Raw genomic sequence first — 72089 nt, 5'->3', positions numbered from 1 at the left:
TTGCAAATGAAGCCCGGGATTTGAATTTCCCGGGCTTCATTTGCATTTTGCTGGGCGCCGCCATTTTTAAATGTCCACTAGTTCGGACTCCGTGCCAGCGGCTACACACGGCATGGACTAGGTAGTTCGGATTAGGCTTCCTGTTCCGAACTACCGTCACTCCTCGTGGGACGAGGTGTACCAGTAGTTCGGAATAGGAAGCCTAATCCGAACTACCTAGTCCGTGCCGTGTGTAGCCGTGGGCATGGAGTCCGAACTAGCGGACATTTAAAAATGGCGACGCCCGGCAAGATGCAAATGAAGCCCGGGAAATTCAAATCCCGGGCTTCATTTGCAACTTCGGTTGCCTACATTAACCACCCTAGTTCGAACTAGGGTGGTAGTGTAGACATACCCAAAATGCTTTTAATGGAAAACTTTTCCGTGAAAAGCATTTCCTGAAAATCATGCTAGTCTAGACGTAGCCATGATGAAAGGTCTAGAATAGTGATTCTTGGTAAGTAGCCCACCAGCCAGTGCTTAATTTGAAATGAAAGAGGTAATTGTAGGTCCATCAATGAGGGGCAGGGTAAAGCGGGAAATTGTCCTGAGATCTGATGATTCAAAGGGGTCTGGGGCTCCCAGCTTCATTGCTACTGGGGTAGAAGCAGTGGCCGGAACCCCGGGTCCTTTAAATCATTGCCAGAGTGCAGATGACTGTGAGGCCGGGGAGGAGGAGAAGACATGCTATGCTTGGGTGATGTGGTGGCTGGCTGATCCTGACCCCATTCCTTCCACTGAAGGCCCTGCTCCTTCCAGGAGTGCAGAGCCAAAACCTCCCTTCTCCACCCCTCCTGCCCCACACCTTTCCAAAGGGCTTGTAGAGACTGTCAGCTGCCCTGGGTGCTAGGACTAAGCCCCACACAAATTAGGCAAAATTAGGATGGCACTACCTAATACCATGCTACCCTTACTTCTGCACTGTTGCTGGCAGTGGCTGCAGTGCCTTCGAAGCTGAGCACCCAGCCAGCAGCTGGTGCCCTTTGGCAGTGCGCAACTTGTGTTTTCTTTTAATTCTTTGCCCATTCCATTCCAATTCACCCTTTCTGAGATTGTGCCTTAGATCAGTATCAGAGTCTAAAGTCTAAAGTTTCCCAATTCATCTTCTTCACTCTTTTGAAGTGTTGGAGTAATAGTAGATGTTTTCCAGTTCTCTTAAACTTTCCAATATTTATTTAAAATCACTATTCATGCTTCACAGAGCTCCTCAGCCAGTTTTTTAAAAATATTTGTGGGTGCAAGTTATGTGGTTGTGGGTTTTTTTTTAGAAAAATAATTACTTCTGTCTTTTCTACATCATAACTGAAAATACCATCCTTGTGTAACCCTTCTGCCGGGTAGGCCCGGCAGTAACCAGGGCTGGGTTCAACATCTTGGGGTCCATCTCTCACAGAACCGGCTTGAGCCCCCACCCAGTAATCTGGGAAATTCACACACCCCTGGGCGCCTCTGAGAGGCAAAGCTTCCCCACTCGCAAGCACTGAGTCTGAGTGTAGGAAAGAAACATTTAATGAAACAGAGAGAGAAGTCATAGGGCATTAACTTGGGGAAAACACCACAAACAGAGTTCATACTCCAAACATGAGCCAAGCCCCCCCCCCAGCCAAGAATCATCCGAAGTCCAAAGAGTCCAACACCCCAAAAGTCTCTGTCCCTGGTCCGTGCCACCCAGAGTCCCAAAGTTCACCCACAGGGTTTCACCTCTCAACCTGGGTGGAAATGGGGGTGGGGAGATAGATAGGGGCTACCTTATACGAAACTCCACCACGCTCCACCAGCTGTCTCGTCCCACGCCACTGCACGCTCTGTTGGGCACCTGCTGCCACTCCATGCCACGGGTGGCCGCTCCTCGCCTGCCGCCGCTCCACACCACGCCGCTGGTCGCCACCACTGGCTGCAATAGGTCTGGCTCTCAGCCAAACCAGTGATTTCAGCTCTCAGTGATTTCAACTCTTTAGCTACCAGCTGGACTAGCAAAAGAAAAGACTCCTCAGATAGTCTGCTTTAGGTCTGTCCTTAAAACAAAGGGCAAAAGGGGCAGTCTGGGCCAGTCTCACAGGTCATACCTGGCAGGTGTGAAGCAGGCTGACTCAAGCCCCTGCTCCCCCCCATCAGTTCACTCAACTCTGGAAGGGGGGAGGCTTGTTCTTCGGAGACCTCTTACCATGATGGTGGTGTCTCTCCTGCAAGCACTGGTGGCATGTTTTACAGTTCTCACATTTAGGGGTAGCATGATTAGTGACCCCCACAACAGTCCCAAATTATATACAATTCTCCACATTCCATTCCAACACTGACCCTCCATCAGCCCTGGCTGAATGGGATTTACATAACCACACCTCGGATTCTCTCCTGAGCTGTATTTACATATCAACAGTTAACAGTTAATTACCTTGCAGAGCTAAACAATTGTAGTGGGCACACCCACCCCTCCTTTTAGCTGGCTGATAGCCAGCAGCATTTCAGCCCTTGCTTACACTTGTATCATTTGGGACCTGTAACATTGTTAGGATTGTGTTTAATGTAATAATATTTAGAAGTATTCCTTTTTATTATCTTTCTCCAGACTAACCAGAGAGTTTTCACTGACAGTAAGCTTTCATATGGCATCATTGACTGCAGTGATCTGTTCTCTCTCATGATTCAGCTCTCTTCTTGGGTAACTTATAATCACCTGTTCCAAGGTAACAAAAATCCCATTTACAACTGCTTCAGTGTCCTGGTGTCAGCTCTTTAGCTCCAGACTCTGGCTCAATGATCCTTATACCTCTTGGCTGCATGTAGACTGGCAAGTTTTTCCACAAAAGCAGTCGCTTTTGCGGAAAAACTTGCCAGCTGTCTACACTGGCCGCTTGAATTTCCGCAAGAAAACTGATGATCTCTTGTAAGATTGTCAGTGTTCTTGCAGAAATATTATGCTGCTCCCGTTCAGGCAAAAGCCCTCTTGCACAAATGCTTTTGAGCAAGAGGGTCAGTGTAGACAACGCAGTATTGTTTTGCGCAAAAAAGCCCCGATTGCAAAAATGGCGATCGGAGCTTTCTTGCGCAAAACCGCGTCTAGATTGGCACGGACACTTTTCCGCAAAAAGTGTTTTTGCGGAAATGTGTCCGTGCCAATCTAGATGCTCTTTTCCACAAATGCTTTTAACAGAAAAACTTTTACGTTAAAAGCATTTGAGAAAAATCATGCCAGTCTAGACGTAGCCCTTGGGTATGTCTACACTACAAAGTTTTGTTGGGAAAATGGAGGTTATTCCGACAAAACTTGAGTTACATCCACACTGCAATCATGTTCTTTTGAAAATAAATTTAAAGAACAGAGGGGGCTTTCCCAACAGCGGTACTCCTCTTTCTATGAGGAAGAAGCCTTTTTCCAAAGGAGCTCTTTTGAAAAAAGGCGCGTGCGGACAGGAAGGAGGGTTTTCTTTTGAAAGAAGTGGCCTCCAGGAAATAACACAGGTGCCCTGGTGGACACTCCATCCATACTAAACACAGCTCTATAGTTCCTGTCTCCTCTTAAAGCTGCAGGCACCCTGGACAAGCCTTGTAGCAGGAAGCCAGCCTGAGAGCAGCACCCTGACCATGTGGCTCTCCCTGTCGCAGGCCTTGCCACCCATGGTGGAGCCATAAGCCCACCGCAACCCCCCTGGCCCTCACAGAGAGCAGCCCTAGGGCTCCCAGGACCCACCCAGGGGGACCAAGAGCTGGACACCCTCCTCATCTGAAGCAGAGATCCTGTCCCTCCTCGAGCTGTGGTTCGAGAAGGAGACATTGCAGGATCTCCACTCCAAGCACCACAACACTGAGATCTTTGAGCGCATGGCTGAATCCCTGGTGGGGCGCAGACACCCACCCTGGACCTTGAAACAGGCTGGAGTAAGGTGAAAGAGCTCCATCAGGGATATGTGAGGGCCAGAGAGCGCAGCTTGCGCTCAGAGGTAGGACCCAACACCTGCCCCTATTAACAAAAGCTACACCAACTCCTGGGGGGTGGGGAAACAATTTCCTCACTCTTCATCGTGGACTCTGGCCTCAAGACCCCCATCTTCACCCAGCCAGAGGTCATGGCAGAGAAGGAGGACCAGGGCCAGCAGCCAACCCCCCTTTCCCTAGGGACCCCCTTTTCCAGGACTCTCCCACTGCAAGGAGTGCAGCCTGAGAATGCCTTGCCTCCATGAGGAGGGCCCCGATTGTGGATTTCCCCATGACAAACTGGTTGCCTACTGACCATTAGCTGTCTGGGGTAGAGAGCTTCCAGATGACGATTGCGACGCGCTTCTCAATGGGGATAGCAGGCCACAGGTGGGTGTCACATCTCCAGAGCATGGGGATGACCCAGGCACATAGCTCCATAAGGTGGCCTTCCACATATGGAAGTTTTGGAGCCACTGCTGGTCATCCCACCGCTCCATGACCAGCCGGTTCCCCCAGTCTGATCTGGTGTCGAGCCTCCAGAATGCCTCTCCACTGTGGGGTGCAGTTGCCAGAGTGTAGCTCCCACACCCAGGGAGAGCATCCCAAGAATGAGCTCAGGGTCGAACTTGGTCAGGACCATGGAGGCAGCTGGCACAAAGTGCTGCAAAAACTGCAGCATGGCCATGTGGGGCCATTGCATGCCCAGGGGCAGCTCTGGCTGCATAGCACCAAGGGTGTATCTAGACTACAGGGTTTTGTCGACAAAAGTGGACTTTTTGAAAAAAGACTTTTGCCCGAATGGGAGCAGCACAGTATTTCCGCAAAAGCAGTGACAATCTTACATGAGATCATAAGTGCTTTTGCGGAAATTCAAGTGCCCAGTGTAGACAGCAGGCAAGTTTTTCTGGAAAAGCAGCTGATTTTCTGAAAAAACTGGCCAGTCTAGACACAGCCTCTTTGTCAACAGAAGCTTTGTCGACAGTATCTGTCAACAAAACTTCTGTCGACAAAAGCCTGTAGTCTACACGTACCCCAAGAGAAAAGCTGTGATGTCTAAAAAAGCAGGGCAACCACAGTAGGAAATGTGAGGAAACATCCAGGAATAGTCCAACCAAAACTGGCAGCCCTACTTTGTTTCAGGTCGTCATGACTTCTGTCTCTTCAGGCTCTACAACAGAGCCGGGGAACCTAAGGACCAGGGACCAGACTCAGTTCCTGTCATGCATGGATCCAGCCCTCAGAGTTCAGGGCTCTTCTCCCCCAGCATTGGGAAGCCCACACTGGCACTCCAGCCCACACTGCCCGTCAGCTGACTGATTTTTCTGTGGGTCAGCAGCCCTCGGCCCAAAAAAGGTTGCCCACCTTGGCCCTACAACCTCTCAAGTATCACCCTTAATTCAGGATAGGGAGTTGTAGGGCTCCCAAATGAATCCAAAATGAAAATATAATCTTCGACTTGCATCATCCCGAGAGTTGAACTTTTGTCTTTTCTAAGTTCCCTTGTGCTGCATTCTCAGTTGAATAATGACTTCTGACCCTCTGAGGCCCATCGCAGGAGTTAACCTCCCTCCCCTCATGAATTTTTCTACAAGATCTTGCCTACAACATCAAGCTCTTCTTTTCTGGGATCTTCCTCTTTCCAACTGAACTCTCACTTTGTGGGACGCCCTGACCCATTCCCAGCTGTGCAGAATAATTTCAGTTAAGCCAGGTGAAGCTGAGACTGACTCTCCTTTAAGGGCCAGCTAGATTGTAATTATCTCTCTCTCACTCTCTTTCAGGGATTGTGGGGGTTTATGAGAGTGAGATAGTGTTTATTATGTGCTGTGTGCAGTAGCTAGAGTTTTGTTAGTCTCAGTTTTGTTTTGTTACTTGCTGTTTCTTTGTTTTAGGGATGTTGTTGGCCTGTCCTTTTTCTTGGCAGATAGGGTAGAAGGCTTTCTCTATGGAGTCCATTTCAGATGGGTTTATTGATCTGACCCGCAAGCACAGGGTTTGATGTACTTGCTGTCTTGTGAACTGTGGAAAGAGTTGCTGAGTGTAGGTAAGGTTATTGGTTGTACTAACATAAAATCATCTCCTCAACTGAGTAACCTATAGTGATTTTCCTGGCCCAGGACTAGTTTGTGAACAATTTGGAAGGGAAGAGCAGGGGGTGGACTCTGGATCAAGCAGTCTTTTGTTCATGTTTTCCCTGTGTTTATTCCTGGTACTAATGTAGTTTTTTCCAGTGGCCCCCAGTCCTTACTTTCACAATAAGATGATAATGTCTGCTTTTTTTCTGTTATAAGAAGGTAGCTTCTACTATTAGGATGAGTCAATTAGACTTCAAAAAAACAAACAAAAAAACCCCCTACCACCACCACCACCAACAGAGGAGCGGTAGATTGTGTTATTCTGAGACTGATTTTATGGGGTTCTAAATAGCCCCACTCAGCCTTGTTTTAAAACACCAAGTAGATGAGGTAAAATATAGTGTTTGATACCTCTGGAAACATAAAATATTCCCTGGGTGGTGACCCTTGTCCTTTGCAGGGATCCTGCACAGGCACTCATGGCTTGGGGTTCCCTCATAAGTATATGGGACCCCAGAATAGTGGGGAAGAGATAGGACATTAGGGATACGTCTAGACTACATGCCTCTGGCAACAGAGGCATATAGATTAGGCTACCCAGCATAGGAAAATGAAGCAGTGATTTAAATAATCGCTGATTCATTTAAATGTAAATGGCTGCCACGCTGAGGCGATCCGCTGTTTGTCGGCTCAGCGTGGTAGTCTGAACGCTCCACAGTTGACATCAAAGGCATTTGTCGACCTCCCAGGTATGCTCCTGGGATGAGGTCTGTTTAAATCGATTGTTTAAATCGCCGCTTTATTTTCCTATTCTGGGTAGCCTAATCTACATGCCTCTGTCACCAGAGGCATGTAGTCTAGACGTACCCTAAGAGATCAGTAGAAAACGGAGACTCTGTTCCCTCCTCCACTGTATATGGTCTGTCCTTATCTTGGGAGCAGTCCCCTAGAGGAACCCTCTATTGTGGCCCCATCGCCTGTGTTTGGATAGAAGCAATTCCTGGAGATTGAGGATGACCTCCAAGCAGCAGAAGAAGACACAGATTCTAGGGATTGAAGGTAAAGAAGAGACTGATGAGAACGATTTATGTGGGACTGTTTGTAAAAGTGCTAAGACTTTATTGATCCCTCATTTGCCAGCAATGTTTCAGGATAAAGGATACCATTGCATTCATAGATTGCTGACTTCAAGGAGCATCATGGGACGGGGGGAAACTAGCAGGTACTCAGCACCTTCTGGCAGCCAAGATCCTCTCTTTGCCCCTCTTCCCTCAGTGCATCTCATTGATGAACTCTTGACCTCCCTCCCAGAGTTTCCCCCACTATGCAAACAGATGTTTTGTGGTATTCAGGAGACTCTGGGTTGTAGGGGCAGTAGTGGGAAGGGATGGAATAGGATAGGGCATGGGCAGGAAGAGATGAGACTTGGAAAAAATAGTGGAATGGAGTGGAGTGAGGCAGAGCAGGGGCAGGAAGATGTGGGACATGGGTTTGGGGGAAGGGGTAGAAGGTTAATCACCATCACCAGCTAGAGGAGAAGTCAGTGCCTATGGGTAGCAACCCCAAGCCTGGATATTCCAGTGAGGTACTATCCTCCCCTCATGTGGTGAGTCTGTAAGCCCTTGATCCTTCATGGTGTAGGGCTGCACTCACTCCCCATCCTGGGCAAATCAATATACCAGCTGTTATCTTCTTTGTAAGGGTTTGTCTACACTACCACCCTAGTTCGAACTAGGGTGGTTAATGTAGGCAACCGAAGTTGTAAATGAAGCCCGGGATTTAAATATCCCGGGTCTCATTTGCATCTTGCCGGGCACCGCCATTTTTAAAGCCCCTGTAGTTTGGACTCCGTGCCCATGGCTACACGCAGCACGGAGTAGGTAGTTCATATTAGGCTCTCTAATCTGAACTACTGGTACACCTCGTTCGAACTAGGGTGGTAGTGTAGACATACCCTAAGTGATGTGAATGTTACAGTGATAGTTCAATGTTCTTCTGAGCTGCCTCCTTGGTCCTGGGTGTGCCCGCCAGTCAGCTAGACAGCTAGATGGGAACAGTGGATGCAATGTGCAGGAGGCAAATTATCTTTTATATAAAACTAAAGAGAAATGAGGAATTGAGGTCTTTATAGAGCTCTGTTCACTCAACTGCCCATGTCTTGAGAAAAACCTTGGTTGAGTGTAGGAAACATTTCCATCTCTTAAACTTGTTAAGGAAGGTGAGGAATCACATGAGACTGCCCAAGATATACAGATCTCCCCATGGCTTGTTTTGTTCAAAGTACTTCCACTTTCCATTGTTTCTCAGCTGCTTTGCTCCTTCCTTCTGGTCTCTATGGCATTGCTTTTTTTGCCTCTCTAAATATTAATGGTTGCCAGGTTGGTCATAAAAGAGCACAATTTGAATGCTTTCAATTTCTTAGACAAAAATGGGCTGTTGTTGTCCTTGTGTAAGAAACACACTCAGCCCTTAGTAATCACAGGAACTGTTTGAAGGACAGGAAAGGGGAAATCTTTCTAGATCTACAGCTTTAACGTTCCTCCAAGTGGAGGCAATATTAGCACTATTGGTTTTAATCTTTTTTACTGTGCATGCTCTTATGTATGTGTATGCTCTTGTCTCTCTTCTGTAGGCACTGATACTAATATTGTCTTTGGGGGGGATTTCAATTGCACAGTAGATTTAATTAGTGTTGGTCCTGCTTTGGGCAGGGGCTGGACTCGATGACCTCCTGATGTCTCCTCTAGCCCTAGGAGTCTACGATTATATGCTTTAGGCAAGAAGAAGAGAAGCAGATAGTGGTGCCTTGTGAGGAAGTGGAGCAGCAAGGGGCAACTCCCCATTAATTTGCCACTGCTCTCACCTTATAGCTAAGCAGCACTCTTGACTGTAAGGTACTCTCAATCAGATCTCCAAGGCTAGTCTGGATCACTTTTATGCCATGAAGGCCAGTGTGAATATATTTGTTTAGCCTTCCATATCTTCTACTTACTTGATCATTATTATGTCTCTGTTAGTGTGTCTCTCCCTGTTCATGCTGGAGAATCTCCCTGGCACTTTAATAACAAATTATTACAGGACTTGAATTTCACTTAGATGTTTGCTGTGCCATTGGTGGCAGTCCAAGCCCCCATATGAATCCCTAAGACAATGGTGGGAGTTGGAACAGTGTATATCTCTTTTGCCAGCCATATGCCTTATGTGATCCTTGCATAAGGCCAAGATTTCCCTGGAACAACATGGCAACCCTGATGTGGAAAGCCAAGTGTAGATTCACCAACCCTAACTGAGATGTACTGGCTCCTGAGATGCTTGTGGGAAAAGAAGGTGCAAGGAGGCCTGGTTGAGGCCAATTTTACTCAGCCTTTTGAATTGACTATCCTATGAGGTGCCCTGGCAGGTTATAGAGAGAGAGTCTATTGGCCATTTGCAGAATTTTTGTCTATGGCTGCTGGATTGTCTGATGCCTGACTCTGCTGAGATCCACAAAGCAGCTGTTTCTTTTTACAGTATGCTGTACTCGCCCCAGGCCTGTAATGTGCTGACAAAGGAGGAACTGCACCTGGGGTTAGTGCATCTGACTAGTGAGAAACAGCAGTGCCTGGATGCCTCGCTGTCACTGCAGGAGCTCTCTGTTGCAGTCCAGCAGCTATGTACAGGCAAGGCCTCCGGTATTGATGAGCTGCCATCTGAATTTTAAAGGCATTACCGGTTCTGATTTTTTTCCAGAGGTGTGGGAATATATCCAGGAGAAGGAGCTGCCTCTTATTTGCTGCAGGCCTGGGGTCACCCTGCTGTGAATGTGTACACATGTGCACACACAAATGATTTGTGTGATACATGGAAGTAGAAACCTATTTCTCATCTCCGTTTTGATTTATACAATTTTTCTCCAGGTCCTTAGCTGAAGGGCAGTCTGAATTCTTTGACACACCTAGATCAAACACTGCTTTCTTAACCATGGTATTTTTTGATCGTTTGTTATAATTTTTTATGTTTTTACTATTAACAAACCTCACAGTCTGGATGTGAGGCTTGTGTTACTGGACCAGGAGAAGGCCTTTGATCAAATTAACCACGGCAATTTTTTTAGAAATATAGAAAGCATTTAGGATTGGGCCAGTGTTTGGTTAATATAACTTTATTGTATCATAATGGTTTTAGTGTCCTAAAGATGAAAAGGGGCCTGAACAACTGCTTTCCTGTTCAGGGGCATACATCGGGGGATGCCCTTTCTTTGGGATGCTATGGATTCTTAGTTTGAAGCCATTCCTACACATCCTCAGAGACCGTCTGCCTAGTCTTTATGTGCCCGGGCACCAGATGCTTTCCCAGTTCATCTGCCAACCTATACCGATGATATGGTTTTTATCATGTCTGACAGTTACGTGCAGGCACTTTGCGGCTATTTATAAGTGCATGAACAGGCACCTTGTGCTTGCATTGACTGGGCTAAGAACATAGAATAATACAATACTAGAACTGGAAGGGACCTTGAGAGATCATCAAGTCTACTCCCCTGCCCCAAGAGGCAAGACCAAACATTGTCTAGATAATACCTGATAGATGTCTATCCAACCTACTCTTAAATATCTCAAGTGATAGAGATTCCACAACCTCTCAAGGCAATTTATTGCAATATCACCTTGACAGTTAGGAAGTATTTCCTAATCCAACCTAAACCTCCCTTGCTGCAGTGTAAGCCCATTGCTTCTTGTCCTATCATCAGAGGCCAAGGAGAATAATTCCCCCCCTCCTCCCTGTGACACACTTTTAAATACCTGAAAACCACTATTATGTCCCCTCTAAGTCTTCTCTTTTCCAAACTAAACAAGCCCAGTTCATTCAGCCTTGCCTTATAGCTCATGTTCTCTAGACCTTTAATCATTTTTGTTGCTTTTCTCTGGACTGTCTCCAGTTTCTCCATCTCTTTCCTGAAATGTGATGCCCATAACTAGACACAATACTCCACAATACTGCCTAATCAGGGCCGAGGATCATAGAATCATAGAATCATAGAATAATAGGACTGGAAGGGACCTCGAGAGGTCATCGAGTGCAGCCCCCTGCCCTCAAGGCAGGACCAAGCTCTGTCTACACCATCCCTGACAGATGTCTATCTAGCCTGGCTTCATAGGTCATGTTCTCTAAACCTTTAATCATTCTTGTCGCTCTTCTCTGTACCCTTTCCAATTTCTCCAGCTGAGGCCTAACTAGTGCAGAGTAGAGCGGCAGAATGACTTCACGGGTTTTGCTTACAACACACCTGTTGATACAACCTAGAATCATATTTGCTTTTTTTGCAACAGCATCACACTGTTGACTCATGTTCAACTTGTGGACCACTATGACCCCTACATCCCTTTCCGCCATGCTCCTTCCTAGACAGTCGCTTCCCATCTTGTATGTATGGAACTGATTGTTCCTTCCTAAGTGGAGCACTTTGCATTTTTCTTTATTAAACCTCATCCTGTTTCCCTCTGACCATTTCTCTAACTTGCTAAGGTCATTTTGAATTATGTCCCTATCCTCCAAAGAAGTTGCAACCCCACCCAGTTTGGTATCATCTGCAAACTTAATAAGCGTACTCTCTATCCCAATATCTATATCATGGATGAAGATATTGAACAGTACGGGTCCCAAAACAGACCCTTGCGGAACTCCACTTGTTATCCCTTTCCAGCAGGATTTAGCACTGTTAACAACAACTCTCTGACTATGGTTATCCAGCCAATTATGCACCCACCTTATCGTGGCCCTATCTAAGTTATATTTGCCTAGTTTATCAATAAGAATATCATGCGAAACCGTATCAAATGCCTTACTAAAGTCTAGGTATATGATATCCACCGCTTCTCCCTTATCCACAAGGCTCATTATCCTATCAAAGCATTTTTGGAAAATCATGCCAGTGTAGACGTAGCCCTTGTGTCTTGCTCACAACATTCCTGTTAATGAATCCCAGAATCATGTTTGCAATACTGTCACACTGTTGACGCAATTTAGCTTGTTGTTAACTATGGCCCTGGATCCCTTTCTACAATACTCCTTCCAACAGAGTCACTTTGCATCCTGAATGTGTGAAATGGATTGTTCCTTCCTAAGTGGAGTATTTTGTATTTGTCCTTATTAAACTTTATCCTATTTACCTCCAGTTTTGTCCAATTCAATCTTACTGGATTCTTGGTAGCGTAGAGGTCTCCCTTTGTTGCCCCAACAATTGCAGTGGGGAACCTTCGGGATTAAGGTACTAGGGATCTAAGAAGCAGGGATGGGGCTAAAAAGAAAGTACAAGATCACCTGCAGGAATAGTTCTGGCTCCTTCCTGGACTTTCTTTTTGGGGATGGGTTTTCAGTGCCAACCATGGCTACGTCTAGACCTCAAGCTTCTTTCACACCCGTGTTCTTCCTGGAAGCCTCTTCTTTTGAAAGAACTTCCTCTTCTGTATCCAGACACACCTTTTTTTGGAAAAAGGCTTCTTCCTCATAGAATGAGGTTTACTGCCATCAAAAAAAAACCCTCCATTCTTTCGACTTTCTGTTGAAAGAACGCAATAGCAATGTGGACACAATGTGGTTACAAGTATTGTTTTTCTGGAAAAACACTGCAGTGTAAATGCCCTCCCTATTGCAGAACTGGCAAATGGATATGGGCTGCAATGTTGCAGCACTGTCAAGTGGATATGGACTTTTCCCCCAAGATTCAGAAGCATATTGTCTATTTCTAAAAATAGTTACTCATGGTCATGTGCTGGTTTGCTGTTCCTGATGTTAGATTGAAAGGGTCTAGGGCCTCATAGATTTAACCAGCAGGGTGGCAGAACCTTTCCTTTCCAGTCTGCTCAGTGATTTCTATACTTTGATTCCCTGCTGGCCTGGAAGTCCATTGCTTGTTCTCTCCTGTGCTGGGGAAGGGGCTTTGCCACTCACCTACTTTGGTTGACATGTTGTTGATTAAACAATCTAGTTTTACCTTCATTCTGTAGTGGACTTTTTAATGCCTGGTGATTTCTGTAAAGTGTGCAGCCAGACCAGGCAGTTGAAATCCTGAGACCTGCACAAATAGTGAGAGTTGGTGTAATATAACAGGGGGTCTGGGGTACCATTGAGGATCAAATCAGGGTGAATAGTTTAAAACCTGGGTTACTTACAGCCCAAGACTGGGGGTCTCCCTCTATAATGTATCAAACTAGTCACAAAGTACACTTCAGCTTCCAATCTGGCCAGGAAGAAGTTACAGAAAAAATCCCCTTAGACACTCCAGCTTTATCTGTGCAGCCAAACCAAGCAGCTAAAATCCCGAGACCTGCACAAATAGTGACAGTTGGCAATACTAGAAGACCAGAAATAACAAAGTGTGGTTCTGTTTGGAAAGGTGTGATGAGCTCAATATTTTGTGTTTGTGGTGAGGGGAAAAAAGGCATGGCAAATCCAAAACACAAATATTCAATAGAAGTAAAAAATCTGAGAAGCAGTAATGCTCGGAGAAAGACCTGGAGTTTGTATTTTGAACATTAATCATTTTGAATCTTCTCATATAGCACTAAGTTTGAGACTAAAATAGTTTAACTCAAGTCTATCTTAATAATTCACAAGCTCATGCAAAGATGAACCTGCTGCTGCTGGTACTGGATGGGAAGAAAGGCTATTGTTTGTGCTTACTGTTTGTTCCTGAATGATGAGATAAAAATAAAAGGCATGATTTGGAAGTATCAAAGACTAATTCTGAAGTCTGTGAACTCAGAATAAACAATTTACAGAAGCTGAAATGAAAAATAATACACTTGAAAATCTGTAATGCAGGTAGGTGTCCTGATCTGAGAACACCCATGGTTTGGAAAGGTCTCTGTGTGGTGTTGCTTCCCCTCCCCTCCAGTCTGGGGGAACAACAGCACAGTGAAGCACTGGCCTAGAAGCTTTTTGGCAGGGTTGTTATAGCCAGGAGCAGCAGAGGGCACAAAGCCAGCTGAGCCCCCTGAAGCAGGGCACCAAGTAAACACTCCATCCTCCTTACACCCAGATCCTACAACTTGATCCCACTCACACACTTTCTCTCCCTGCCATACCCTGCACCCCTATTCCCAGTGCCCTTCATTATGGTGAACACCCATGGTCCCAAAAATGCCATATTCTGGCATGGACTATTTAAAAAAATTGCTGGATTACAGATATTCATGTGAATAGCAGTGTCAAGAAAGGGGAGAGAGAAATTAAATAAAAGATTGAGGAATGGGTATATTATCTAAGCTTGAATGGGTGGCAAACACACAGTCTCTATTTAGTTATCTGGCTCAAAATTCTATGTTAAAACAACTTGTCTTTTTGTTTGGAATATGTCTATTCTTCTGGGAAAGGGCGTGCCAGCAGGATGTCTTTATCAGTGCATGACTAGGTAGTGAATCTGAATTGTTAAACAAGAATTGTATTGATTTACCTAATCAATTTTCTCTACTAATTGATAACATTGTTAGGTAGATTAAAGATTTGGTGGAAGATTCTCTTCTGATAAAGGCATTAACATTGGCTTGTCCTCACACCCTTTCACTGCTTATCCTGCAGTATTAGAATATGAAGGCCATTGTTTCATTTACATAACTTAAAATAAAAGAAGCACAAACTTTCCTCAAAGGGACAATCCTGAAAGTCTTTCGCAATAGCAGTTCCCACTCTGGATATGTCTACACTACAGAGTTTTGTCGCAAAAATGGCCATTTTTTCCGACAAAACTTCAGGAATGTCCACACTGCAATTGTGTTCTTCCACAAGAAAATTGAAAGAACGAAGGGGTTTTTCCAGCATTGGTAATCCTCATTCTTCAAGGAAGAAGCCTTTTTGTGAAAGAGCTCTTTTGCAAAAAGGTGTGTGTGGGCGGGGAAGAGGGAGTTCTTTTGGAAGAAGAGGAAAGAGGAAAAAGCACAGGTGCCCCAGTAGCCATTCCATCCACAGAAATCACAGCTTACATGTGAGAGAGTGTCCAGTCGGTCTGGATGCTCTCTTTTGAAAAAACAGATTGCATTTTTGATGCACTTTTGCAGTGTGGATGCTCTCTTTTGGAAGAAGTTTTTTCGGAAGATCTCTTCTGAAAAAAGCTTCTTCTGAAAGAAGCCTGTAGTCTAGACATAGCTTCTCATAAGTGATCCTATTCTTATAGTAATAACACCACCAAACTTTGATCCATACATCTCAAAGTTCTTTACAAAGGAGATAAATATTCATGTTTTAGAGCTGGGAAAGCTAAGACACAAAATGGTTGCAGAATCAAGACAACACAAGATAGGAAAAGGGGATGTTACATTCAATGCTCTATTGCTGCTATCTCTCCCACCAAGCCCTTTTATTTTTCATTCGAGGATAAGCCCACAGTTTATGGACAGTAGGGGTATGTCTAGATTACAGGGTTTTGTCAACAAAAGTGGGCTTTTGTTGACAAAACTATACCTGCGTCTACACTGCCACCGAGTTCTGTCGACATAACGTCGACAGATCGCGGCAGTTTTGTCGATGGCGGTAAACCTCATTCTACGAGGAATAATGTCTTTGTTGACAGAGTTCTGTCAACAGAAGTTAACTGTGGATGCAGGGAAGATTTTATGTCGACAGTAAAGGCCTCCAGGAAGAAGCCCTGGTGGATACTCCTGCCACTGCTTTCAACTCTATTGTTCCTGCCTGTAGGCATCTTTAAAAGGCACAAGCACCCAGGATCAGCATTCTGGAAGCAAGCCAGCTCCAGACAAAACCCTGACTGCGCAGCTTTGTTTTTGGTCAGCCAAGTTGGAGCCATGTCCCAGGGACAAGCTCCCCCCCCCCCCCCAAATCCCTCTGGCCCTTCCAGGGACACATCCCCTCAGGAAGCCAGGGGCACAAAACACCGGGCACCCTCCTGGTCAGGGCCCAAGATCAAAACCCTCCTGGAGCTGTGGGCTGAGAAGGAGGCTCTTCAGCTACCACAGTCAGGCACAGGAACGCAGACATATATGCCAGAATGGCTGATGGCCTGACCAGGAAAGGCCCCCAACCTCGCACGGCACCGCAGGTGAGAACCAAGGTCAAGGAGCTGAGTCAGGGGTATGTCAGGGCCCATGAGCGCAGCTCCCACTGTGAGAAGCTGGGCTGGATCTTGGGGGCAGGGGACCCCTGCCTCCTTAGTGGCTTGTGGAGTCTGGGCTGGAGACCCCTGGTCAGCAGTGGCCACAACACCAACCAGACAACCAGGAGCTCCAAGAGGAGGAAGAGGAGGAGGAAGACAGCACTCGGAGCACCCAGGAGCCAGGTGCCTATGCTCAGGAGGCCTCGCAGACAACCTCGGACACCAGGGAGGGAACATCAGGTGAGTGCTGTGCGGGTCCAAAACACACAGAGCAGGGCAGGTGGGAGCCAAGTGGATGGTGCAGTGCTGTCACATGTCATCCTGATCACAGCCTGGAGGGAAGGGGGGGCACACCCATGGCTGCCCTCAGGGAGGGCTGTTCTACCCTTACACCCACACGTCTGCTAGGCACCACCTGCTCCTGCAGGCAGTAATGCCAGGTGCAGGCATGGGCTGGAGATGCTGGGAGTGCCTCACAGATGCAGGCCTCTCAGCACTCTGCGGGAACCCCAACCGTGGCCTGACACTTGTCTGTGCTGCTCGGCCATGGGGTGTGTGTGAGGAGGGACACGATGATGGCCTACACACATTCTGGGCTCCAGGGAGGCCGTGGCTGCTGGCCAGGCCAAATTATGCCTTACTGAGACACACATGAGCATCCTCTGACCCTAGGACAGGCACTGCCTGCTGAGAAGAAGGAGGGCATGCCTTCTCAGGGAAAGTGTGAGCATGCATGACTGATGACTTGTCATCCACAGCTGTACCAGCTGACCAGGAGGGGGGCACCACACCTGCCTCACCACCCAGACAGCTACAGGGAACTCATTGGCACTGGTGTACATATCTGGACCTGGTGCGCCAGCACATCTCGGTCCTGCAAGGGATGCAGGACTCCATGAACTGCAGGATGGAGGCAGAGGCCAAGTGGCACAGGTGCTTGCTGGAGGAATTTGTCCAGCAGCGCACCAACATTTGTTCTGCAATCCAGGAGGCCACAGCCTTCCCCGGTCCTGTGCCTGGTCCTGCTCCTCCTGCTCAGCCTGCCCCCCCCAGCTCCTGCCACCCCCTCAGCTCCTGCCCCCTGCACCTTTACCCCCCCTCAGCCCCTGCCATCTCAGACCCAGGTACAGACCCATCTCCTGCCCAGCCCCCTATTGTCCCACCCCACATGCACAGCTGTGTGCAAGAAGGCCCTGCAGCCAAAGTACCAGGAGCTCCTCATCCAGGCAGCCCAGTCAGCCCTGAGCCTCCCTCCCCTCTTCCAGGTTGACATTCCACTCAGGGAGGAAGGCATCCCCTTTCTTCTCCACCAGGTTGTGCAGCACACAGCATGCTGCAACCACATCAGGGATGTTGTGTTCCCCCATATCCAATCAAGTGAGCAAGCATCTAAATTTTCCCTTCAGCTGGCCAAAGGCACACTCCACCAGGAAGCGAGCTCGATTCAGGTGGGAGTTAAAGAGTACCCTGCTCTCATCCAGGTGGCCGGTGTAGGGCTTCATGAGCCAGGCCGCGTCAGCTACGATGCACATAGGCATCTGCACATCCCCGACTACATAGTTCCTCTCCGGGAAAAATGCCCCAGCCTACAGCCTGCGGTACAGGTAGAAGTTCCAGAATATGCGGGCATCGTGAGCTCAGCCTGACCAATGTCTGTGAATTGTCCCCGGTGGTCGACCAGGGCCCACAGCACCATCGAAAAGTAGCCCTTTTGGTTAATGTACTGTGCTGCTCGATGGGGTGGTGCGCGGATGGGGATGTGAGTCCTATCGAGTGCTCCACCGCAGTTCGGAAAACCCAGCCCTACAAATCCAGCCAAGATGGTAGGCAGGTCTCCGAGGCAGACAGTCCTGTGAAGCAGCTCTGAATTGATGGCCATCACCACCTGCAGACAGGGAGAAATACAAACACACATAAGAAGATATAAGAGGAGTTGCATGAGCTGATGACAGGTGCTCTCCCGCCCCTCCCCTCTCCTCCCCTCTCCGACCCTGAGAGCCCCCCCCTTCTAGTAACCTTCCCTGGCCACCACACCACCGCAGGGTGAGGCCAGGCAGGCTTCTACCACTCCCACCCCATCTCCCATTCCCTGTGCCCGGTCCTGACCATCCCCTTTCTCTGCCCACCCCCACCTCCATGGACTATCCCCCGAGAGTGACTTACCTCCATCAAAACAGCCCCAACGGTAGACGTCCTCATGCCAAACTGATGCCCCATGGAGCGGTAGCGGTGGCCAGCTTCCATAGAGCAATAGCGATGCGCTTCTCCAGGGGGATGGTGGGCTGCAAGCGGGTGTCCTGGCATTGCAGGGCAGGGGCAAGCCAGGCACATCTGCATCTGGAAGTTTTGGAGCCACTGGTCGTCGTCCCACTGCTGTATAACGAGCTGATCCCACCAGTCAGAACTGGTGTCTAGCCTCCAAACTCACCTCTCCATGACTACATTCGGGGACAAGGGCAGTAGGGCTGCAGCCTGAGTGGGAGGATCAAAGCAGGCCCCTGAATCTAGCTTTTCCGCACACATTATGATGCTCTCATGAGCATGCAGCAGAACTTCCAGCAGCACGGTGTGGGGCCATCGCCTGCCATGGGGCAGCTCAGGCTCGATGGCCAAAAGAGCAAAAAAACAAACCTGAAAATAAACTGCTGTGGTGTCCGAGGAAGCAGGGAAACCAGAGCAAAAACTGCAGCAGCTTTGCTTTCCCTCTAGGAGGTAGGCAAGTCAGAAGCAGGAGCAGAGCAACGGCTGTCCAGGAAGATCCCTTTGAGCACACATCTCTGCAGAGAGAATGCAGTGGTGCCTGGGCTTTAAGGTCGACGGAGCATCCAGCAGTCTGGACGCTCTTTGTCGACAAAGCGGATCATTTTGTCGATCCACATTATGCAGTTTAGACTCTCTTTGTCAACAGAAGCTTTGTTGACAGTATCTGTCAACAAAACTTCTGTCGACAAAAGCCTGTAGTCTAGACGTACCCTAGGAATTGTACATCACCTGAGATACGACATAATCTGATTTACACAGTGTGATGGATTAGATCATAAGGGTGTCTTTGAGGTTGTCATCCTATTTGCTGATAAAACCACTGATGCCCACCTTCCTGCCCTCTGGGATCCCTATCACCTTGTCTCCCCAAGCCAAAGCACAGAGTTGAGGTTACCACCTCTTGGCAGAGCAACACAGACACTGAACCAGCTCAGCTATGGGAAGACTCAACCATAAAGCAACTGATAGCACCCGGAAAATCAACCCCCGAAAGGAACCAGAACCCCAAATAAATTCATCTTACTCTGTGTAAATACAAGTTTTACACAGAAAAAGCTTATAACGGTCAGCCCTCTTTATCACTGAAAGAGAGAAATGCACAGTGTTAGCTCCCTTCCAGGAAACAAGTATTTATACTGAGACTGATAATAAACAATAGGTTTTTTATTAAGTGTAAAAAGTAGGACTTGGGTGATTGCAAGTGAAAACAGACAGATCAAAGTAAATTACTAAGCCAAAATAAACAAATCATGCCAGCTAGTTCTAATCCACTAAGAAACTTGTTACATGCAATTTTTTACCCTAAACAATTGTTTTTATCTCATGTCAGGATTGATCTTTTTCTGACCTGGACCAAGCAGCTTTGCCCTCATCCTTTCACTACAGTTCCTTGTTTCCAGGTTTTTTCAGGTGCATCTTCTAAGGCAACCTTTCGGGGCTGCCGGGTGCCTGGGGTGGGGCCGTGCACATGCTGCACGCCCGGGGCCGGTACCACATGAGCCGTGTGCCTGGGACCAGCATTGTGCATGTGCCACGTGCCCGGGGGCGGGGCTGCCCATGGGTCCCGTGCCCGGGGCCGGCACCGCGGATGCATCACACGCCACTGCCGGGGCCAGCCCAGATCATTTGGCAGGCGCACATAAATGCCCCAGTGGGTGCCATGGCGCCCGCGGGCACCATGTTGAGGACCACTGTTCTAAGGGTTGGTGAGGCAGTTTCAAAGGCCAAGTGAAAACCTGATTGCTTTCCATTCCTTAAATAGAATTTCCTCCAGGTCAGGAACCTTTTGTTCATTCTGCCCATCACCGTGTAAAAGTGCCAGATTCAAGATGGATTCCAGTACCGGATGGTATGGTCACATGTCTTTCTAGTACCAACCACGTTTTGGGCTTACAAGAAAAATAAAACTATTCATTCATGGTTTGAACTAAAACCAGATTCACACTTCAGTGCAAGAGTGATGCATGCACAAAAAATAGGACATTCACATTCAGCAAATTGTAACTTTAAAAATTGATGTTACATGATGCATTTTGCATAAAGTGTCTTTGAGTGTTGCATATTCATATTCATAAGCCAATTTTCATAAAACATGGGGGGCATGACACATAGTTGTTCTCATTTTTACCCTTACTGTGACATTTTCAGAGTCACCTACGTGCCTGGGATGAATCACTACCACCCATACACAATAGGTGTGAGCCCTGTGTGTGCCCACCATGGAAACACTCCCCAGCCACTAGCAGGTTCTCTCTTTTTAGGTTCTATGCATGCCAGAAAATGATATATCATCCTCTTTGCTACAATGGAGTGCCCAGATCTCTACCTTCTGGACACCAGCAACATGCTTATCCACTTTCTTTATAGAAAAAGTGCACCTTGGTTCACAAGTTTCACTTCAGTTCAACAATCTTCTTAGTACTGAGGGTATGTTTAGACTACAGAGCTTTTCCGTAAAAGGGATGCAAATTAGACACATCGCCTTTTCCGAATAAAGCCTTTTCCGAAAGATCCCTTATCACTTATTCCTTATTCCTTATGGAATAAGGGATCTTTCGGAAAAGGGTTTATTTTCCGAAAGATCCGCATCTAGACTGGCGCTTTCTTCCGGCAAAGCTCCGAGCCGGAAAAAAGCGGCAGCCATTTTTATGCAAATGAAGCGGGGGGGGGATTTAAATCCCTGCTTCATTTGCAATTGCGATGTGTCTAATTTGCATCCCTTTTACAGAAAAGGGATGCAGTCTAGACACAGCCCAGGGTTTTTTTTGAAAAAACTTCCCCTGCATCTAGACTGCTGCCACGTACTTTTGAAAGTAAATCGAAAGAAAGCGACAGTTTTTTCGACAGTAGAAAACCTCGTTTTATGAGGAATAATGCCTTTTTTTTAAAAGTGCTCTTTCGAAAAAAGGCTCTATGTAATGCAAACTGTGCTTTTTCGAAAGAGAGCATCCAGACTGCCTGGGTGCTCTCTTTTGAAAAAGCGGCTTGCTTTTTCAAAAGTACTGGTTGTAGTATAGATGCTCTTTTTCAAAAGAGGCTTGCAGTCTAAACATAGCCTTAGATGCAAGTAGTAAAAACAAACAAACAAACAAACAAAACTGAAGTTTATGTAATGGAGCTTAAGACAAATATTCAAATAAAAGTAGAAGATCTAGAAACCAAAGGTTACAAGTAGAAGAAAAGCGTAAGAGGCAAACAATAGTCTATGCTCGTTATCTTATCAGACAGGAAAGTAACTTAACTTACCCAAATCTGTGCTAAACAGCACTTGTCAAATCTAAAATACCTGAGATCTAATATAAACTCTGATTCTGCTTCTTGGGACCATATAGATTACATTGAGAAATGGAAACAGCCCATGAAAGAAGTTTGTGAACTGGCATCAGATTATTTACAAATGTTTGGTACTTGTGGTAAAAAAAAATCCTATGATCAGAAAGTGCATGATGCAGCCTTCTTACCTTGTAACAGAGGAGGTAGGAGCCTTTCAGAGAATGGGGGCAAGCCAGCTTGGCCCTTTTTCTATAAGGATTTGAGCTGCGCTAAAGAGGCCAAAAGGGAGCTACCAGTAAGGTGTCATTTCAGAAATATTTGGGGCAAAGGGGCACAATTGTGTCATCATATAGTATTCATCCTACAAAGTCTGTTCAGTGGAAGGAAGTGGAAGAGATAATGAAACACACAGACCTATGATAACCCCTACCCCACCCTACAGCATCTGACAGCCTGAATCTAAGGGTACATTTTCTGGAATACCTCTCCCACGTTCAGGGACCGTGTTTCCTCTTCCGCTTTTTTTTGCAGAAGCCCTGTTTTCCTCATTCCATGAGAAAGAAGGGATCTTCCAAAAGAGGGGGATTTTCTGAAATTTGGTCCAGTGTAGCTGAGCCAAATTTCAGAAAAGCCTCTTCTGGAAAAAAAAATTGGAAAAAGCTGTAGTGTATACGTAGCCTAAGAGAAAAAAATTAAAAAACAATGAATAATCCTGCAGCACCTTAGGCTATGTCTAGACTGCAGGCTTCTTTCGAAAGAGGCGCTTTCGAAAGATACTTTCGAAAGAGCCTCTTTCGAAAGAGCGCATCTAGACTACAATACGCGGATCGAAAAATCGATCCGCTTTTTTGAAAAAGAGCGTCCTGACTGCTGGACGCTCTTTCAAAATTGAAAGCCACCCGGAACTGCTTCTGCCAGGGCATGGGGGCAGCATTTCCTTCCGGGTGCTGCCTGCCTGCCCTTTGCAGAGACGCGTGGTGAAAGGGACACTCCTGAACACCCGTTGCTCTGCTCCTGCAGCTGCCTTTGCTGTCCCTCGAGGAAGTAAGCAAGGCATTGCAGTGCTGGTTTGGAGTGCTCAGCTTCCTGGGACACCCCAGCAGCTTTTTTCTCTGGAGGCTTTTCTGGTTTAGACCCATTTTTGTGGCATGGAGCCAGAGCTGCCCCTGGGCAGGCGATGGCCCCACACCACCATACTGCAGCTGTTGCTGCATCTGCATGACACAGTCATGAGGCTACTTCCCGAGCTGGACCCAGACCAGAGGTACGCGGGGCTCCTCTGTCAAGCAGCCGCACTGCCCTTGCTTCCAAACTTTTTTGTGGACAGGCGTGTTTGGAAGTTTGACACCAGCTCTGACTGGTGGGACCGGCTCGTGATGGAGATCTGGGATGACCAAGAGTGGCTACGCAACTTCAGGATGCAAAAGACCACTTTCCAGGAGCTGTGTACCTGGCTCGACCCTGCTGTGCAATGGCAAGACACCCACCTGCGGCCCGCCATCCCCCTGGAAAAGAGGGTCACCATTGCCCTCTGGAAGCTGGCAACCCCCGATAGCTACCGCTCCGTGGGACACCAATTTGGAGTGGGCAGGTCTACCGTAGGATCCATCCTGATGGAGGTAAGTCATTGTCTGGGGACAGTCACAGTTTGGGGTGGGGGGAAGGGAGACTGTCAGGAAGGACCAAGTGGAGTGGGAGTGGGAGGGATCTCCTCCACTCACCCTGAATTGTTGGGGGGAGGGGGTTCTGAGGAGGGGATTCCCGGGGTGTTTGAGAGGGAAGGTGGGCGGTGGGTTCTCCTCCTAAGAGATAAGGCACCCCTTCTAACATTTTGTTGTCTGTCTCATTCTGCAGGTGGTGAGGGCCATCAATTCAGAGCTGTTCAACAGGCTCATCTGTCTACCAGATCTGGACAGCGTCATGGCCGGCTTTGCTGCCCTTGGCTTCCTGAATTGCGGAGGAGCGCTCGATGGGACACACATTCCAATCCGTGCACCGCCCCATCGAGCAGCCCAATTCATAAACAGAAAGGGCTACTTTTCTATGGTCCTCCAGGCCCTGGTCGACCATCGTGGCCAGTTTTCGGACATTTGTGTTGGGTGGTCAGGGCGGGCACACGATGCCCGCATCTTCAGGAACTCGTACCTCTACCGGAGGCTTCAGGCAGGAACATTTTTCCCGCATCGCGAGTTTGCGGTTGGGGATGTGCACATGCATAGTGCATAGTGGCTGATGCGGCCTACCCCCTGATGCCGTGGCTGATGAAGCCCTACACCGGCCACCTGAATGCGAGCAAGGAGCGGTTTAATGCTCACCTTAACCGGGCTCGCAACCAGGTGGAATGTGTGTTCGGACGTTTAAAAGGCAGATTCCGGTGCTTGCTCACACGCCTAGACATGGGGGAGAGCAACATCCCTGAGGTGGTGGCTACGTGTTGCGTTCTCCATAACCTAGTGGAGAGGAAAGGGGAGGCCTTCCTACCAGGGTGGGGTAGAGGTGCTAATGGCCAGGAGAGGCACTTTGCCCAGCCCCGGACAGCTGCCATCCGCCAGGCTCACCGGTCTGCTGTTGGCATACGGGAGACCCTCCGGGAGCAATTCTCCAGTGGAGGCCACTGACTGTAGTGAGGGGCTTCTGCCTGGGGACTGGGCCCTGGCCCAATAGAAGCTTCCCTCCACAACCCATCTCCTGACCCTGTTTGGACACATCAGTAACACTAGGGTGTGTTGCAAAATAAAATGTTCTGTTTAATTTTTTTACATATTCTCAAAAAATAGTATACATGTAGCAAACATAACAAAAAATTTTTTCATTTGTGTTGTTGAAAAAACTATTTACAATAAACAAACATTTTGTTGAACCCTTTCTTTGTGCTTTAACTGGGGTGATGGGGGTGCTTGAAACCTGGAGGGGGGAAGGGGACTGGAAACCTGGAGGGGGGAAGGGGACTGGAAACCTGGAGGGGGGAAGGGGATCAGGTTGCACAGTCCTTGCCTGATTTCCCTCTCCTGCCTGGGCCTCGTGTTTGGGGTGCTCCATGGCTACGGGATCGGGTGGTGCACCTGTCGGTTGGCTGGCTGGGGTGCTCTTGGGACATGGAAGCCTGGGGGAGAGGAGGGCCAGGGGGAGAGAGGGGCTGGGGAACTGGGGGGGCTGGGGGAGAGGGAGGTTCAAGGGGGGAAAGGGATGCTGTTGTGGAAGGGGGGTTTGGTGGGGTGGGGTCATGGGGTGCTGGAGGAGCAGGACCAGGCACAGGAGCAGGCAAGCCGCAGACCTCCCTGAGAGTGGCAGTCAGGGATGTGCGCTGCAGGACCAGCTCGTCCATGAGCCGGTCACGCCAGCGATCCTCTGCCTCCGCCCTCTCTCTAAGGATGGAGCTGAGCTCCTGCACGGCCTCCACGTGCCACCTGAGGATGTCCGCATAGACATGTCCCTGAGATGGAGATGGAGTTGGAGATGGAGATGGAGATGGAGATGGAGGTGGGGCTGGGGTGCTGCGGCCCTCTTCCACGGCTGGTCCGGCTGTGGAGGAAAAGAAGAACACACAATCAGTCCTAAAAACTGGACTCTGTAGCACTTAAAATACTAACAGGATGGTTTATTAGGGGATGAGCTTTCCTGGGCCAGACCCACTTCCTCAGATCAGAGTAACACGGCTACATTTCTATCACAATCAGTCATGTGTGCAACAGCTGTCCAAAAGGGCATGCCCTCTCCCTTGAGACAGGGCAATCAGACATTCTGAAGGTTACACTGTGTGTGTGTGACCTGGGCATCAGCCTGAGCATGACAGGTTTCCCTTGTGCATCACCCACTGTGCACCCACCTACCTCCGGGTGTTACACAACCTCACTCTACTCACCTGCTGCTTCCTCTCCTGCGCCAGATGATGCCTGGGAGGCCTCTGGGGTCTGGGTGACTGGCTCCAGGGTGAGGGTCGCCGTCTCCTCACTGTCCTCCTCCTCTGGCACCATGTCTCCATCTCCAGACTGCTCTGGGTCCTGCTCGGGAGCGTCCACCACGGGGTCTACCAATCCAGACTGTACGAACCGCTGTGGTGTGCGTGCTTCGCCACTGCCACCCAGGATCTGGTCCAGCTCGGTGTAGGAAGGGCAGTAGTAGAGGGCTGCCCCAGAACGGGAGCTCTCCTCCCTGGCCTTGACGTACCCCTGGCGCAGCTCTTTTACTTTGGACCGCACCTGGTCCTGGGTGCGGGGGTAGTGGCCCTTCTGGGCCAGGGCTTCAGCCATGCGTCCATAAATATCGGCATTTCGCCGCCAGCTTTTGAGGGCCTGTAAGGCCTCCTCCTCTCCCCAGAGCTCCAGCAGGCTCTTGATCTCTGGGCCAGACCAGGATGGTGCCCGGCATTTGGAGCCCTTGGCTGGGTCCCCAGAAGGCTCTCTAGAAGAGCCAGGAGGGTTTTGGGGCTGGGACATGCTGCAGCAAAGTAGCCGTGTGTGCTGGCTCCTTCTCTGCAACAAGTGGCTGTGAGGGTGCCTGTCCCTTTAAGGAATGGCTGCAGCCAGGAACCACAGACATGCAACCCATGGCCCAGTTTGTCCACCAGGGCTTCTTCCTGGAGGCCAATACTTTCGAAAAAAAGGGCTCCCCCCGTCCACACTCACTTACTTTCGACGGATCTCCCTCGAAAAAGGCGTTCTTCCTCGTAGAATTAGGTGTACTGCCGTTGAAAGAAAAGCCGCATTCTTTTGATTTACTTTCGAAAGAACGCAGCTTGAGTCTGGACGCAGGGGAAGTTTTTTCGAAAAAAGGCTACTTTTTTCGAAAAAACCCCTGAGTCTGGACACAGCCTTAGAGACTAACAAAAAATGTAAACGGTATCATGAGTTTTTGTGGCAAAGAAGAAGTGGGTTGTGTCCATGAAAGCTCATGATACCATCTACAGTTTTTTGTTAGTCTCTAAGGTGCTGCAGGACTATTCATTTTTTAAAAGTTTTTTCCTATTACAGACTAACATGGCTACCTCTCTGAAACTTCTTATTCTGAGAGAGTTTGGTTGCTCTAGGGAAGGATATAGCAGTAGTGGAGCTTGTGTTTATTTGTGATATTGCATTTAATAAAGTTCCAGTTTTTTAAAAAGTCTCTTATCTGAGAATGCAGTATAATCTAGTTCTCCAGAATCTCGGGACTTGTGTACATGGCTTATTACACAGCAAGCCAGGGTGGCAATATACAGTGCACTAACCAGCAGAGTAGACTGTTAACATGAAGGAAAAGTCCTATATTGCACTTTGACACATCTCTGAGTCTGGAGTGATAATTCTGAGAGGTGTGAACTGCCCCATCTGCCTCGTGGAGGATTTAACTCAGATGCCTTATAATAATAATTTAAATGGCAGTGTTATTAATTAATTTTAGAGCTGGTTAGGATTTTTTTAATGAAACATTTATCATGAGAAATACTGATTCATTGAAACCAAAATGGTTGGTGGGGAAAAGTGGATTTCAATGAATTTCCAGTTTCAATAAATAAATAAAATAACTATCCATAGACTGGGGTTTCAAAAGTGTTAGTAGATTCACAGATTTTAAAGGTCAAAAGTGACCATTCGATCCAATGGACGAGGCACAATAGTGACCTAACACCACTATCATTGAAGTAGATGTTAGAACTCTCACTGGGAGCAAAGTTCATTCAGTGCAAAGCATTTTCAGAAGTATTTTAGCTGCTGTAAAATTAAATAGAGCTTCAAATAGTGTAAATAAACATAGCTCTTTTCAAGTCAGTGGAGCTATGGTGATGTACACAGGCCGAGGTTCTAGCCCCTCAAGTAATGTAAATGTTTTAATTTTAAGCCAGCATCTAATTTTGGGATTCTGGAGTAAGCTTTGCTTCTCATTTCAGTGTGTACTGCATGACAGAAATTCAGAGGTAGCCTGTGGTAAATGTAACGTTCAGGGGAGAAGTATGACTGTTACCACCCCCCCCTTCTTTTTTGCTGTACCCACTTCAGAAGGGAAGAAAGCAAATCCCTGCTTTGTGCATGAAAGCTCAGCATTCACAGCTCAGCAGCCAGTCTTTGATTTGGATTTGTTTTGCAAAAAGAGTGCCATGACACTGCTTTCCCGAGAAAAAGAAATAAGGATAATGCGCTACATAATAAGATTAAATGATTTAGAGAAGCATACACAAGATGCAGTTTAAACACATCAGCTTCTTTTTAATCCCCTAAATTTAAAGACAGAAACAACTTTCCATATGGATTTTCTTCCTAAAAAGCCTAATTGAGAGAAAGATAGGAGGGGGGAACTTTTCATTTAAAGCCAGGCAAGGGCAGACAATTCTCACTACAAACCCAAGAAATGATAGAAATCTTATCATGCTTGGGAGGAGCTCCCCATAAATATTTACAAAGCCACTGCACTATTCCCTTTTAAATACTCCTTTAAAACTCAAATTTGCCATGATGCCACAAAAATGACAGTGGTTGTGCTCCTGGTGTGCAGAGATTACAGCCTTTCAATAGCTAATTGTTTCTTTGTACTGGCTGAACATCTCTAGTCCAGCACTCTCTTCTCTGATAGAGGAGCCTGGGGGAAGAACAGCTCAGTGGTTTGAGCACTAGCTTGCTTCAACCCAGGGTTGTGTGTTCAGTCCTTGTGGAGACTGTTTAGGGATTGGGGGCAAAAATTTGTTAGGGGTGGTAGGTACTTGGTCCTGTTGTTAAGGCAGGTGACTGGACTTGATGACCTTCCAAGGTCTGTTCTAGGAGATAGGCTATCTATGCTGGCATGATTTCAGCTACTGGAAATCCATTTATCATAGCCAAGTTTCCTACAGTCCCATAAAGTTTGTTGACAGCCACCAATCCTGGCTCTCAGTGTTCTACGTTGCTATTTAGTTCTAATTTACCCCTCAATGTCCTTTAACAGCCCACTAAGCAGTAGAAGTGTTGGCAATGCTGCTAAACAATATTGACCTCGGGTAGTCCAGAAAATTCTCTGATTCAGCACGTTAGATCCCAAGGGTGCTGAACTAGACAGGTTCAACTTGTAATCCTTCATCTTTCTGTTTATCTCTTGTTGTATATTTAGATTGCAAGCTCTTTAGTCTGGGAATGTCTTTTCTTCTATGTTTGTGCAATGCTTCACACCATGGGGTCCTAGTCCATGATTAGTGCTTCATAATAAGAATTAATAATATAATCAATTCATCAGAAAGGGCAATGAAATAGTACATTTTTTTTAACAATTCCAGGGACCATTAAAAGTAGCACCTACCTAAAAAATACAATACAATTCCAGAATGTTTTGCTTTTCTTTAATAATGTGCAGAAAATACCTTGGTTTAATCCAGCATCCACAGTACATCACCTAGAGCAAAGAATCAACTACCAATATGCCCCTGTGAGTTTCAGTTCAAGTTGTGTGTGTGCACTGAATGAAGAATTTCACTGGTTTCTGTTATAGGAAGTCACACAATTCTTATTCAATTTTGCTTCAGGAGGGTTCATATCTCCTGAGCTTTACTTTGAGCATTGGAGTTTGAATGAGCAAAATTCATCAGTCATGGATGATCCAGTGTCTACTAGAAACTTGGATAAGATACTTCACTTGAACAAAGGTAGTTGGATCAGGCAGGATGAGTCAAGCCCAAAGTTAGCTTAAGGAGTAAACTGCTTGAAAAAAGTTGTATCTGCTCATCTAATTGATGATGAAGCCCTACAGTTCTGTGGAAGCAGTTGTATTAAAAAGCCTGCTCTTTTACTGGTGCTGTCACTGTGTTACCCCAACAAGATTAGGTTATTCTCGTTCCCCTAGGCTTGAATAAAGACATTGAGAGTGCGTCTAGACTGGCAAGATTTTGCGCAAAATCAGCCGCTTTTGCCGCCTGTCTACACTGGCCAAGAGTATTTGCGCAAGAACACTGACTTTGTACTGTACAAAATCAGTGGTTCTTGTGCAAATACTGTGATGCTCCCGCTCAGGGATAAGCCCTCTTGTGCAAGTATTCTTGCGCAAGAGGGCCAGTGTAGACAGTCAAGTTAATTCCTCGTGCAAGAAAGCCCGATGGCTAAAATGGCCATCGGAGCTTTCTTGCGCAAGAGAGAATCTACACTGGCACTGATGCTTTTGCGCAAAAGCAAATCTTTTGCGCAAAGGCACATGCCAGTATAGACGCTCTGTTGCGCAAATACTTTTAACGGAAAACTTTTTCTGTTAAAAGTATTTGAGCAAAATCATGCCAGAATAGACGCAGCCTAACTGGTTAATGCACTACAAAGGCAATTTCCCATGCCTGTGACATTGACATTGCACTTAATAACTATGAATAAGACATATCCAGCCTTCTTAATTAGCTTCATTAACAAGGATCTTACAATTGATAGGTAACTGTAACTGTTGTTATATATATCTTGGATTTAGTATTTCCACTCCAACACATCTGATGAAGTGGGTTTTACCCACGAAAGCTCATGATACTTTGTTAGTCTCTAAGGCCGTGTCCAGACTCAGGGTTTTTTTCAGGAAAAGTAGCCTTTTCCCGAAAAAACTTCCCCTGCGTCCAGACTCAAGCCGCGTTCTTTCGAAATTATTTCGAAAGAACGCGGCTTTTCTTTCGATGGCGGTAAACCTCGTTTCACGAGGAAGAACGCCTTCTTTCGAAAGTTCCTCTTTCGAAAGAAGGCGTTCTACAATGTAAAGAGGCCGTCTTCGAAAGAGAGCATCCAGACTCGCTGGGTGCTCTCTTTCGAAAAAGCGGATTTCCTCTATCGAAAGATCCGCCTGCAGTCTAGACGCGATCTTTCGAAAGAGGCTCTTTCGAAAGATGCTTTCGAAAGAGCCTCTTTCGAAAGAAGCCTGCAGTCTAGACATAGCCTAAGGCTATGTCTACACTACAAAGTTAATTCGAAATAACAGCAGTTATTTTGAATTAACTTTAATAGCATCTATACATGCAAACCGCTATTTCGAATTTAATTCAAATTTGGTAAACCTCATTCTACAAGGAGTAATGCCAAATTCGAAATAGCTATTTTGAATTAAGTGCTGTGTAGGGGGCAAGTATAGAAATACCCTTAGATATTTCACTCAAAATATTTAGAAACAAATGCTATTGAAATGTTTTTGTTTGACATTCTCTTGGGGAAACAAAATGTGTTTTTTTTAGTTTTTCAACCATTTGTACACAGAGGTGGAATTCAAGACTTGACTTTCTCCCTGTATCATATTTCTACAGTAAACATAAATAGAGGAGTTTGAACTTGAGACTTTTTCAGGAGGCAGCTACCTGCAGGTTGTGCTCTGAGCATTCTTTGATTTTGGATATGACTACACTTTTTTCACTGATGGCTGGATTTGTTAACTTTCTGTTCATGCTGCAAAAAATCATCATTTTTCACAGACATTTGAGGAGGAAATAGGATGACATTTAGATGGGTTTGTTATATGAGAACTGGATAAGTTCATTGGTTACATGAATGGGGTATTGGATTAGATTATAGCTGTATGGGCATCTGGCAGTGGATTAATGCCATTGAATCTGTGATTAGAATATTGTACATTTTACATATTTACAAGGGGAGTCCAGAGATTTGGATGGAATCTTCTACTAGTTATATTTCATACATGAAAATGAATACATAAATATGCAGAACTAAACCTGAGATTATTTACTTATATTCTTCATTTGTAACTTGTCAAATAACTTTTTTTGAACTTTGAAATACTTCAAAACACCATAAAAACAACTTGCAGTGCTGATTCTACTGCTTTTTATAAATTGTCTTAAAAATAACCTCTCCTTGCAATATTTTCTCAGAGTCAAATTATTCTAAAAAGAAGTAAAACACCAAAAATATCTAAATTTTAAATGTTTTGACCCTTGAGCATTTAGCATAGATTTATCTAGAATCATAGAATCATAGAATACTAGGACTGGAAGAGACCTCGAGAGCTCATTGAGTGCAGTCCTCTGCCTTCGTGGCAGGACCCAGTACTTTCTATACCATCCCTGATAGACATCTATCTAACCTACTCTTAAATATCTCCAGAGATGGAGATTCCACAACCTCCACGGGCAAATTATTCCAGTGTTTAAACACCCTGACAATTAGGAATTTTTTCCTAATGTCCAGCCTAAACTTCCCTTGCTGCAGTTTAAGCCCATTGCTTCTTGTCCTAACATCAGAGGCCAGTAAGAACAATTTGTTTTCCTCCTCCTTGTGACACCCTTTTAGATACCTGAAAACCACTACCATGTCCCTTCTCAATCTTCTGTTTTCCAAACTAAACAAGCCCAATCTGATGTATTATAAATCAGAATAGAAACTGTCTTAATCCTATCACCTGAGAATTCTTGAATGTATTTTTAAACCACATTTTTGTGCTTTTGTGATAAAAGTACGACTTCTTGGAGATTAAGAGTTAAGAGGAAGCAAAATCCTTGGATTACCTCTGAGTTACTGTCACTTTTTACACTGAAAGTTAATTGCTGTCAATAAACTAAGGTCTCTGGATCTGATACTGACTGAAACACATGGCACCTACTTTTAAAATGTTATCTTTCACTGCAAAAATAAAGTACAGAACTGCTGATTATTTAACTGGCAATATTTTTACATTCTTAAAAAGGTGTTAAAGAAAAAGCTGCTAAGTTGATTTATAAACATGGAGTTGGATTACCAAGTGAAAGTAAGTGGATAATTAAGAAATTATTTTAGATCCAAGGTGAAATCCAAGCTACACTTAAGTCAGTAGATTTTGCACTGATATCATTTGGACAGGATTTCACTCCCTGCTGTTCATCCCATGTGTACTTAGCTAACATAAAAAGATCATTTAGTGAAGTACCCAAACTGTACAAACCTTGTCAGTTTAAATGGGGACTTCCCTAAAACACAAATGCAACATCTAATTTTCATATTCATATGCATGATGTGTAAAGCAAAAACAAAGAACCATAGAAATATTTTTATCATGACATGAATTCTTTCTATTGAATTTTAAAAACAGTTTCCGGTTTGTTATTTTTAAAAAATTTAAACTAGTCTAATGCCTCTGCATAGGAATAATTCTAACTCTTATCCTCCCTGTTACTCTTTAGAAGCCCATACCACAAAATGAAAGCTAAAAGGAGGCCAAAGGGCAGCTGCTGGATGCATGGCTCCATGGGCCTTACTTTGAGTATGTATTAGCTGTTGGGACATGAAAGCAGGGTTGGAAATGACTAGTCATCCTTTTCGAGAGTGAGCCTTGGAGATGTTCTGTGAAACAGAGTGTTTGTGTTTCAGTTAAAGAGAGAACTAAGTGACTTTGTGCTCTCATCACATCGAAATTCATTTCTGTCTCTCTTGCTGTTGAGCCTCCACAGCCATCTGCTATATTTTATTTTCTCCTTCTTCAGATGTGGATCCTGGAGAGCTGACTGTTATGCAGCCCTCTCAGCCTCACCCCCACACCCGACTGCCCAACAATCCCATGCTTCAGTTTCACCAGTGTCTCTTGTGTCTTCAGGAGAGCCTTTTATTTACACTAGCTCACAGAGACCAGCACCAGAGGTTATGCCCTTGGATGAAATTATTTTCTTTTCAGCCTAGAATCCGTCAAGCTGCACATAAGTCACATGGGTGAGCAGATGCCAGAGCTCAGGTATTTGTGGAAGGCTTGATTGGCCTGCATTCAAATTTTTCAGAATCCATCTCTTATTAGTTCTGCATGAATAGTAGAATGATCCTTGCAGATTTGAAAAAAAAGGCATTTTAGTCCATAATTGTTCTATATTCATTACCAACTGATGTCCATGGGCTTGAAAGAATGTGCTAGGAAGAGGATAGTCAATTATAATAGCCATCAAATAGACCTTAGTTGATTTGCCACGGGAATGGAAAACCAGGAATGATCTAAAAAGAACTTCTGCCTGGGCTCAGTTAGGGGCCCATTGTTTTTTCACATTTTATGTCTGTGATATTAACAAGGGTAGTTCCAAGCTGGATACCAGATGTCATCTATATGCAGATGACACTATATAATAGGCTTGGCCCAACACTGCATGAAATTGAATCACCTTTGCAAACTGACTTTGTGGTATTTCAGAAGTGTTTGATGAGTAATAAATTAGTGTTAAACTTTGAGAAAAAGTTATAAAATTCACCTTTAATTCCAAATTAAGAACATTAGCAGTTAACTTGCAGTTAGGTGCTGCATATATGCATGATTCTTTTTCCCCTTTGGAAGAGTTCAATTATTTAAAATACTTTGTTATTTGCCCGTATAAATTACTTTTCTCTTTGGCCTACAGTTTGGAATTTCAACTTTGTCCTCTGAAATCTTATCTGAATATAGTATTTCTCAGCAGTAACTTCTGTTGTCTTTGTTGTAGTGAGTAATGACCAAAACCTGACTCCATGTGCAAAGCCCAAGTAAACAGCTTGGCTTGTTGTAATTATATAATGATTTGTAGAGAGAAATTCCTTACTTCCAGATCCCTGTTGCAGCTGATACTGGAACTAATCATTGCAGCAGTGGAGAAGGCCCACTGCACCCTTCCAGAATGATTCAGTGGCCCATGCATTATATATGCACCATCTATGTTTGCTCTTCTATGGTGAGCTGTGGAATTTCTTGACAGTGCCCTCTTCCTCTGGGGAGTTTTATATGCTACTTTGACCTTCATCTGCCGTCTCAGTTGATGGCAAGGTTTGCATTAGAGTTGGATTGTGTGGTGCCTAAGAACCTGAAACTGAAGAGTGGTGAAAGTGGTGATGATCAAGACACTGACCACTTTATGTTGACAGCCACACACTGAAAGAAATTGCAGACTGATAGAAAAACAGCATAGCGGGTGAAAAGTAAGTGAGAAGCTCAACATTCTGTTTGAATAATTTACAAGATGTTATTTGCAATGTAGTTACTGTGTCCTTTTTAGATGGGTTATTTTTAACCTGATGAGTCAATTTGCCACTGCAAAAAATGCTCATTCCTTCCATGCTATTTATACATTTGCAATTGATTTTTCCAATGTACTGATCAGAGTCAATTTATTTCTAACAGTTTGCAATAATAATGATGTCAAAGGCCAAACACTGCCATCTGCTAGACTGTAGCTGGGACTGGTATAGGTATGCAAGGGGTTGATCCTCTGATTCATGTCCTCTAGATTATGGGCTCATCATATCTGTGGCACTGGCACAACTGTACCACCCCTGGTACATTAGCTACCTGAAAAGGAGCATGGTGGGATGGAAGGAGATGAGGCAAGGCTGAAAGAAGGATGATACTCTAATAACAGCAAAGTGCCCTCTACTACAACCTACAGTGCTGAGGAACTGTAACAGATTATGAGCCTTGTCAATGCAGAATGACTACCAAAACATATGATTGGGTGGGAGGTAAAAATCAAAGCCTTTCACTCATGTGAGTAGTCCTGATTCATGCTCGTAGACCCACCAAAGGCAATAGGACAATGCTCATGAATAAGCATTTGCAGGAAAACAGATACACTTCTAACAGAAAGAAAGTAGAGAAGGAAACCAAACTGTCAATGAACAGGGCCTAAAATGGTCATTTCTCAAGGTCTCCACTATACTCACTCCTACAGGGCAAATATCTTTAGCAAATTCTCCTCGACTGGAGTCCTGCTGTATTCCCAAAAAGATAATCTATGTCGGTGAATCTCCAGTAACATAGAGCAGCTTATGCTTTACTACAGGCGTGGCAACGCATTTCAGATGAAGAGCCATGAAGAGCCGGAGCAAAAAATTGTAGAGGAAAAGAAGAACCTCCAAAAAGAAGAAAAGGAGCACCCAAAAAGTTGTAGAGCAAATAAAAAAGGACTGGCCCTTTTAGAAGGCTTTTTGGCCTTAGCAGGCTCCTGTCGGCAGCCACGACTGCTATATTGGATCCGCCATTTTGATCTGGATGGCTCCCCTGCCCCGGAGAGCACTGGGGAGCTGGGAGGCATGGGCCATGTTGAGGGGATGTGGGGATGGCTTCGCGAGCCTCATGGGAGGCTTTGCAAGCTGCACTGATGGGGGGAGAAGAGCCGCATGTGGCTCTCAAGCCACAGGTTGGCCACGCCTGCTTTACTACCAATAGTGGGGTTGTCCTCTCTTGCAAAGATAGAATGAATCCAAAATAAATCAATAAACACACATAGACAATCTGTCACTGCAGTATTTGTAATCGATCAATGATCGCCACAAATGGTATAAGAGTTTCCACTCAGCGTGCATGGTACACTGAGCACTAGTATTTGGTTTTTTTTACCACTATTAGAGAGGGCACGTGGTGCAATTGTTAGTGCATCAGAGTCAACATTAAGAGAACTGGATTCTCTTGTTCCCTCTACCATTGTCTTACTTTAGGCCAGGGGTTCTCAAACTTTGTGATACTACAGCCCCCCTCTAAGTTGCTCGTGACTCCCCAGGGGGTTGGCACCCACAGTTTGAGAAACAATGCCTTAGCCCATTTAACTCCTCAGTTTTCCCATCTGAGAAATAGCCTAGGAGTGATATATAAAAGATCACCTAAAGCTTCAGGGTGATGATGATGATCAACAGCTTTGATCCTCTGGAAAATGGAATTTTCAAGAGTAGAGGTAATCCTTTGCTTTGCAGGACAAAAAACTTTCTTGGGGCTGGCTTAATGTTGTAAAGTGATATCCTATGGGAACTATCACAAATCTCTCTACTGCTATTTCAAGCTTTGGCCTGGCTTTCTGTAACATGAGATAAAACACTCTACTGCACACACTTTATGGAGCAGTTGAGAGGACAAACACAGGACAGATGTTAGGCACATTATTTTATGTTCTGTTGGATGAGTGCAGGATAAGAACCCCTGTGGAATAAAATTGATGTAATAGTCACTGTGAACCCTAAATCTTAATGAATATTTGTAAATCATTTTGAGCCCCTCAGATGAAAGATGCCATATAAAGACTGATTATTATTTTTACTAATTCTTTCATCATCTTTTCATATGTTTCAGCAACCACTTATCAGGTAAAAATCCAGGAGATCTGGCTCTAAAGCTCTTCAGAGCCAGGATAATGGTGAGTTGTGAAAGAAAAAAGGAACATTTTCAAAAATGCCTTGTGTCTTAAGATCCTAAATTCCATTTTCAAAAGTGACTTAGGAGTCAAAATTCCATTTGCTTTTGAAAGGGCATTTATGACAACATTATTCATACTCTGTCACACTTTTGGTCCCAAAGATGGCTCCATGAGAGAGATTCAATAAATCCTAGAAAAATGTAAATAGTAACAGAAATGCCAAGTAATTTGGATTTACTTAGTTCCCCTAATTTCATTTTGGCACCCAAGAAAATCATATTTTCAACCTTCGTTTCATTTTGTGTGTAGCAGGGAATTCCCCAAGCACCCTGTTCATTGTTCTCTTTACTGATGAAAAGAAGATCTTAGATGGCATACTAGTTTGAAAGACATATTTAATCTAGCTAGATGTATTACCTTTTACCTTTGGATTACACATTTCTCAAAAAAGATTTTACAAAAGAAATCTTACAATGAAGATTCAACGTCAAGTATAAAAGTGACCATGCCTATCCTTCTGATTAGTTACATACAGTGTGCCAAAGAAAAATAGTACAGCGGTAGTTCTAGTGCTTAATTTGAGGCAATCCTCTAATAAGTGTGACAGAAGATTATCTGGATGCAAGTTCCTAGTCAGAATAGATTTCCTGTCTATCAAATAGGATCTAAACCAGTTCTATCAAGAATCATTAATTCTTATCACATCCAGGCTTTTTAGAAGTAGTGCACCAACCACCGAATAAATAGCTTTCATAAGACCAACCACAACTAAATGAGTTGTAAAGCTTTTATCAGAAATTAAGCAGACATATGCAAGGCAGAAAGTCTTAATGAATTATTCTATTATAGAATCATAGAACACTAGAACTAGAAGGGACTTCAAGAGGTCAAGTCCAGTCCCCTATCCTCACAGCAGGACCCAGTACCATCTAGACATCCCTGAGAGAAGTCTATCTAACCTGCTCTTAAATATCTCCAGAGATGGAGATTCCACAACCTCCCTAGGCAAATTATTCCAGTGCTTAACCACTCCGACAAGAAGTTTTTCCTAATGTCCACCCTAAACTTCCCTCACTGCACTTTAAGCCCACTGATTCTTGTTCTATACTTAGAAGTCAAGGGGAACAATTTGTTTCCCTTCTCCTTGTGACACCCTTTTAGATACCTGAAAACTGCTTTCATGTCCCCTCTCAGTTTTCTTTTTTTCAAACTAACCAAGCCCAATTATTTCAGTCTCCCTTTATAGGTCATGTTCTCTAGATCTGTAATCATTCTTGTTGCTCTTCTCTGGACCTTCTCTAATTTCTCCACATCTTTCTTGAAATGTGGTACCCAGAACTAGACATAATATTCCAGTTGAGGCCTAATCAGCACAGAGTAGATCAGAAGAATGATTTATCTTGTCTTGCTCACAATACTCCTGTTAATGCATCCCAGAATCACATTTGCGCTCTTTTTTTTTTTTTTTTTTTTTTTTGCAACAGCGTTATGCTGTTGACTCATATTTAGCTTGTGGTCCACTATGACTCTTAGATCCCTTTCTGCAGTACTCCTTCCTAGATAATGACTTCCCATTCTGTATGTGTGAAACTGATTGTTCCTTCCTAAGTTGAGTTCTTTGAATTTACCCTTACTAAACTTCATCCTATGTACCTCAGATTTTGGTATGATTTTCTTCTTGTTTTTCTTTTTTTCTTTTTGAAATCAAATTAAGCATTTGAGGTTGACTAACTTGCTAAGTCTGTTAAATATTAGTGTCCTGTTTACTGCAGCCACCTCTTTGCTAGCCTCTTTTTTATGTCATATGCCTCAACTCCATTGCAACTGTGGCTAAAGTAATTTCCCTCTGTCATTTGCTCAATCATGTGTAGCCTTGGAGTGGGACCAGTAGAAACTGGATCCATAGCTTACTCTGCAATATGCTTTTGACAGTGGAGCTGACATTGTATGCAGAAGCAATATGTTGTACTCCTTGAAGAGGTGTAGCAGCTGGTTCCTTCCACCAGGGCTCGTGATAATTATTCTCAGGTAGAATTCCTCCTGGAGTTCTGGATACTGCTTTGTTCTGCATACAATCTGTGCGTCAAAGGAGAGATGTATGTAACCCACTTGCCTAACAGGGAGATCTCTCTTTACCAGATCTGTTGCGGGGGGCAGGGGAGTATTAGGAGGGACTTGCATCTAGCTCACTGTTGCTAGGCAAATTTAACATTCCACCTGCAGATGTTTCTGGAATTGGGTGTGGTAGTTTTGGTTATGCTTCTTGATTGTTGCAGGGGTCAGACTCCATGAGGGTAATCATTACATTTCAAGAATAGAATGGAGCTTGTTCCTGAAGCTTGGGCAGCAGATTAGTGTTATTGTTAACCCTTCAGTAGAGAAGCATGACCCATGTTAATTATAGAAAGTGGAAACTGGAAGGAAACATTAATGTATTTTATTTTAACTGTATATTTTCAGTGTTTGAGTTTTAGCCAAACTGTTTTAGCTAAATTGTTTCAATTAGTATGATTCACATAATTTTCTTTAAATGGAATAATAGAGTCATTTATATTTTGTGGTACTCAGTTTTGTCTCAGGTTTTTCTGTAAGTCTACATACTTGAGAGGTAGATTAATCAGATAGCTGACTAGCTCACAGTGATTTCAGCAGCAGCAGCAACAGAAGAGTCTGCATGGATTCTAACTGACAATTTCTACAAGCAAGTGAAGGGCAGATATTTAGTTTTGATTCAGCAAACTAAATAGAATTAGCAATCAAAGACTATCTGAAACTCTGGTTGATTCAACCTAAGATTTTATGAACTATGAGTTTCTTCTCACAGTGCTTCTGTGGGGACTGACCTGCTTAGATTTAATTTGTTTTTTATTTATATGTATGTATGTATGTATGTATGTATAACTGTGAAGATAGCATATGTGGATTATAAAGTAGCCATGTTAGTTATAAAAATTAAATTATTATTTTCCTTTGGTACATTTCTTTATCATCAAATTTTATGAAGTTGGTATTCAATTAAGTTAAACACTTTTGTTCTTTAGAGGACTTGAATGTGGGGAGGTTGACTCTGTGCAATCCCCCCTGGAAGCCCTTAGGCCTGGTTTACACTGGAAGGGAAAGTCAACATAAGTTACACAATGCCAGATACATAAATTGCCAGCTGGAGTTGACGTATCTTAAATCCTTGTCCACACTGCGGGAGTGCAACAGGAGTACACGCTCCCGCCAGCTTCCCATACTTCTCACAGAATTGAGGAGTATCCAACACCAGTGGGGAGCTGCCCTCAGCGTTCGATACAGGGGTCTACTCTAGACCTGCAAAATCGAATTCTATTAGATTGACCTCCAGAGGGTCGATCTTCTCTGTAATGTACACATGCCCCTAGTGACTGAATTCTGTTCCAGCTGCTTTTCTATGGGAATTGGGTTTTTCTGAGCACTGGAGAAGAACAATGAAGTGAACTCTAGCCCACCCTAAAGGTTATATGTGCACTTGAAGTGTGACAGTTGTGCAATTAGTAGAAGTAGTAGTAGTAGTAGTAATAGTATGCACTTATTACAGAGATGAACCTTTACAAAAGTCATTGGCTAGTTTGAAGAAAGAATTCTTCCATCAACCCACTGCTGGCTATACTGAGGGGTAGGTCAGCATAGCTACATCTCATGGGTATGGGTTTTCACACCTTCAACACCTTTGACAAATGTAGTTAGGCCAACATAAGTTTTCATCGGAGATCAGCCCTAAAACACAAAGGAGCCTACTATTACTAATCATTGTAAGCATTGTACTTCATAGTTGTAAGCATTGTACTTCATAGTGCTTGCTGAAATGGGTTTTAAGTTTCCTTTTTATCCTCTCTCAGTTTTGGGTCTTTTGTTACACATGAAACAATGTCTTTGTCCTCTTCCACCAATCACCATTATTTATTTAACATCCTTTCAAAGATCTTACCTCTTCAGAAGCTGTAATGCTTCTGCAAAAATGACAGCCTTAACCCCTGGGCTTCAGAACTTCTCTCCATTTTCTTGAGGAATAGTGATAGATTCTTTCTTGAGGAAGACTTTCCTGAGCACATCTTTCAGACATCTTCAGGGCACAAACTCTTTCAAAATGCAAAAATAAAATCAGTTTTATCTAAGAGATACCAACCCATTTGACAAAATATGCCTATGTTACAAATAGATAAGCAAGGAATCATTACAGTGATCTTGGGATTAGACACTTTGGAAGCAATATCTAATCTTAGAAAGTAAATGACAAAGGAATCCAAAATGACACAAATGAATTGATTTTCATACAGTGATATCAGCATGGGACTTTAGCCAAGTGATAACATCAGAAGTCAATTTACAACTTTAAAAATAACTTGTCTTGGTATCAAAACACTAGAGGTTTAGGAGTTACACAAGGTGAGCAGGGAGGAGTGGTGTGGGGGAGGGGGGAGGGGATTCTGCTATTTTTTACAGTGAGGAACAAATTCAGAATAAAGTTCAAAAGCAAAATGCATCTAATAGTAATTATAATCCTTAGTGAGTAAAACACATTGAAAAAGTATGGGGAAGTCAAGGGAACTCTCTTAATCAGGAAGAGTTCCCAAGCACTAAGATTTAACATCCCTGGAAAATGGAATTAACAGCCAATTAACATGTTTAACTAATCCAATTGGATTGCTTCTGGCACCCTTCCTCTAATTGAACAATGCTGCCCTTTGCAAGTACAGCTGTTGATTTCAAGAGGACTTTTTGTTCAAACACTTTTGCAGGTGAATAACTGTACTCCCAAGACCAATACCCTTGATTTTAGTGTGTAAAGTTAGGCCAAGTCTACACTACATACCAATAATAGTATGACTACATCACTCAGTGGTGTGAAAAATCCAGACCCCTGTGCGACACAGTTACGCAGACCTAACTTTCCCATATGCCTCAGATAGACAGGGCTATGTTTCTGGGAAAGCTTCTCCCTTTGTCATTGCTACCACCTCTCAGGGAGGTGGATTAAGTATCCCAAGAGAAGAAACTCTCCCATTGGAATAGGAGGCTCAATACTTCACTACTGTGACATAGATACATCAGTACAATTGTGCCAGTGCAGTACGTTAGGTATAGACCTGCCCTTTCCCAATGCATAAGTTATACAGAGCAGGGTCAAAGACTAGGGACTCTACATTTGTGAGAATCTCTAATAGTAGCAAGATGTTATGCCACCCCCAAATTCACGTGATTGTGTATTTTGTCAGATTTCCCTCCTCTGTATCATTTTTGGTCTGAGGATGTATGGATAAACCTACAGAAGAAACCCTTCACTCACGCAGCAGCAAGTTTCAGAGACCAGGTCTGCAGATAAGGCCAAAAGAGGCTCATGTAATGGTGTTAAATATCTGCATGCATGTTTCAGCTCAAGCTGGAATTCGTTCCCTGAAGCCCAAAAGGGACAGAGGGAGTTCAGAGCCCAACATCCAGTCCAAAATGGAAGTCTACATGGATATTTTTAGCATCAGAGCACAAGTCCAAGTCTCTAGACCTATGCTCTGAGACTTGTTGCCATGGGTATTTTTTTTCCTGTGTAGATATATCCTATGTGTGGGGACTGAAGACAGATGGACTATTGCTTATTGGAACACAGATGAAGTCATATTTCTACTAATCGCCAATATTCTTGAGATTTCTGGGCAGTTCCAATAACTTTCTATTCTTCAGGACTGGAAAGGTGGGGGAAAGAAGCAAAGTTTATCTACCAAACAAATCATGGGTGTGTGTGATGAGGTATATAGACCCCCTGCTGACCAGGAAGGATTAGGGTTAGGCCTAAAGTCCCAATTAGCTTCTCCCAGTTACAGCTATGTAAGATGTCAGACTTGAAAGGAAGAGATAAAAGAGAGAAGATCAGATCAGTGATCGCTGACTGAGAGAGAGAGTAGACAACTTGAGGCAGCCCTGTGAAGATATTAGAGGCTGTTTTAAAGATGCCTGGAAGGAAAGATCAGCTGGGGATGGAGCTTAGTAAGAGACTCCTTACGGTAGGCCTACATAGGAGCGTTATTTCGAAATAACATCAGTTATTCCAAAATAAAGAGTTCATCTACATAGCAAGCCATTATTTTGAAATAAAGGTGAGCTGGGGGACTTCTTACTCTGACTCCTATAACTTTCATTTCACAAGGAGTAAGGTAAGTCAAAGGAAGAGTGTTCTTCCTTTGACTTCTTGCTGGGTAGACAGCACGAAAATCTGAATTAAGCTATTTTGACTTCAGCTATGCAATTGACACAGCTGAAGTTGCATAGCTTAATTCGACTTTTACCTTGCTGTGTAGACATGCCCTAAGTGATACAGGGTATGTCTACACTACCCTCCTAATTCGAACTAGGAGGGTAATGTAGGCATACCGCACTTGCAAATCAGCCCGGGATTTGAATTTCCCGGGCTTCATTTGCATAAAGCCGGCCAGCGCCATTTTCAAATGCTGGCAGTTCCAACCCCGTGCCGCGCGGCTACACGCAGCACGGAGTAGTTAGTTCGGATTAGGCTTCCTAATCCGAACTAGCTGTACTCCTCGTGGAACTGCCGGCATTTAAAAATGGCACCGGCCAGCTTTATGCAAATGAAGCCCGGGAAATTCAAATCCTGGGCTTCATTTGCAAGTGCGGTATGCCTACATTACCCTCCTAGTTCGAATTAGGAGGGTAGTGTAGACATACCCACAGATACCATGGATAGGTAAGTCTGGTGAAGACATTTTTGTTTCCTTTGTTCCTCAACTAATGTGGCTTCCTTTTTGTTTTGGCGCATACATAAGAGTCAGCCATGGAAAAGGCTGTGAGAAAGGTCTAGATGCAGGCCATGGTAGGAAGAAGCTGAGGGATATACAGAAGAGGCTCTGAGCGAACAGAACTCACCTATTTCATAGAAAGTCCCTAAGCTGGAACGTAGAGTAGACGGTGGGCCTGGGTTCCCCTCATAGCCCATGTAGAAGACAAAGGCTGGCAAGTCCAAAAGTCTAAATTTGGGTTAAATCTCCACTGTTATGCCACCAGATGAGTGATATATTGGACACTGATTTTCCCAGAGGGAACAGACTAAAAGTGACCTGGCTGCACAACCAAGTCATCGGACGAGGCAGAGCCAGAGTAGCTATCTGTAGGGGGAGCCAAAGGTGCAGGAGAACTTCTACACTATGCCTAGTCACAAAGAATTGTGCCTACGGTGAGTCCGCTTACAAGGTACTCTCAAACATTTTCCCTTTTCCTGGGTTTTATTATAGTGGTAGTGGGGATGGGAACGGGGGGGGGGGGGGGAGGAGGGGAGAAGAGGCTTGGTTTGAATAGGAAAATCAAATAATATTATCTAGAGTACCAAGATATATCAGAAAAGATCAGCATGAGATTCAGTTTTTAAAAATGTCAGTGTATATATTTTGGGAAAGAAACAATCCACAAATATTCAACTAGAAGCTGAAATCTAGAATGCTGAAGAAGAACAGGATGTAGTAGAGTCAGCAAATTGGACATGTTTTTGCCTTATGACTTGGCCCGCACAGGGAAATCATTCAGAAGGGAGCTAATATTAATACACCTGAAGTATTGCATGTAGTAATGGAAACCAAAATGTCAGATAAATATTGACAAAGTTGTATGCAAAGTGATTACATCTAATTCTACCCACGTATTTTGGAAATAAATTAATAGAGGAAATGTAGTCAAAGTGTTTTTACCAGGGAGATCTATTAAGCTTTGAAACTTCATCTTAAGAGAAATGGTGAAAGCTTTTTGCATTGGACATTTGCTTCAAGACAGAACATGTACCACAGGGAACAGTCTGGCAATGGAAGGAAGATTAACTAACTGGTCTTTTCCATTGCAAGTTTCCAAGAAGTTATTATAACCTTGACCTAGATAGTAAGATACAACTCTCATATGGTTGGTTTACTTCCAAAATATCAGTTTATAAATGTGGAAGGGAGACAAGCTCATAAATTAAGAACAAAGACGATGTAAATCAATATAGCTCCATTAAGTCCATGTCTCATTTACAGCAGGAGAGTATCTGGCCAATAATATCATTTGTTTTCACCCGGCCTTTGAAGAGGGGTAAGTGGATAGAGATATTGGCCAATGAATGAAAGTGGTAGTGTGTGTCAGTCTGGTAGAACAGTGAACTGATTACATTCAATTTGTTTTGGAAAATGAAGTTTTTCTTTAAAATTAGCAAAGTAGTATGAGCTTATTAAATATCATCCTATCTAATTACTTTGTACATTCAATGTACCATAAAGACAATGTAGAGAAATTTAAAATCACAATTTTGATAGCATAACATACTGTGACATATAGAGTGCATTTTGACAGCACATAAAAGAGGAGATGTAATACTTGAAATTTTACCCCAGATTAAATACTACTAAATTAATTACCAAGTCAAATTAAGAACCATCAAGTATTCATCAACAAGATTTTCATTTTCATTAATCTGTCTGATCATGTAGTCAGATCATCAACCAAGTTGACTGGTTACATCAAATATGATAGGGATACGTAAATTAAAAATAAAGTGAACCCCTTTTTAATATCATGGTATGTCAAAATGATGATAACCAGCAGCATTGCACTGTCTGCAATGTCTCACAATCGTAACTGCCAATCTTAGGGTAGCTTGTCAAAAAGCAGGGCAGAAACCCCAAACTGGTTGTATGTTCTATAATTAGATTTCAGCAACCCAGTAACAACTGTGATCTCCTAAAGCATTATAAACATCTTACCATGGAGTCAGACAGTCCCCTTGGGAATCCTGGTCTATCTTGCCACGCAGCCAAGATGGACTATATGATAGATGGTCACTTTACACTAAAATCACAGTCCTCAGGTTACTCCCAGTGCCCAAGCACCAGTCACTTGCCCTAGGCCATTTGTACTCAGAAGTCACACTAAAAATGCCTGTAGTTAATTCTGTAATCAATTAACTGAAGATTTATTATCTAAGAAAAGAAATGAGTTATTTCTGAGGGTAAAACATACACATACACATTTTTAGTCTTAGATTTTAAAAGACAGTATAAGATTTTCTATTAGGCAGTTCTAAGGCTGTGTCTAGACTGGCAAGTTTTTCTGCAAAATCCTCTGCTTTTGCGGAAAAACTTGCCAGCTGTCTACACTGGCCGCTTGAATTTCCGCAAAAGCACTGATGATCTCATGTAAGATTGTCAGTGCTTTTGCGGAAATACTATGCTGCTCCCATTTGGGCAAAAGTCTTTTCCAAAAAACTTTTGCGCAAAAGGGCCAGTGTAGACATCTGAGATTTCTTTTCCGCAAAAAAGCCCCGATCACGAAAACGGTGATCGGGGCTTTTTTGCGGAAAAGCGTGTCTAGATTGGCCACGGACACTTTTCTGCAAAAAGTGCTTTTGCGGAAAAGCGTCCTGCCAATCTAGACGTGCTTTTCCGAAAATGCTTTTAACAGAAAACTTTTCTGTTAAAAGCATTTCCAGAAAATCATGCCAGTGTAGACGTAGCCTAAGTGTTTTTTAGGGCTGACCTATGAGAAGTCACCTGGGGATTTCTTGCTTATATTGAGGAACCTTTGTCCCTGAAAGTCCAGACAGCATATAGATCCCAGTTTCAGAGTGTCAGGGATTTTTATCTCCTTTACCTCATTATTTATGTTGATGAGATGAGCTCATGTGCAGAGCTCCCCTTCCTTGAGGGAGTAAGGAATGCATTTGTCCTTCCATGCTACACAATGCCTCATTTGATTTCAGTGGCCATCCTGTGCACAGAACAAGCACCGTAATGATTCTTTACATTGTAACCCACCAAACAGGAAAACACTGAATTTAAACTTATTCTATGGATACAGCTAAGTAGCAAAAGCGCCGTACAAGCATTCTGTAAAATCTAAACACATTCTTATAACACTTGTATCTATTTTAACTATACCAGCCCACAGGTAAGTCAGACATGTTTCTAGCTGTGCATTTGTCGGCATTCAGTAAGGGTGAGGGCCTTGGTAGGAGCTGACACCTGATCTGCCATCAATGCACATACATTTTATTCAACTCAAGGATTACTGAATTATTTAACAAATCCAAGGAATACAGGCATTGCCACAGTGGAATAGAATCAAGGTTAATTCCATCCAGTATCTTGTCTTCAGCAGTGGAAGGTATAAAAACCCCAAAGCAACCAGGGTTAGGGTTAGGGTAGCAACCCTAAGGTGGGCTAATCATGTCTCTCCAGCACCTATCATCAGGTCTCACCTGATCTCTAATTAGATTAGGGTGCCAGTGGTAATAACTCAGACCATTAGACCACAAGGCACAGTAGGGAAGGCACCAACAATACAAGCCAGCCAAAGTCCTGATCTCTAATAGTTAAAGATTAGAGATCGTTAACTATTGCATGAGTTTAATCTCCCTTCTGAACTGTTTGTTGTCATTAATTAAGATAACTCAGGATATTTTGGATATTCATATAACTGTCCCGTCCCTTTTCAGATCATGTTAAATTCTTGGTTTCAACAACACTCTGTGGTAACAAGTTCTACAGATTAATCACATGATGTGTGGAAAAAGTATTTTGTTCATTCACTTATGATTTCTCACTTTTTAATGTAATAGAATGTGCCCTTAAGACCTTTTAATTTTCATCATGCACATGAATTAATGTAGTCAAGAAAGTTCTCACATATTCGTAATAGAAAACAGAACAAAAAATTGTTTACTAGGTTTAATTTTTCAAATTTTAACATGAAAATTGAAAATATTAAAGGTCAGCTGCCAACCTGAGGAGCTCTTTACTCCACTTTTAGTGGTTCTTGATATATCTGGGGACACACAGTGGCTACGTCTAGACTGGCATGATTTTCCAGAAATGCTTTTAATGGAAAAAGCACTTTTTGCGGAAAAGCGTCCGTGGCCAATCTAGACACGCTCTTCCGCAAAAAAGCCCCGATCACCATTTTCGCGATCAGGGTTTTTTTGCAGAAAACAAATCTCTGCTGTCTACACTGGCCCTTTTGCGCAAAAGTTTTTCGGAAAAAGACTTTTGCCCGAACGGGAGCAGAATAGTATTTCCGCAAAAACACTGACAATCTTACATGAGATCATCAGTGCTTTTGCGGAAATTCAAGCAGACAATGTAGACAGCTGGCAAGTTTTTCCAGAAAAGCGGCTGCTTTCCGGAAAAAGTGGCCAGTCTAGACACAGCCAGTAGGTTTCTTATTTTACTGAATCTCAGACTTGTGTTTCCAAGCATAGTATCCACTTTTTTCATAAGTTTCTGTTAGAGATAATATATTAGTATGTGGCTGATGCTAACTATACTAAGATCACATGCTAATAGTCCAGTACTGCTAAAATATGGGCTTGCAGGTATTGTCATAGCTTGTGAAACTAATGGTCCATACAGCTCAATATCCTGTCACTGGCAATGATGTATGTGTGATGCTACAAAAGAAGCCACAAAATACTGCATCATGGTCAACTACTATACTATACTACTTTACTATACACTAATGTATGAAAAATTACTGTATACCTATAAGGGAAGTTTCTTCCTGCAATCAGGTAGTTAATGTTGTCTTATATCTAAACACTTCTAGTTATATATCCCTTACAAATTGTAATTCTAGGTAGGTGTAATTGGTTAAGTCATCTAAAAGGCCACTCCTTTTTTTACTGCAGCCTTCCAATCTTCCTTGCAATTACAGCTGGTCCTCGAGTTGCGAACGGTCGACTTACGACCGTTCGCAGTTACGACCAAAGCTGTTGTAAATGGTGGATCCAGAGTTATGAACGCAATCTGCGCTTATGAATAGCGCAGTCGCGTGTAACTCTATGGGGTCCGACTTATGAACAAACCGAGTTACGATCAATTGCTTGGTCCGTAACCGGTTCGTAAGTCGAGAAGAGGCTGTACATCTGCCTATTTGCTGAAGCATGGTTGTATCAAATCTGAACTCCCAGATTCTTCCTAATCCTATCCTTTGTGTCTAATCCCTGACAATACTTCATCTCTCACCACTGTTTGAACAGGTTCTAGAAAACCAGATCTCCCACCACATTCTCTTATTTCCACTTTGCCTTTTTCATACCTCATCTAGGATTGCCAGAAATGTTCTGGGTTTTTCACTCTCCGGGAAGTGTGTTAGACAATGCTACCCCCTCCCACATTCCTCAAAAGAGACCCTGAAAAGTTGAAAACCCATAAGCAATTCTTTTTCTATTCTGGTGTCTCTCTGTAACGTTCTCTGACAGGGAACCTCCTATAAGCCTCTGAAATGGATATACCAGGTAGTGGACAGTTGCCACAGAATATACTGGAATAGGGCTAGTCAGACTGAGGCTCAGGAGCTACAACAGGATCTTCAATATGTCTTCTATATCTCTTTGCAGCACATGACATCACATGCTGCATGATTCAATTAGATAAGCATGATGTTTTTACAATTTTATTAACCAACTGTAACCTAGCCAGTCATTTTTCCATGAGAATTGTATATAGATATAAAATCTATAATGTGAGTATGTAAAAGAAACAATTAATTCACACTACTGTGGCTCTTTGGGGTAATTTGATCACTAATTTGGCTCCTAAAACTTTGAGATCTGAGTGTCACTTTCCTGGAGTATCCCAGCAAGCCAAGGATTAGGCTATATGAATCCAAAGTACAGTAGTTTGATGAAACACTTATCCATTTGCCCTGTTTTGGGATGAGGATCCCTCCTGTGCACTTGAAGAATTTAGTAGGAGAATAGCTGATGCTATCTGGTGGCCTTGCTAAAGGAGGAATTCTCCAGTCTTCACTTTGACCCTCAACCTCTATTCTGAATAAGAAAAAAATATATCTCCACCTTGAGTTGAAAGCTGCAGATCCTGAGCATGCTCATTGAAAACAAAAAGTTTCCAAAATGGTGCCCTGGAAAAGAGCCAGGCATGTGTGTGTATGGACTGGTAGAATTATAGCTCTGAGGTAAATGACAACAATGAGCACATGCTAGACTGGTGGGTACTGGGCATGTGCAGTAAGCAGGCCCTCTCAGAGAATGACAGAGGCCTGGACCACTTTGTTTAGAGGCCAGAGCCCAGACCTAGCCCCAAGTCCCCAACTTATCTAACTTCTCATCCACAGTATCATACTAAATCCAAACGAATATATGAAAATGAACACTCGAAACATTTATTTATTAATTAACAATTAAGTCATTATACTAATAGAACGTACATTAAAAATGTAACTTTAATTGTGAGTTTCCACTGCAAACAAAACTCTTCATTTTAGGAATGTGAAAACTCATTTATAATTGAACAAAAATCTATTTTATGTGCAACATTACTGTTAATGTTAAGCATTGCGAGCTTGTCCCATTGTAGAATGATGATAGTTCTTTACTTGTTTTCACATGTTGAATGTGCACTCACTAAAGCCACTGATGAAGGGAGACTGACAAAAATACGTAATGCAATAGTGATATTAGAAAATACAGTTGACAGGCTAAGATCAAATATTTCTTGAATCAGTTTTTTAGCTTGCAGTTAAATTTAAAGTTGGTGGAATTTTAGAAAGACAATCTCGTCACAGAGATCTCTTGAAATTACATTGTTGTACCATTGTAGAAACTGTTCAGACACTGAATATAGACTTAGGGCATGTCTTCATGACTTAGGGCATGTCTATACTACAAAGTTAATTAGAATTAACAGCCGTTAGTTCAAATTAACTTTCATAGGTGCTACACATGCAAACTGCTAGTTCAAACTTAATTTGAACTAGCGGAGCACTTAATTCAAAAGAGGTAAACCTCATTCCATGAGGACTAACGCATAGTTTGAATTAAGTAGTTTGAATTAAGGGCTGTGTAGCCACTTAATTCGAATTAGTGGGAGTCTAGCCCTTCCCAGCTTGCCCTGGTGGCCACTCTGGGCACAACCAGGAAAACTCATCAGCCCCCCTCCCAGCCCCGGAGCCCTTAAAGGGGCACGGTCTGGCTCCGGAGCCCGTGCTAGGTGCAAGCCTGCCAGCACCCAGCCAGCAGACCCTGCACCTGGCACGTCACGAGCCAGCCACCTGCTGCCACCCAGCCCTCCCCCTCTTCCCGGGACCAGGCTGGCGGCTCCCAGGAGCCTGCCCGGGGCCGCAAGAGGCAGGCACCCGCCTGGTCTAGTGCGGACATCGTGGACCTCATCCAGGTTTGGGGGGAGGCCTCCAACGTCCATGACCTCCACACTAGGCACAGGAAAGTGGCTATCTAGGGCAGGATAGCTGCCATCCTGGCCACCAAAGGCCACATGCAAACCCAGGAGCAGGTTTGCATGAAAATCAAGGTGGTCCAGTGAGCCCCGCGACCCTGAACCCTGAGCTTAGAACATAAGAACATAAGAATGGCCGTACTGGGTCAGACCAAAGGTCCATCTAGCTCAGTAGCCTGTCTGCTGACAGCGGCCAACATCAGAGGGGTTGGACCGAAGACAATGACCAAGCCATTTGTCTCGTGCCATTCATCTTCAGCCTTCCACAAACAGAGGCCAGGAACACTGTTCCTACCCTCTGGCTAATAGCATGGACCCAACCTCCATGACTTTATCTAACTTCTCTTTAAACTCTGTTATAGTTTTTCACAGCCTCCTGTGGCAAGGAGTTCCACAAGTTGACTATTTGCTTTGTGAAGAAGAACTTTTGCTTATTAGTTTGAAGCCTGCTACCCATTCATTTCATTTGGTGTCCTCTAGTCCATCTATTATGGGAACTAATGAGGAACTTATCTTTATGCACCCTCTCCATACCACTCATGATTTTATAGACCTCTGTCATATCCCCCCTCAGTCTTCTCTTTTCCAAACTGAAAAGTCCCAGTCACTTTAGCCTTTCCTCATATGAGACCTGTTCCAAACCCCTGATCATTTTAGTTGCCCTTTTTGGAACCCTTTCCAAGGTCAAAATATCTTTTCGGGGATGAGGAGATCACATCTGTACACAGTTCTGAAGATATGGTGTACCATAGTTTTATACTTCCCCTCCTCCTTCTTCCCCTGGCTTCCCCCTTCCAGCTCCCTCCTCCCAGGTTTTCCCCTCCCTTCTCCCACCCTTTCTCTTCCCCTCTCCCACCTCCTTTCCCCAGTCCTCCCAGAGGTTAATCCCCCCCAATTTTGTTAAATAAAGAAAGTTTCTATTTTTGAACACACATGTCCTTTATTTTTTACATCAGGAAGGGGGACTAGGGAGGAGTAAGTGGAAGGAGGTGAGGGAGGAATGGGGTACGAGCCCCCAATGGGGAGGACTGGGGTAGCTCTGTGGGCTCTTTGGGGTGGAAGCTCTCCTGCAGGATCTCCTGGATCCTGACAGCCCCCCGATTGACCTCCCCCCAGATGGCAGCGTGCGGCAAGTGCAGCTGGGCTGATGGCTGAGTGCTGTGACATGCCGAGTGTGGGCATTCATGGCACTCCAAGACAGGACTGCTTAGCTGTCCCTCATCAAGGTAGACGAGCAAGTGGGGAACCCTGAGAACTGTCTGTCCGGGGTGCGGGTTGGGTTCCTTTAAGCACAGCCCTCAGCTAGCCTGAGACAGCAGCTCCACACTCTAAGTCCTAACCTGATGCCCTGCTGGCACTGCTTCCGGCCAGCCTTAACTTCAGTTCAGGGTCCACTCAGTGTGGACATGCTATTTTGAATTAGCAAAATGCTAATTCGAATTAGTTTTTAGGTCTAGATGCAGTAGTTCGATTTAGCTTAGTTCAAATTAACTAATTTGAATTAAGTTAGTTCGAATTAGCGCTGTAGTGTAGAGATACCCTTAGTCCTCTGAACTCCCAGAGGAATCCAAAAAGGGTACAAATTTCTCACAGTGACTCAAATTGGCATGTAAGTCTAGATTTGATGGAGTCAATAATAACAACAACAACGAAACATTGACTAGTTAGTGCCTTTCAAATTGAGATGTAAGCTGCGATTGGTGGAAAACTCAGGTAAAATATCAATACTCAGTGCTACTGATTTGGGCTTAGAAAGGATTGTGTCCCATTGATCACAAATCTTTTGAATATCTTTAGGAAGACATTCAGTTTTATCCCTGAATGGACATTTAATATAGCATTGCATGCTTCAATTACAAGATTAGTTTTGTGCATCATTAAAATGCATTCAAATTTGGATGTATACTTCTGAATTGATTTAATCTCAATGAGAGCCTGTGCTGTGAGAGTAAAAGATTCAAGTTCACTTAAAGCCTTTCTCTCAGAGTCCAAATGCTGTGCAACTGGTTTAACGCCATCAATTTGTGCTCGCTGTCGACATGCCATGAAGAGAAACAGGCAGATACTGCTTCAGAATTTCTCACTTTTGAGGACTGTCACTGAAGAGGTTATACAATCGCTTGATTGTTCCAAAATATGTGATTGCTTCCTTGCATGATTCAGTGAAAGCAACTCTGACAAGATTTCGTGTTTAGTTGCCACAACCGGAGAAAACACAGTTTGGATGTTGCTCAAGAAGGACTGCTTTGTGCTCTGTTGTACTTCACAGCCATATTGGATCCATTGTCATAGGCTTAGCCAATGCAGACCTGAAATTTAATTTGAAGCCATCCAGAATTTCTAACATACAAGCAGGGATTTCTTTTCCAGTTTTTTTCATGAAATTATCAAATAAAAAAATCATTCTTCAATTGAAACCTTTAAACTTCTGGCAATTTTAACATATTGAAAAACCAAGGTTGTCTTTTCTTTATGAGAACAGTCTGGAGTTGCGTCGATAATAATTGAAAAGTACTTCACATTTTGTATCTCTTCAAGAATTGTGGTTTGCACAAATGCCCCACAAAGGTCAATACATTCATTTTATATTCTGGTAGACAGATAATGGACTTGATTGTGTTTTCTGCTCTTTTTGCTTCATGAAAATGCTTAACATGACCTGATAAAAGTGAGTCAGACTTGCTAAGAAGCTTGAGTATACCAAGAAAGTTTCTGTTTGTCATTGACTGGAACCAAATAAAGCCATTCCTTGTTCAGAAAGAAAAAGTATGACATTCAATATGGAGGAGTTTTTTCCAGTTATCAGTTTCGGTGTTTATTTCACTCAGAAGAAAGTTTTCAATTGAACTGTCAGCTAGTGCTTCTTTACTAGCTGATTTCCATGTAACATAGTTATCTTTATGTGATACTGAAGTTACATGTGCAGATATTCGGTCTTTCAACTTCCTCCAGCCTCTACTGGATGGATCAGACAATACTGATGCAGCTGAAGTATTACTGTTAAAAATGAAACAGGGTACCCAGTACAGACCTGCTTTTCCATGCTCCTCCAGAAGAGCCAATGACTTCTGTAGATCTCTCCATTTGGAAGAGGTTTTGTCAGTAGACAAGTGGGAAAAGCATGATTTTCAGCATCTTTCAGTGTATGGTATTACTTGGAATCTGAAAACAACTAACTTTGAGAAATGACTGCATTTGAGCAACATTGTTCTTATCAAAAGTCCAATATCAGGTTCTGATGCTACTGTTGTTATATTGTGTCCTGTGCTAGTCATAAGTTCTTCCTCTTGCTGCTCAACATCTCCGAGGTCCTCATTTTCTGCCTGCATAGTCTCTATATCAAGGGTAGATTCTGCATCTGTTGCTACTGTTTGCATTTCTATGTCTTGATTAATGATCTCCTCACTTACGGTACAAAGTTTTCATCATCAAAACTGGAAGTGTCACATGACTATTGTCACCGTCTAATAGCTGAGGCATCCTTTCTATGAGAAATTATGTTATCAGCTTTAAACTCTTAAATGCTGCTTCAGTCTGTTGCTTTCACCGTCTCTTACTTGCACCACTTTCAAATCTTCACTTCATTTTTATGAAGGGGTTCTTTTAAAACACAGTAACACACAATAAATTATTTTTTTAAAGGCCATTGGTTATACAACATTTTAATTATATATACCTCACAATGAATATTCTATAATAGCAGTTTGGGGGTGTTATTTGCTATGGCCCGTATAGCCTTATTTCAAAGTCTTGAAATTTTGTCTGCTAACATGTTCCCATTATTAAATTCCTCTAATAAATGGTGCATTATTATGAATATGAACATGGGGTAATTGCCAAATTAGCTATAAAGCTTATTAAACAAGTCAAATTAAAATTTTATTATCACAAAAAAGCCTTTAAAGGTGAATCTAAAACTGAACAAAGTAGCTTACAACTCAGCCTGATGTGGTTATTGAATACAAAGATGCATAAGAAAAAAGGAATACAATAATCTCCTATGAGCGATAAACATCAAATTTAAAGGTTAAATTCACTCTCTGACCAAGCAGAATCACTTAACAGTAACAGAATTAATTATGACTTCCAAAATTTGAGGCTCCTTTGTCTCCTGAGGCCCAGGCCAAATGATTCTCCTGGCCTCTCTTCTGATAGAGCCTGACAGTAAGGAATGACTGAGACATTAGTTAACTGAGCAGCTAGCTGGTCACAGCTTGTTTTAGAAGACAGAGCTGTTATTCAGAACTCTGAGGTACTGTTTGATACTGGACAAATGCAAGTGAAGTAACTGCTTCTAAAAATAAAAAACATATTTTAGAGGAGAACAACAATGAAGCATAAAATCCAGCCACCAGTGGACAGTTTTGGAGTCTGATCCTGAGCTAGAGAGAAGGTAAGATGATTGGGAGAAGAAAAAAACCAGCAAAAGGAAGCAAAGAAAAGCTCTGGGAAGGACGTCAGAAAAGCTTTTGTAGAGAGAGATGAAAACCAGAATGGAGCAAAGCTGACTGACCAGGAGCTGAACAGGAACAGTGATTAAAGAAAAATACTGAAAAACGTATAGAGCAGCTGCAATCGTTTTAAAAGAGCTACCAATAGATTTATAAAATAAGCCTGTTGTGTCATTTTTTTAAATTATAGCATAGTAGATAGTAGGACACTATATTGGATTAGTGTATGTGTTTATAACAACGTATAACATTCTATTAATAAATGCAATATATTTGTGTAAACTTTAGAGCAATTTTAGAGCTGTTGTCAGCAATTTATTTCAAGCTGGCCACTTATAACAAATCACTTTGTTTAAAATCATTTGAACTATATGGTATTCAAGTTTGAATGATCTTTAATTTGCAATAAGGGATTTGTATTTGAGGGATTTTACATTTTGTTTAGGAATTTTAGGATCCACTGTAAGAGTCATTATTAGTTACATTAATAAACAACACTTTGTTTTGCAAAGAATATTGCCTGTATCAGTTACTTTATCAGAAGGTTACATCTGTGTCCTTCAGTGTTTTCCTTAGCAGCTCTGGAAATTTTACCTTTGGAAGAACAGACTAAGGAGGCAATAGGCAGTTTATTATAGCAGCATCCCCAAATCCAATTTTCTGGGTAAGTTTTCTTCCAAGGAGTTTTCTGAGGGTGAAAAAAAAAGATATCCAGAAGCCCCTTGAAACTAAGATATGTAGAAGTATGTATGTTTCTCAGGATCTGAGAAAATCTGTTTAAGACAGGTAGAAACTTGTGGGGCTGATGCAGAAATGAGGAACATCAGCTCATTTTCACTGAATTTAGCAGTGTGTTTTTTTAACTGACTCCCCAGACTATCTCACTTGCCATATTTTTTTTATTCCATTAAAACACACTACTTTATGTGCATGTACGTTCTGGCCCCATTACACCATTCTGGCAATAAACAGGGACTCAGATTGGCAAAGTACAATTGACCCCACAACAGCCAAATTAGTTACAATACATCACATTCCATTCTAACAATACAATTGATCTCATCAGGTCTTTTCACTCAGATCCTATGCACTTGGGAAGACGCCCAGAATCTGGGCAGCATTTAAACATCTGTTTAACTCTGGGCACATGCCTGAGTCCAACAAAGTCAAACCAAAGCCTGTTTTCACTATCTTTAACTGTATGTGAAACCCTTCTGCCAGGTAGCGCTGGAAGCAGCCAGAGCTGGGTTCAATATCTAGGGGTTCCTTTTCATCCATCTCACACACAACCAACTCGAGCCCCAACCCAGTAGCCTGGGAAATTCACATACCCCTGGGCACCTCTGAGAGGCAATGCTTCCCCACTCGCAAGCACAGAGTCTGAGCATAGAAAAGAAACTTTTAATGAAAGAGAGAGAGAAGTAACGTGGCATTAACTTGGGAAAATACCACAGCCAGAGTTCATAACCAACCTATGAGTAGCCGTCCCAGCTCAAATGGACTGAGCAATATCCTTTGTCTCTCAGGCTCACTAGTCTAACAATGTAAGAGTCCCATTCACCTACCCAAATTTTCTCTGTACCCCACTTCAAATGCCCCACTTTCAGCTCTGTCCAGTCAGTGTGGACCAAGACACATCACACTGATGACTCCACTCATTGAGCCTGAGGCCATGCCACTGTAGTGCAGCTCTTGAGGTCCACTTGCTCTCGCCAGCCGCCCTGCTGGCCGCATGCTGGTCGCTATCACCAGCTGCCCTGCTTGTCGCAATGGGTCTGGCCCTAGGCCAAACCAGTGACTTCAGCTCTTAGTGATTTCAATTCTTAGCCACCACCTAGGATGGCCAAAAGATTCCAGCCTCCACTGGAATAACAAAGAGACTCCTTATGGAGTCTGCTTTAAGTCTATCCTTAAAACAGGGAGAAAGGAGACAGGCTGAACCAGTCTTACAGCTCACACCTGGCAGGCATGAAGCAGGCTGACTCAAGCTCCTTCCCCCCTAATTTAGTCCACTCAACTCTGGAAAGGGGAGGCGTGTTTATCTGAGCCACCTTACAATGATGGTGTCTCTCCTGCAAGCACTGGTGAGTTCCGACATTTTACAGTTCCGACATTTAGGGGTAGCATGGTTTGTGACCCCACAACAGCCAAATTAGTTACAATACATCACATTCCATTCTAACAACCGATCCTCCATCAGGCCTGGCTGAATTGGATTTACATAACCACACCAGGGATTCCTTCACCATCCCAGCATGAGCTGTATTTACATATCAACAGTTAATTATCTTGCAGGGCTATACAATTTCAGCTGGCTGCATTGCAAGCAGTCATTCAGACCCCTGGCTGCATTGCAAGCAGTTGTTCAGTCCCTGCTTACACATGAATGGGACTTAAGAATGTGCCTGAAGTTAAGCAAGTATTAAATTGCTGTCCAGAATAGGGACAGACAAACACATTTTTGGGTGCCTTCCAGATTTAGGGTCTCGCTGTGGAATGACCCACTAAGAATTCTCCTTCAAAAAGTGTTCTTTAAAGGCAGTCCTCAGTCCTACTTGCTGTCATAAAGTCATAGAAGAGACCTCAGGTTAGAAGAGACCTCAGTCTAGAAGAGACCTCAGGAGGCCATCAAGTCCAGCACCCTGCCCAAAGGAGGACCAACCTGCTTCATAGGGAGAATTCATCACACAGTCATCTGTCCAACTTACATCAATAACCCATCTCTGGACACGGAACAAGAGATGGCTATTTCTCATCCTCACAAGGGTTGTCCTCTGATACTAGATATAATTAGCAGGTAGAGATGGAAAGTTTGCTTTTGTGCAACCTCCAAATACCACAATTGTTCCTTCTTTTCTCCTCATACCTGGGGGCCTGGCTTGGAGTGTGTGACAATCACTTTAGTGTCAGATTAAACTGACGTGGCAAAGTAATGCAAGCCAAATTCCAGTTATTTATAGCCACAAATAAATGCCATCAGTGCAGATACCTCTGGGCATATCACAAACTTGTCACTGTTGTGGTCATTCTCTATCTGCAGATCTTAGTCTGACATTACTGACCCTTTCCTTGTTCTTGCTTTTCCAGATTCCTGCCTTTTGTTCATAGCCTTATTTAAAGGTGAAGTGCTTTGTGTGATCACTAGGACCCACCCAAATGTATGGCTCATTATGATTAATTTCAGAGTTTTAAAATTAGTCAGTGTCACGTTTTCTGTTGTTACAATCTGAAATTTCAGTGTTGTAAATATGGGAGTTCTAGCCCAAAAGATACCTGGAAGTGGGTCTGTTCTATCTACCTCCCCCTTCCCCTGAACTATCATGCACGGGAAGGACAAGTTCTGTCCCTCCATAGATTAGCAGGGACTTACAGATAGGAGCTCCCTCCCTGGCTGAGGCACTCCCAGGAGCAGAGGGATATTGGACCCACCTCCACAGGTCCCCTCCAGCTGCAGGAACCTCTGAGTCTGGAGTTTCATGAAGCAGGGAGGAGGTATTCTGAGGATGAGAGCAGTAATGCAAGGGAAGGACAACTCCTCTCACTCCCTAGTCCAGCTGGGAATTGCAGCTAGGAACACTTTGACTAGGGGGCTCCTAGCAGTAAAGGGGGATCAGATTTCACAGGGAGGGGCTTATTTTACAGATTATGACAATTTTTCTTGAATGTGAAATTGGTCATGATCCCAATGATCATTCTGGAAAACACAGGACTGCACAGCCTGCTCTTGAGAGGAAAGCATTTTGGGGATCAAGGAAGAAGTCAAACCTTAAATTAAATGAGAGTGAATTTATTGCGATTAATCAGTACCATAGTTTTAATTCTTACAGTAAAATCATACCTAAGGTGCCTACTTCTGGAGTTTATTACAGGCAGTCCCCGGGTTAGGTACAAGATAGGGACTGTAGGTTTGTTCTTAAGTTGAATCTGTATGTAAGTCGGAACTGGCGTCCAGATTCAGCCGCTGCTGAAACTGATCAGTTTCAACAATGCCTGAATCTAGATGCCAGTTCTGACTTACATACAGATTCAACTTAAGAACCCCAGGCGTCCCCAAGTCAGCTGCTGCTGAAACTGATCAGCGGCTGATTCCAGGAAGCCCGGGGCAGAGCAACTCTGCCACGGACTTCCTGTAGTCAGCCCCTGGTCAATTTCAGCAGCGGCTGACTTGGGGACACCTGGGGCAGAGCAGCTAGGGTGCTGCTCTGCCCCAGGCGTCCTGATTCAGCCGCTGCTGAAACTGACCAGCAGCGGCTGAATCAGGACGCCTGGGGGGGAGCAGCTGGGGTGCTGCCGGGTTGGTCTGGAGCGGCGCTGCGGGACCAACCCGGCAGCCCCCAGCTGCTCTACCCCAGGGCTAGGCAAGAAAAGCCTGGTCTGCTGGGGGGGGGCACTAGCTGCACCCCCCCCCAGCAGACCATGGGGACAGGAGCAAAGCCTTGGAGCACACCCGCAGCAGGACAGCCCAAGCAGACCTGGGCTGTCCCACTGGGGGTGTGCTCCAAGGATTTGCTCCCTGTCTCCCTGCAGACCAGGGAGACGGAGAGCAAAGCCGCGGAGCACGCCCGCAGTGGGACAGCCCAAGTGCGCCTGGGCTGTCCCGCTGGGGGTGTGCTCCAAGGCTTTTCTCCCCGTCTCCCTGCAGACCAGGGAGACGGAGAGCAAAGCCGCTGAGCACGCCCGCAGGGGGACAGCCCAAGCGTGCCCGGGCTGTCCCCCTGGGTGTGCTCCAAGGCTTTGCTCCTGTCCCCCTGGTCTGCTGGTGGGGTCCAGTGGCTTTGCTGGACCCCCCCAGCAGACCAGGGGGACAGGAGCAAAGCCGCCCAGGCGGCGGGAGTCCCGCTGCCTGGGTGGCTTTGCTCGGGTCCCCCTGGTCTGCTGGGGGGGTTCAGCGGCTTTGCTGGACCCCCCCAGCAGACCAGGGGGACCGGGAGAAACTTTTCTTGCCCCGGAGGACATGGGTGGGGACCCGCCGCCTGTGAGCTCCGGGGTGAGAAAAGCCCTGTTCGTAAGTGCGGATCCGACATAAGTCGGATCCGCGTAAGTCGGGGACTGCCTGTGTATATTTTAAATTCAAAATACAGATTGCTAGGGTTCAAAAGCAATTGGAGAGAAACTCTGAAGAATTTTCAGGCTATAGATTTGCAGTAAAATCATGCCCAGTTTGTGGGGGTCTCATGGATTCAGTATGAATCCTGACAAAAAGTGACAGTTTCTAGTGGCTTTCTCTTTGAGATTTATGATTATCCATGCATGATACTGCTCCCCATGGAAACCTGGGGATATACTCTGGCATCTTCAAGAGCAGCAGCAGTAAAGGAAAGAGAATACTTTCACTGACCTGGGAACCTCCCCTGGTGATGTCCAAAGTGCCCTGTTCACGGGGTACAGAAAGAAGAATCAAGCCACTGATTCCTGATATCTTAAGTTCATGCCTATATTACAGAGATAGATGGGCTGAAACCAGGAGGTTTATATTCAGATTCAGATATAATGTCCCCCAAGTTTGGGGAAGATCCAATCTAGTCTTTCAGTTTAAAGGAATCCCTGTTGTCAATGAGAAACTTACTGAACATCTCTTATAACAGTTGCAAATAAAAAACACAGAATGATGTATAGGGTGTGAAAAGCTTTGCTGAGAAAAGTTTGAGAAGTTAACATTACAAATTGACTTTTCCAGTAAGACATGACCTTGGAAATTGACACAAATGAGCCTTCAGAAACTGGCTGTCAATTATGTCATACCCATGTCAGTAGCATCCAAAGGACGTGCAGACTAGACTCTTTCCCTTATAATTTCCATTTCATTATAATAGTAATATGTTTCAGGCACTTCATTTCTAGGGTGATTAGAGTATCTCACCCTTAGGCATCGTGCTTAACAACAGCCACTGAGAAATACAATAATTGCTTCATGTGATGTTGTATACCAACCCACATTGAGCCAGCAAGATTTAACAAGCTGCTGTAGGCACACTCAGCCTCACCTCACTACACCTAGACTTGCCATCAGGTATTGAAAGGGGAACGGAAATGTACCAACTTTGTGACAAAGGTCCTCACGTTGGTTGAACATAAGGGAATCATTTCTGGGAACTATAAAGCATTATCCAAGATTGGTGATATCCTGCTTCATGTTTCTCAAACTCTGCCCCTTTTGTCCCATTTATTTAGATGGGAATGGTCAGCTTGTCCAGAGATGCTTTCCAAGCCCAATTTTCAGCATTCCAGGTCTGTTCATAATTGCACATCACTAAAAGGCAGTTGTGATACATGTGGCCAGGCATTCACGTGAAAAATAGAAGCCCAACCCTTGGCAGTCAAAGTCAGCCCATGACAATAACTATGCCTCTTGAATGGTAACCAACATGGCCACAGAAAACTCCGTGCTTTCCCATCTGACATATATTGCCCCATTTACAGGCATCTTAGGAGAAGAGCATCGCTAGAACCTTGACATTTTTTTTCTGTTCCATGGTATAAAAAGTAGACCACTCTTGTACCTTGTCCTGAGTGTCAACACAATGCTCCTGAAGGAATGGAAAAGTCTTCTTTAGGCCTCCTTTAGGATGGTTCTTTTGAGAGGCTAGGGAATGACCTGGTAAAATGCATCAAGAAAAGTGCAGTAGAATATCACTATCTATTGGTATATTAGCCTATAGAGGCAGCATAGTGGGTAGTCAATCTGTAAAAAAGTTGATTGGGATAGCCAACTAGGGGAAGGCTTGCTGGAGCAACAAGATATAAAATGGTTGCTCAGTAGGGCAGGAGAGAAGTTCTCCCTCTTGATGGAGGGTGAGAGAGGGAGAAGCAGCCAGGGAGAATAGATATCAGGAATGATATCTGCCAGTGGTAGAGTCCCTGGACTAGGACTGAGAGTAGCAAGCTGGTCTAGATTCCCCTCACCTTTACTGTTTGCTAATGAGCTTAACCTAAATACAGACTGCAGTTTGCCCCAAGGGCAAAGACTTGACCGAGGACTGCAGCCGACCACTGAAGCAAGCAAGAGGATTGCCTGTTTCCTGGAAAGGAGAGGAATAGCAGGCTCGGATAGAGCCAGAGAGATCATAACCCAGATGGGACCCCAAGGTCCAGCAATGACATGGCCAGAGAGTAAAAGCAGCAAGATTAATGTTGGCAAGCCACCATGAAGGGAGAGCACCCCATAGAAGGATGGAGCTATTTCCTGGAATTTACAGCAGGATGACCTGAGTTTGGTGATCTGTGAATTCATTCCAACTGCTTATTCTCCTGTGTGCTGTGATGGAGTTGTCACAATCATCTAATGGAATTTCCCCCTTTCACTTTTCCGTAGCAGGCAATCATGAAGAATCCTATGTTACCCCAAAATTAAGACATAAATCACCCCAAAATAAGCTTTCTGCCCTAATAACCTATAAGTCAGTTTGGTCTGTTTTGTATGTAACAGGAGTGGGGCAGCAATGGGACAGCTGGCAAGCCCCATTCCAGTCAGGTGGATGAAAAGCAGGGCTGCTACAGCTGGTGAGCTCCATCCCCAGGAAGCCCTCATGGTCTGGAGCCCAAGTCCAAGCCCTGCAGGCTGGTGCCCAGTGGCAGTGGGGCCAGGGTGGAGCCAGCCGCAGGGAGGGGGAATGTCCTACGAGGCTGGTGGCAGGGACCTCCCCTGATCCAGAAAATTCCTTCTGTCAGGACAGGTCAGGTCCCAAGGGTGCCGGACAAGGAAGCTCCAACCTGTAGGCACACGTAGGCTACGTCTACACTGCAGGCTTTTTGCACTAGAAGCTTTTTGCAGAAGAGATCTTCCACAAAAACATCTTGTGCAAAAGCGCATCCACACTACAAAAGAGCAAGAGAGCATTCACACTGCATGGATACTCTTGAGCAAGAAAGCTCTGATTGCCATTAACGGAATGTGCTTTTTGTGATTGGCTCTTTTTGCGCAAGAAACCCCTGTTGAGCATACACACAGCTTTTTGCGCAAGAACTCCTGCCCAAAAAGGAGTTATTCCTCATAAAAAGAAGTATACCTATACTGCAAAAAGCCCTCTGTTCTGCCATTCTACAGTACATTTTCTTGCGCAAAAACACACTTGAGGTGTGGACACTCAGTGTTTTTTTGTGCAAAAATGGCCGTTTTTGCACAAAACCCCTGTAGGGTAGACATAGCCCTAGAAATACACCCCTTACTTTAGTTTGTCCAAATAATCAATGACAGCTGAATTTGTACTTTGCTGATTAAAAATATGATTTTACAGTTACGTTTTGGAAGGTGATTTCCTTTTCACTGAAGCTAGTTTAAAAAATTATATGCTATATGCATTTACAGGCAGTCCCCGAGTTACGCGGATCCGACTTATGTCGGATCTGCAGATACGAACGGGGCCCTCTCCCTGGTCTCCAGCAGACCAGGGAGAGAAAGCAAAGCGGCGGAGCACGCAGGCAGCGGACAGCCCAGACGCGCGTCTGGGCTGTCCGCTGCCCGCGTGTTCCGCCGCTTTGCTCTGCTTTGCTCCCCGTCCCCCTGGTCTGCAGACCAGAAGGACGGGGAGCAAAGCGGCGGAACACACGGGCAGCAGACAGCCCAGATGTGCGTCTGTCTGCTGCCCGCGTGTTCCACCGCTTTGCTCCCTGTCCCCCTGGTCTGCAGACCAGAGGGACGGAGAGCAAAGCAGAGCAAAGCCGCGGAGTCCGAGGGCAGCAGGACAGCCACGGCGCATCTGGGCTGTCCCGCTGCCCCAGTGCTCCGCGGCTTTGCTCCAGATGCCTGTGGTACAGCAGCTGCGGTGCTGCTGGTTGGTCCTGTAGCACCGCTCTGGGCGCTACTGGACCAACCCGGAAGCACCCCAGCTGCTCTGCCCCAGGCGTCCTGATTCAGCCACTGCTGGTCAGTTTCAGCAGCGGCTGAATCAGGACGCCTAGGGCAGAGCAGCTTGGGTGCTGCTGGGTTGGTCCAGTAGCGCCGAGGAGCAGCGGCGCTACTGGACCAACCCAGCAGCACCCCAGCTGCTCTGCCCCAGGCATCCCCAAATCAGCCGCTGCTGAAACTGACCAGTGGCTGACTACAGGAAGCCCCTACCCCGGGCTTCCTGGAATCAGCCGCTGATCAGTTTCAGCAGCAGCTGACTTGGGGATGCCTGGGGTTCTTAAGTTGAATCTGTATGTAAGTCAGAACTGGCATCCAGATTCAGCCGCTGTTGAAACTGATCAGTTTCAGCAGCGGCTGAATCTGGATGCCAGTTCCGACTTACATACAGATTCAACTTAAGAACAAACCTACAGTCCCTATCTTGTACGTAACCCGGGGACTGCCTGTACATATCAAAAGCTTCAGAGGGTAAGGCGTGTTAGTCTGTAACTGGAAAAACTTAAAAAAACAACAGAGACTATCAAAACATGTAGAAGGCATGATGAGCTTTCGTGGGCATAACCCACTTCTTCAGATGAATGGAGTTATTAAAGTGTCCAGTGTCTAAATAAATAGCAGATAGGGAGGAGAGAAGGAAAAAGAAGGGGGGGGGGAAGGGAAAAGATTTTTTTCCCTTCTTTCCCTCTTCCCCTGCACACACACACATCTACTATTTTAGTTTTTTGGATTTATATATAACAGCCTAGAAATGTGTACTGGTGTCAAGGTGCATGGTTATTTTTATTATGCAATCCCTGATATTTTGATTTATGGCATTGTACTTAAACACTTGTTTTTTAAAATACAACTTTTGGGTGGCTCCTCAGCTCATTCTAATCAGGGTTTCTCTATTGATGTAAATGGAGCAATATTGATTTTTACCCTACTAAGGATCATACCATTGATATCTTCCCCTACTCACCCACTAAGCTTCTGGGTTCCTTCCTGGGTCATTCAAACATCTTCCTCTGGGACATCTCACTGGTAAATTTAATACTGTATATCATCACAGATGACAGAGAGCTCTTCATCTCCTTCAACATATGTTCTCATCTTTCTGTATGAACTAGCTGTGTTTATTTCTCTCATCTTTGTGCTACCACATAGTTTCTTCTTTGTGAATGTCTCCAAGACCTAAATCTATATTTTAGGTTAAAAAAATCTTTTCTCTATGTTCATGACTTCCCTTTTAACCCAAAACTTTATCTTGCACACTGGTTACAAATCTTGGAAAACTTATTGACATACATGTACTTTACCTCTTAGAAAAGATCTACTAGGTCATCCAGTTCATCCCCTTGGGACAAGTGCAAGATTGTTCCTTACACTGTATCTTCTAGTGCTTTGTCTATTTTCATTATAAATGTCTCCAGTTATAGGCCTTTGAACACATCCCTTGGGAGACTTTTACATAATTCAATACCTCACTGTCAAGCATTTTTCCTGGAATTAAAACGATATTTTCTTTCCTTAATTTCCTCCCATTATTCCCAATTGTACCATACTCTACCAGCCTAATAGGAATAATTCTTTTTTGCACTAACCATTTATCCATCATGTATTTGTAGATGATTATGCTCTCTGTTGCCACTTACAACTTATGAACATTTCACTTTTTTAATCTCCTTGCATCAATCATTCCATCACTCCTTCATTCTATGGGCCTGATACTGTAGACTTTCCTTACTCATGTGATTTAGAGCCAAAAACAGAAATGGTGAAACTACTGCAGGATTGGGCACATCTTTTTTGTTCTTCATTTAATTCCTGCAATAGGCATTTACAGATATAAACTAGGACCATTTTATGATATCATTCTCAGCACTTTTCTTCTTCATCTCTTTTTCCCACTGCCATCTCCATGTATCTCATCACAAGCAATTTAGCTATATCAATATTCTCTCTACTTTAAATCCCTTGTGAAAACTCCGTCACACTAAATATAAATACAATTACATTAAGTCTTTTTCGGCATATTGTACAGTGCCATTAACTTCCCAGGTGCTAAACAAATAGGGCACATCTATACTGCAGTATTATTTTGAAATAACAAGGTAAGCATCTGCACAGCAAGCCAGTTATTTCAAAATAATTTTAAAATAACGGGCTTCTTATTCCAAAATCTGTAACCCTCATTTCCTGAGAAAGAACACCTATTTCAATATAGCTATTTTGAAATAGAGTGTGTGGCCAATGCACAGCTGTGGTTATTTCAAAATAAGTGGCCTCCAGGGATTTCTACAGCTGCCCTGGTGGCCACTCTGTCCACACTCATCAGAACTCTGTAGTTCTCCTTCCCCTGAAGGCTTTAAAGCTGCAGCCATGTGGGAAAGGGTTTGTGGCACAAGAAACCCCCTGGTGGGCCTGTCAGATGGCAGCTGTGTGCAGCTGCTGAAAGCCCCTGGCAAACTTGTTGGCCTCTGTCCCGCACCCCAGCAAGAACTTCTTATTTTCACAAATCTTGTGGAGGACACAACAGACTGCCATCACTTTGGGGACATTCCACTCTCCGAGATCCAGGCGGGTTAGAACGCAGAGGAATCTTCATTTGAGATTGCTGAAGACACCCTCCACAACAATGCAGGCCTTGCTGAGTTTTCCATTGAAAGGCTTCCTTGCTTTGGTCAAGGTGTCCTGTACAGGGCTTCATGAGCCAGGGGAACAGAGTGTAGGCTGTGTCTCCCATAATGCACATGGGTGTGTTCATGTCCCTGACCCTGATGGTACAGTTGGGAAAAAAGTGCTGGCATGCATCTTCTGGTAGAGGCTGGAGTTATAGAATATGAGGGTGTTATGTTCCTTCCCTGATCATCCAACATAGATGTCTGTGAACTGGCCACAGTGGTCCACAACGGCCTGCAATACATTGAAAAGTACCCCTTCCGGTTTGATATAATTCAATGCCCAGTGGTTGGGGGCCTGGGTGGGGATGTGGTTGCCATCGTTGACTCCCGTCTCCACAGTTGAGGAAGCCCATGGTGGCAAAGCCAGTAACAATGAGGTCCACGTCACCCAGGTTGATGACTCTGCACAGCAGGATAGTGCTGATGGCCCTCACCACTTGTAGGAGACAAACAGAGAATCACAAGGTTGCCAGAGCCCTTGGGAGGCCCACGAGCCCAACCACCCTTCCTACACACCAAGACCAACCTCCTACGTACCCCATTCCTCTGCAGGGCTTTGTGAACTCAGGATTAAAAAACCTTCCACCCCCCCTTCCCTAGAGAACCCCTTTGCAGCAGTTCACCACCCTCCTAGGACAATAGTAAGAGAGTCAAACCTCCATGAGCAAGGCCCTGATGGTTAATCTCCCCATGCCAAACTGGTTTATGATGGAGTGATAGTTGTCCAGCGTGTCAAGCTTCAAAATAGAAATGGCAATGTGCTTCTAGAGGGGGATGGCAGGTCGCATGTGGATGTCCCATTGTGGGGACAGTAGGGAGAAACCATTTGTGCAGCTCAAAGAATTTGTCCTTCCACAATCGGAAATTCTGAAGCCACTGCTGGTTGTCCCACTGCTCCATAATGATCTGGTCCCGCCAGTCAGAACTAGTGCCCCAGTGCCAGAAGCATTGGTGCATGGTGTGCAGGGGAGGGTGGGAGAGGTTGTGCTGCATGAGCAGCATGTGGCGAGGAGGTGCCCCACAGGGAGCTTCGAGTCCGGCTCCTGTAAAGCCATAAGGACAGCCTGCCGTAACTGCTCCAGAAGATGTGGCAACAGGTCCAAGAGCTGGTGACTGCTTTCTAGCAGGTCTGGCTCCATGGCTGGAGTACTGTGGCATCTGCAAAGGCAGCCAGAGCACATAGTGAAATGAGTTTGCTGTCCCTCAAAGAGGTAGGTAAAGGCAAAAAGCCTGAGTCACGACTATATAGGGGGGTTTGTTTAAGCTTGAGGATGTAACTACTGATGCCCCCCTGCCTGAAGTGCTTCCAGTGGCCTTAAATGTGATTCAGGCTCTAATCAGTGTGGATGCTCTATTTTGAAATAGCTCTCTACTATTTTGATGGGCATTTTTAGTGTGGAAATGCTATTTTCTGAATTTTCATTACGAAATAGCTTATTTTGAAATAAGCACGTAGTGTAGACATATCCACAGTAAATAGCCTTTTACCTCTTCATAGATTGACTTGATACTACATCTTCACAACATCGCTTTCTCAGATGGGATAACTGAGACACTTAGGGTGCATCTACACGGCACCCATAGCTCAAAATAAACTATGCAAATTGTGTAACTTATTTCTAGTTAATTTCAAAATAGCTTATGTCGTAATTTGGCACTATGTACACAGCATCAAATTTCAAAATAAACCAATATTTCAAAACGTCCCTTAATCCTTGTGGAATAAGGTTTATAGGATGTTGGAATAGCGAGCCCACTATATTTCAAAATAATGTGCTTGTTCCAAAGACTCAGAGTAGCTATTTTAGGATACCGGAAGTATTTTGAAGGAGCACCGCAGTGTTGAAGTACCCTTAGGGTCTACTAGTTCCAGCCTTGTTGGAATTTCTTTGGCCCATTGTTTTTCAACCAGTAGATTGCAACATCCGGGTGGGTTGCAATCACGTGGTGTGTGTGTGTGGAAAGGGATAATATATTAAATATTTTAATTATAATCTAAATCACAGAATATCTCATTCCCTGCATAATTTTACTTGTCAAGATCCAATATTCACTGACAGTCTCTTCACATACACAAATCAATGATTCATTCATTGATAAATGTTTTACTCTGACTTTTATAATAAATAAAAGGAGATCATGAAAATGTTTCTTCTGATATATAGATGGAGAATGCTGAGAAATACTGGACTATACCACGTAGTCAGGAAATTTTTGCATAACCTAGAATCTATACCACCTAATGCACCATGTAGGGCCAGATAGTAACTTGCATAAGCACAGAGGATGATGAAGGATGGGTGGGCATAACAAACACAGTTCTGTGAGAGGGTCAGTCATGCTAGCAGAAACAGTGAGCATGGATTACTCACCCCTTGCTTCAGAAAGGGGCAGACAAGACAAGAGGAGGTGCAGCCATCGTCTTAAGTCCTTACACCTGTCTACAGAGTAGAATTGGTTTACCAGAAAATGCACACTATGCCACCCTAGTGAATAGTGCATAGTATGTGCTGTGCCTTTCCAGGAACACGGGGAGATACTGTGTCTGACATTCCCCTTGCTATGGAACATCTCTGTGTCATCTCTTAACTCTAGGCTTTCAGTAAATCATAGGCTCTTGCCCTTGCTTGCAATAGTCTTGAAATTATTGTGTTTTGTAATTTCATATAATAAATTAACAAATCAGAAAGCAGAAAAATTATAGCTTTTGTCTCAGATCCAGTGTGTGTTCAAATTAAAAATCTGAATTCATGGTCTAGCAATAAGTAACTATTTCCCATAATTCCAGTGTCAGAAATACCTGAGGGTATGTATACACTAGCCCCCTAGTTCAAACTAGGGAGGCTAATGTAGGCATTCGAAGTTGCAAATGAAGCCCTGGATTTAAATATCCCGGGCTTCATTTGCATCTTCCCGGGCGCCGCCATTTTTAAATGTCCCTTAGTCCGAACTCAGTGCCCGTGGCTACACGTGGCACGGAGTAGGTAGTTCAAATTAGGATCTCTAATTCGAACTACCGTTACTCCTCGTGGAGTAAGAGAAAGAGAAGCTACAATGGAAAATAAATAAATGAAGAGGAAAAAACAAGGTGCAGACTAATGTGTCCATTGGTCAAGTCTCTGGATGCATGTACAGCTCTCAACTATCAACTATCAGCCTTCCCCTGTGTGACTCAGAAGGGGGCAGGCCTGACCTAGGCAAGCAGGCTTTAAAAAGCCAGAGCAGTGCGACCAGGGGACTGCAGACAGGGGAGTTGAAGAGGGAGAGCAAAGCGACCCTACCGCCAAAGAGGCTACCTGGTGAAAGTACAAGCTGTGGTGTGAGTGTGTGTGTGCCTGACTGTTTGAATTTTACAGTCTGAAGTGTGAATTGAGAGTCTGATTCCAGGTGAGTGCTAGCAGTTTCAGTTTCAGCTTCTGTGGCAGTTGGGACTGAGAGCCTGCCATTGTTCCCTTGATTGCCTCTGATTAGCCTCAGGCTCAGCCTTCCCCTGCATGACTCAGAAGGGTGCAGGCCTGACCTAGGCAAGCAGGCTTTAAAAAGCCAGAGCAGTGCGACCAGGGAGTGAAGCAGACAGGGGACTGCAGACAGGGGAGTTGAAGAGGGAATTGAGCAGAGGGAGTGACTGATGGTGATGAAGACCCGAAGCGCTTGTGCCAGTACTTCTCCTGTCTCCTCCACCTGTGCCTGTATCCAGAGAACCTGAGCATGGATGCCTCTACCCAGGTCCTGGTGTGGTCTTGCAGTATTTGTGGCTTGCAATTCCCACTGAGTGATCTCCAGGCTGGGGGAGACAACCGTTGTGAAAGGTGCCTGCTGGTGGAATCTCTCAGGCAGCAGGTGGGAGAGCTACAGGAGGAGGTGGCCAGGCTGAGGAGCATTCGAGGCCATGAGGAATTCCTGGACAGTATTCCTGTGGAGTCCACTGAGGTCACTGTCCTAGGATGTGGGACTGTTGACCAGCCATTTATGGAGGAGGCAGTGGTGCAGGGTGAGCACTGGCAGCTGGTTACTTCCGGCAGCAGGCAGTGTTCCACCCCTGCTCCTAACCCTCCCACTGTGTTGTTACATAACCGTTACACTTTACTTTCTGCAGGAGACAAGGAGTCACCCCCACAGTGGAGGAGACCAGGCCTTGCACCACCAAGACCCCTGCCACCAGTCTCCTGCCACCACTGCGAGAAAGAAACGTAGGGTAGTGGTGGTTGGAGACTCTCTTCTGAGGGGAACGGAGGCACCCATCTGTCGCCCTGACAGTTCATCTCAAGAGGTATGCTGTCTGCCAGGGGCCCATATCCGAGATGTTACGGAGGCACTGTTGAGGATTATCCGGCCCTCTGACTACTACCCCATGCTACTCATCCACGTGGGCACAAATGATACTGCCAGGTGTGACACTGAGCGGATCAAGTGTGACTACAGGGCTTTGGGAGTACGGGTGAAGGAGTTTGGAGCGCAGGTGGTATTCTCTTCGATCCTTCCTGTCAAAGGTAGGGGCCCGGGCAGAGAGAGGTGCATCCTGGAGGTGAATGCCTGGCTGCGAAGATGGTGTCACCAGAAGGGATTTGGCTTCCTTGATCACGGGGTGCTCTTCCAGGAAGGACTGCTTGGCGGAGATGGAGTTCACCTTTCCAGGAGCGGGAAGGCCTTGTTTGGACACAGACTGGCTAACCTTGTGAGGAGGGCTTTAAACTGGGTTTGACGGGGACAGGTGAGCAAAGCCCACAGGTAAGTGCTGAATGTGCGGGACTGGGAGATGGGTTGGAAATGAGGGGGACTACGGCCTATAATGGCAAGGAGAAAGGAGGGTCAGGGCACAACAGGGAGGCAAGATCAAATCAGTATCTTAGATGCCTATATACAAGTGCAAGAAGTATGGGTAATAAGCAGGAAGAACTGGAATTGCTAACCAATAAATACAACTATGATATCATTGGTATTACAGAAACCTGGTGGGATGGGACGCATGATTGGAATGTTGGTATGGAAGGGTACAGCTTGCTCAGGAAGGACAGACAGGGAAAAAAGGGAGGAGGGGTTGCCTTGTATATTAAAAATGTACACACTTGGACTGAAGTGGAGATGAACGTAGGAGATAGCTATGTAGAGAGTCTCTGGGTTAAGCTAAAAGGGGTAAAAAACGAGGGTGATATCATGCTAGGAGTCTACTACAGGCCACCTAGCCAGGTGGAAGAGATGGGTGAGGCCTTTTTTAAACAATTA

This window comes from Pelodiscus sinensis, chromosome 1 (genome assembly GCF_052426305.1).
Source record: "Pelodiscus sinensis isolate ZL-2025 chromosome 1, ASM5242630v1, whole genome shotgun sequence".
Taxonomy (NCBI): domain Eukaryota; kingdom Metazoa; phylum Chordata; order Testudines; family Trionychidae; genus Pelodiscus; species Pelodiscus sinensis.
Note: the sequence above shows the minus strand (reverse complement) of the source record.